This window comes from Cavia porcellus, unplaced genomic scaffold, assembly GCF_034190915.1.
Source record: "Cavia porcellus strain 051 isolate PalLab524CR breed Dunkin Hartley unplaced genomic scaffold, mCavPor4.1 scaffold_10, whole genome shotgun sequence".
Lineage (NCBI taxonomy): Eukaryota > Metazoa > Chordata > Mammalia > Rodentia > Caviidae > Cavia > Cavia porcellus.
The window spans coordinates 59940652-60012740 of record NW_026947493.1 but is presented as its reverse complement, the minus strand read 5'-3'; the positions used below and the strand labels follow the sequence as shown (position 1 = coordinate 60012740).

Below are 72089 nucleotides of genomic sequence, written 5' to 3'. Positions count from 1 at the left end.
GTAAAATAAAATCATATTATTCTTTCAGACTTCTGCTAATTGTTCATTGCAAATATTTTGCTCTGCAAGTTCAGAATTTCTATGTGTATGATGCTTTTTAAAAACAGAAAGCACCCTTATTTTATAAATTCAGTGATGTTTACAAAATAATAAGTGATTGTTAGCACAGAAAAAAGGAAGAGCCTTCTAGAATTTGACACTACAAATTCAAGTTCACTTTGCCACTGCTCAGACAAAAAGATATCTTCTGGTCAAAAAGCCTCTTCCCCACCTCCAAAGGTTTAAGAAAAATGGAAAGAAATGATATAGGCACTCAACTAAAGCCAAAATGGATCAAAGATATAAATATTAAAACAGAAACACTAAGTCTACATAGAGAAAATAGGTAGGAATCTTGAAGACATAGATGTGGGTAGAGACTTCAGGACAAAGCCCAGACTTCATGGGAAAGACTACAAAGAATCAAAAGCTGGGATTTCATCTTATTAAAAAGCTTTTGCAGAACAAAGGAAATCACCAACAATGTGTAAAGACAACCCACAGAATGGGAAAAAATTTTATCCAGTTGATCCTGAGACAAAGGACTGACATCTAGAACATATAAAGAATTTTTAAAAATCAGAAACCCCAAATCAAAGATTCAACCCAAAAATGAGCATCTCAGAAGAATAAGCACTTGTCAGGTGAAGAAATACAAACAGCAAATAAATATATGAAAAAATTTTCAGCATCATTGGTCATTCAAGAGATGCAAAATTAAAACAACACTGAAAGCATGACTGTTATCAGCAGATCAACCAATAACAAATGCTGGAGAGGTTATGGGGAAAAGGAATCCTTTTCCATTGTCGGTGGTAGTGTACACTGGTGCAAGCACTGTGGAAATTAGTATTGCAATTCCTCAAAAACTAAGATTAGAGGTCCCATTCAATTTGGCTATTCTTCTGGTTATCTTCCCAGAAGAATTAAAAACATCATACTATAGTGATACATATATATGCACTCATGTTTGTAGCAGCACAATTTGTAATAGATAAATCTTGGAAACAACCCATATGCCCATCAATCAAGGAACAGATAAAAAAGATGTGGTCTTTTAATGTGATGGAATACTATGTAGTCATTAAGAAGGATAAACTTGAAACATTTATCTGTAAATGGATGCAACTTGAGACTATACTCATAAGTGAAATATATCAGACTCACATATGTAAACATCATATTTTCTCCTTGATGTGAGAAATTAAAACAGTAAATAAGGAACAAAACAAAGAATAGATATTATGGAGTGGGAAGAAATTGTTCAAAAGCAAAAAGGAACTAGGATGAGAAAAAGGGGAAAGGAAGAGGAAAGAAAAAAAACTAGTTATACTACTAGTTCCTCTTAGTTTATTGAAAAGAAACATTTGTGCTTATATTGTTTGGAGAATTTTGCATGTCCATATCTTGTACTCTGAGTAACTACTGTGAAGATAACAATATGCAATGTATTAACTACTGTTATTCTATTATTTTGTTTTGAAATTGTTTCATTTTTTCAATAAAAATTTTAAAAAATGATGTAGATTGACCTTCAAAAGTTTTTTATCATATTATATTCTCAGTGACATATCCTAAAAAAATAGGATTTATCAGCAGGCTAGGTATATTGCCAAGAAATACAGTAATATGCAGATGAAATGGAAACCCAACAAACAAAAATGCAATAATCCATTGAAATCTAGGTCACCATAAGAGCAGACTGAGGCAAAGTGGGAGTGAGAGTTCTGGACAGTGTGATGTCCGGAGGTTCCAGGCTCTTGCTCTTCCCCCCAGAGAATTGGATGGGACAATGGATGCGTGTGAAAAACTAATGTGAATGAGTTTTGTGAAAAAATGAAGGACATAGGAAACTTTCAAGGGCCGGTCATATTATTGATGATATTAGTTATTAATGATTCTTTTTTAGAGAGTGTTAGAATTTTATAAAGCACAAGACCAAAGAAAATGAAACAACATACATACTGTTTCAGACTGTATGTGCAATACACATATTCATTATAAATGACAAGGAAATGGTAAACTGATGCTTCATAGTAGATAACTGAGGAGGAAGTAAGGAGAGTGGAGGAAGAGTAAAATACACAAAAGTATAAAATCCTTTTGGTTCTTTAAGTTGGATGGTAGTTTCTAGGATTTTAACTATATTATTTTATTGGTATATTTTGTAGTATTGATTACATTTCTCATGTGAATTGATATATGTACATAACACATCTTGATTCTATGTATGTTCTTTTCCTCTTTTGGTCCCCTTCACTTTTGCAGAAGACCCATCTTTCAAGTTTTCATTGTCTTTTATTTTGCTCCTTACTTATATTTTGGGTTTCTAATGGAAATCATGCAATATGTAAGTTGTGAGTCTGAGGTTATAAATTTGATTTCACTTAATATTATAGTCTCAAGGTGCATCCATTTTTTCATAAGTGACATGTTTAGTCTTCTTTTTGGTTCAGAGTATTACTCCACTGTGCATAAATATCACATTTTCTTTACCTATTGTCTTAGTTACTTTATGCTCGTCGCTGAGACAAAATACCTGAAGCCCAAATTTGGGAAAGGAAAGGTTTATTTCTTACAGTTTTTGGAGGTTTCAGTCCACACTCAGTTGGCTCCAAGACAGGCAGGCATGGCTGGGCTGCAGTTCATGGCAGCCGGCAACAGCAAACTCAAACCAGCAAAGAGAAAGACACACCTTCTTCCTGCCATTATATCACATCCTGGCTCCACCCCTATGTGGGTGGAGCACTGACACCATCAATCCAAGCACTGTACAATGAACCATCACATACGAACAATGCAAACTCATGAGGCTTGGGGGACACAAACATAAACCATGACACCTATTCACTGATTGATAGATATATAACCCATTTTCAGGATTTAACTATTATGAATTGTGCTGCTATAAACATGGATGTGAAGGTAACCCTGTAAAATGATGATTTTAATTATTTTAGAGAGATACTTAGAAGGAGTATAGCTGGATGAAATGGAATTTTAACTTAGTTTTTAAAGAAATCTCCAAATTTATTTCCATAGTGTTGTAACCTATATAAGAAAAAAAAAAATAACCCTCATAAGTCTCCCCGGAGGCAAGAGAAAGATCAGAGGTAACTCTAAGAGCAGAACAGGATGTTTGCCTAATCTAAATTTGCTTGTTAGCCCACCTGAACCTTGTTCTTCCTAAGAAATGTAACCGCTGCGTTCCTGTTCTGTAGTGCGCCGCAAACCCCACCCCCTGCTTTGTAAGACCAGCAGCTGTTTGCGGTTTTACAGGATAAAAACCCTGCCCTTTAGCTGTTAGGCGCGCAGTCTTCCATATTGGCTACTGGAGGCTACGTCTCCAGGCCTGTGCTTTAATAAATAATTTTTTCCTTTCCAAATTATTTTCTCTGGCTCCTTCATGTCTCAGGAAGTGGGGGACCACCACACATAGTGGTTGTACTAGTTTATAGTCCTACCAGTGATGTACAAAAGTTCCCTTCTCCCCTTGTCCTTGCCAGCATTTGGTTTCTTGATGACAGCCATTTTTACTTAAGTATGTTGAAATCTGAGTAGTTGTGTTGTTTTAATTAGCTCAGAGATAGTGAACATTATTTCCTGTATCTCTTGACCATCTTACTTCTTCTGAGAGTACTTGTTCATTTTGATTGCCCTTTTTTGGGATTAGGTCTTTTATTTCTGGAGAGAGGGAAATTAACTTTTGTAGTTCTTTAGATAGTCTAGATATTTGTCCTCTGTCTGAGGAACAGCTGGCAAAAATGTTTCCCATTCTATGTTTGTTTCTTTACTCTGTTAGTTTCTTTTACTGTGTAGAAGCTTTTTAATTTTATATGATCCCAACTACTGATTCTCAATATTATTGCTTATGCTATTGAGATTCTGCTCAGAAAAACCTTGCTTATGCCTGTATTTTCAAGAGTTTTACTTACCTTATCTTCCAGCACATGTGTTTCTGTTTTTTTATTTAGATCTTTGATCCATTTTGATTTTAATTTAGTGCATAATGACATATATAAGGCTACACTCAATTGTCTGCATATGAATATACAATTTTTCCAGCACCATTTATTAAAGAAGCCATCTTTCCTACAGTGTATGCTTTTGATGCCTTTGTGAAAGGTCAAATAATTGAACATGCCTGAGATTGTTTGTTTTCTTCTATTCTGTTGTATTGATTAACATGCCTGTTTTTATACCACTGTTATCTTGCTTTAATCACATTAACTTTGTAGTATAACTTCAAATATGGAATTGTGATGCCTGTTGCTTTTCTTTTGTTTACCCAATATTGCATTTGCTACTCTGGGTCTCTCTGGTTCTATGTGGATTTTTGCTGTTGGCATTAAATCTATACATCAATTTTGGAAATATGATCATTTTAATTATATTGGCTTTGCCTATATGGAAATCGTGGATTTTTTTTATTGTCTGATGTTCTTCTCGATTTGGGGGAGGTACCAGGGATCAAACTCATGATCTTGCACTTGCCAGGCAGATCCTTCTGCCTCTGAGCTATATCCCTGGTTCCTTCTTTTCAGCTCCTTCTTTTCAATAATTTTGATTGTAGAGGCATTTCTCTTCCTTAGTTTGGTTAATTCATAAGCATTTAATTTTTCTTTATGTGATTGTAAATGGAATTGTTTTTTGAACATCTTTGTCATTTGTTATTAGAATATAGGAACAGTGCTGGTGTTTATTTTGTATCTGCTACCTTGTTGAATTTGTTTAAGAATTCTAGGAGTCTCTTGGAGGAATTTTTTGAGTCATGTAAGTAAAGAATCATGTCATCTATAAAGGTTCTTTTGGTTCATCCTTTCCTCTACATATCACTATAATTTCCTTGTTTTTCCTGATTGCTGTGACATTAGGACTATGTTGAACAGGAGTGGTGAAAGTGGCCATACTTATCTTGTTCTTGAATTTAGAACAAGAACTCATTTTTTCTCCATTTAATATAGTTTTGACTGTAGGTAAACAAATGACTGTTATCAAACTGAGATAAGGTCTTAGTATATCTATTTTCTTCCAAGACTTTTATCATGAATGAATGTTGGATTTTGTCAAAGACTTTCTGCATTTATTAAGATAAACATACGATTTTTGTCCTTGCTTCTGTGTCTATAATGAATTTCATTTATTGATTTGCCTATGTTCAACCATCTTTGTCTCACTTGGATGTAGTCTACTTGATTATAATGTGTTATCTTTTTGATGTTTTGTTGCATTCTGTTTGCAAGCATCTCTTTGAGGATTTTAACATCTATGTTCTTTTTAATTTTTTTTATTATTTTGAAGGTAGTAAAACACAACAGAACAAGATGAAACAAAGCCAATTTAGACAGTGTATGAAATTGGTACAGCAGTTTACCAGGATAATAGTAATAGGTACCACAGTATATCTCATTATCTTCACAATAATTGTTCTTTCCATTGGGTATAGCAAAATAAAATGAAATACAGAACACTATAGAACTTATCAAAACAGAATATTGAATAGAGCAATACCATTAATCAGAACAAAGCAAAACAGTGGGGCAAACATTTGCCTTTAAAAAGATGGTAGAAGGAAATCTCCCTTACTTGCTGTATTGCATATGGTCAACTTCCCAAGAGATGCTTAAATCTCTGGCTCCCATTTGCTCATGGGGGTGAGGGGTGGGATGTTTGATTTTCAGCCCAGGTGCTGGTATGCTCACTACTGCTTGGCAGCAAGGCAAACTGGTTGCTTGTTTCCCAGTGCCCTAAATTCCAACATGGTGTGGATCTGAGAAGTTGCTGGTGGTTCTCCTCTGGGGGTGGTGGCAGCCGCTTATCAAGAGTTTTACATCTGTGTTCTTTAGAGAGATAGGCCTATAATTCTCTTTTTGGTTGGATTTTTGCCCTGCCCAGTCCCTTTACCCAGGAGTCTCTAGATATGTACTGTTTTCCATGTCTTTTCCAGAAGTCCTTAGATGTCACAGGAATCAGAACGGCTTTTCAGAGCAGAGGATGGGAATTTCTTTTATGGAGCTTTACTTGATTGTCTTTGCCTTTTCCAGACCTAAGACTAGGTTTTGTTTTTTGATTCTTTTTGCCTGACTCTGTGTGGCGGCCCCTTCATACATGGGATCATTTTGCCCTTCACATGTACTATTTTAAATGTAGACCTTGATATAAATGCTGTTCCTTAACTCTTTTTTTTTTTCCCACTACTTGGAGAAGTCTTTGAAGTTCCGTAACTCTTATGACAATACATTTTCCTATGTAACTCATGAAGATGTCTGCAATTGCTTTAATGGTAAGTCCTTTTATGCTTTTCCTTCTGATCACTTCCTCTGATCACTCAGCCATAGAGCAATGAAGAATTCTCCATACACTCAGTTGAAACCATTATTTTCAGGAGTTGTGCACATTTTGTCTCACTCTAGTGTTTTGTGTTGGCAGACTGCTTTTGTTTCTGTTTTCATGGCAATAACTGCTCTTTACAGCTATTACATCACTGACCCCATTGCTAGGCATAAACCCAGTGTGGGAGGGGATGGGCCAGGGCAGAAAGGAAACCACATCTGAATGATATTAAGTGAATGACTAAACTTGAACTAGAGGGGTTTCTAATCAGCACTGTTTACAAACTATAAAATAAGGGTGCTGGTCACAAATGGAACCTCAAAAAAGCAGCACAGTTAAGTGAATCTTTTTTATAACCAGGAAAATTACGCTTAATCTTATTCCATCCCTGCCTTCTTAGTTTCCCCTTGAAATGACAATATTATATATTACCACATAATCTAAAATGGTAGACACATGCTTACATAACACAAGTAAAATGAAATTCTGCATATTAATATTTAATCATACATGCCTATTAAAAAGATGATCATATGTATTATCACCTCTCTAATTTGCCAAGTACTTTATCAAGTGGAATCTGACTTCTCATTTCAGGCTATATTGGAAATAGATGTGGATTTACTGGTCTGTTTGGCCAGCATAGTTCCTGTGCTAACAAAGTTTCGGTAAAAATTTATTCATCCACAAAGATTTGCAGTAGAATTTGGCATGAAAAATCAGTTCAGGTCAAGACATTAGTCTATCATACCTCATCTGTATAGCCTCAATCATTTAAGTAGCTTAAATATTTCAGGTAAACTATTCTTTGAGGCTAAAACAGTAAAAACAAAATAGGGCTGCATTTGTTAAAAGAACAGAGTTGGCATTGAATATTATGTTCTAACAAGCATTTATGATCTCATTTAGCCCTTAGAACCAACCTATGTGATATGTTACATGTCCCCTATTTATTTTTATTATATATATATTTGGTTCTGGGGATCGAACTCATAGCCCCACACTTGTCAGGCAGGTAAGGTGCTTGAATATGGAGAATAAAATCAGGCAGGTCTTTATGCCACTGAGCTAAATCTCCAGCCTGTCCTCTGTTTTATAGAAAGCCAAGGTCGTGCAGCCTGAGATTAAAGTCCAGGATTCTCATTCCACTCCCTACACCCTTGCCATTGCATTGTGTGATCAGTTTTTTTTACTGTTTTTCTGTTTGTTTGTTTGTTTGTTTCTTTCTTTCTTTCTTTCTTTCTTTCTTTCTTTCTTTCTTTCTTTCTTTGTTTTGGACTAGGTGATACCATTTTGGCCGTTCAGGCACCTCCTGGTACACAGCTGGAGGTACCTATTCCAGAAATGGTACATAGAATATATTGTAAATAGAAAAAATTGACATATACTCTCAAGAGGGGCAGATGTATTTTCTTGAGCTTTACATAAGTGGATTTTTTTGTGATGCGTTACTGCTTTCAAGTTTTATATCGGAAAACACTGATAGCTGCATTTGAGTGTTCACTATTTTGGTAACATGTGTGACTAAATCATTAACATTAATGGCATGGCCAATAATCTTAACAAAACAATTAAAATGATCACATCTGTAAGTAATGTAAAAATCATGATCAAGGGAAAAAATCAATGTAAACATCAACTATCAGTGGATAGTTGAATCACACCTGTGAACAAATGGACTTGATAGACATATACAGAGTGTTCCACCCAACAACATCAGAATACAAATTCTTCTCAGCAGTACATGGGACATTCTCTAAAATAGACCATATAATATCCCACAGAACATATTTAAATAAATACAAAAGAATTGAAATTATCCCATGCATGTTATCGGATCATAGTGCCATGAAACTAGAAATTAATGATAAAAGATACTGCAAAAATTCCACAAACACATGAAAACTGAGTAACATACTCTTGAATAATTAGTGGGTCACAGGGGAAATTAAAGAAGAAATTACACAATACCTACAATAAAATGAAAATACAAATACAACTTACCGGAATCTGTGGGATGCAATGAAAGCCGTCCTCAGAGGAAAATTTATTGCACTGAGTTCCCACATCAGGAAAACAGAATGAATACAAATAAATAACCTGATGCTACACCTCAAACATCTAGAAAAAGAAGAGCAAGTCAAGCCCAAAGCCAAAAGAAGGGAGGAAATTATAAAAATCAGAGCAGAAATTAATGCAATAGAGTCTAAGAAAACAATCTGTCATGGTTTATGTCTGTGGCCCTCAGGCCTCATGAGTTTGTACTGTGCATTTGTGATGGTTCATTGTCTAGTGCTTGGATTGATAGTGTCAGTGCTCCACCCACATAGGGGTGGAGCCAGGATGTGATATAATGGCAGGAAGAAGGTGTGTCCTGCCCTTTCTGGTTCCTGCTTGTTGTTTGTAGCTGCCATGAACTGCGGCCCAGTCATGCCCACCTGCCTTGGAGCTAACTTAGTGTGGACTGAACCTCCAAAAACTGTAAGAAATAAACCTTTCCTTTCCCAACTTGGGCTTCAGGTATTTTGTTTCAGCAATGAGTAAAAAGTAACTAAGACACAATCCAAAGAATCAATGAATCAAAGAGTTGGTTCTTTGAAAGAATAAATAAAATTGATAAGCCCCTAGCCAACCTTATTTTAAAAATGGAAGAAAAAGCTCAAATTCATGCAATAAGGAATGAAAAAGGTGGAATCACTACAGACTCTGTAGAAATACAGAAGATCATCAACACCTATTTTATAAACCTCTACTCTCATAAGTTTTGTAATACAGAAGAGATTGACAGATTCCTAGAAACATACGAAGTACCAAAACTAGGTGAAGAATATGTAAAACTGTAGAATAACCCAATTTTTATTAATGAATTGACAATGTAATTAAGTCCTTACCTACAAAGAAGAGCTCAGGCCCAGATAGATTCACTGTGGAATTCTATAAGAAATACAAAGAAGACTTAATGCCGACACTCCTCAAACTCTTCAGTGAAATAGAAAGGAAAGCAATCGTACCTAAGTCATTCCTGGAAGCAAACATTACTCTAGTACCAAAACCTGAGAAAGACCCAACTAAAAAAAAAGAACTACAGGCCAATTTCCCTAATGAACACTGATGCAAAAATCCTCAATAAAATATTGGCAAATAGGATGCAGCAAATCATCAAGAAGATTATACACCATGACCAAGTGGGATTCATCCCAGCCATGCAGGGATGGTTCAACGTACGTAAATCAATAAATGTATTCCATCATATTAATAAAGCCAAAAATAAGAATCACATGATCATTTCTATAGATGAAGAAAAAGCTTTGATAAGGTCCAACATTCATTCATGATAAGAACCTTACAGAAAATTGGAGTAGATGGGCTCTACCTCAACATGATAAAAGCCATCTATGACAAACCAACAGCCAGTATCATGCTAAATGGTGAAAAACTGAAGGCCTTTACCTTGAAATCAGGCACAAGACAATGATGTCCCTTATCACCGCTCCTATTTAATATAGTACTGGAAATACTAGCCAGAGCAATTAGAAAAGAGAGGGAAATAAAAGGGATAAACATAGGAAAAGAAGAAATTAAATTATCATTATTTGCAGATGTCATGATACTCTACATAGAAGACCCCCAAAACTCCATTGAAAAACTCCTAGATATAATAAATAAATTCAACAATGTAGCTGGATACAAAGTCAGTATGCAAAAATCATTACATTTCTATACACTAACAACAAGATCACAGAATAAGAGAAGCCACACCCTTCACACTAGCAACGCCAAAAATGAAATATTTAGGAATTATCCTCTCAAAAGAAGTGAAATATCTATATAGGGAAAATTATGATACTGAAAAAAGAAATTGAAGAGTATCTCAGAAGATGGAAAGACATCCCTGGCTCATGGATAGAAAGAATAAATATTGTCAAAATGACCATTTTTCCAAAATTGTTATACAGATTCAATGCAGTCCCAATCAAAATACCTCATAGATCTAGAGAAATCACTCCTAAAATTCTTCTGGGACCTGAAGAGACCTAGAATAGCAAAGACAATTCTAAGCAGCAAAGGCAAGGCAGGAGGCATCACAATCCCTGACTTGAAGTTATACTACAAAGCAACTGTAATAAAATCAACATGGCACTGGAATCAAAACAGAGCCGAAGATCAATGGAATAGATTGGAGGATACAACCACAACTATAAACACACTTAACTACCTTATCTTTGATAAAGGGGCCAACCATGTTCACTGGAAGAATGACAGTCTCTTTAATAAATAGTGTTGGAAAAACTGGCTCTTTATAGGCTGAAAACTAAGACGAGACCCATGCCTATCACCATGTACTAAATTAAAATCTAAATGGATCAAAGATCTGAATATTAAAACAGAAACACTAAATCTATTGGAAAATAAGTTGGGTAAAACCCTTGGGGACATAGGTGGAGAGTTCATGGACAGGAATCAAACTGAACGGGAAATACTTCCCAGAATCAACAACTGGGATCGTGTCTTATTAAAAGGTTTCTGCATGTCAAAAGAAATCTCCAGCATAGTGAAAAGAAAACTTACAAACTGGGAAACAATCTTAGTGAACTGTCCCTCAGACAAAGGACTTCTGTCTAAAACATAAAACGAATTTAAAAAAATCAGACCCCAAAATTCAAAGATCCAATCCAAAAATGGGCATCTGAGATGAATACACAATTCCCAGAAGAAGAAATACAAGTGGCAAATAAATACATGAAAAAATGTTCATCATCATTACTTATTAGAGAAATGCAAATTAAAACCACACTGAGATTCCATCTCACTCCAGAAAGAATGGCCAGGATCAAGAAAACTACCAACAACAAATGCTGGAGAGGCCGGGAGAAAAAAGGCACTTTCCTGCACTGTTGGTGGGAGTGTAGACTGGTGCAACCATTGTGGAGGTCATTCTGGAGATTTCTCAGAAAGCTAGGATTGGAGGTCCCATTTGTTCCAGCTATTCTACTTCTAGCCATATTCCCAGAAGAACTGAAGACTTCATAGCACAGTGATATATGTGCACCCATGTTTATAGCATCACAATTTGTAATAGTCAGATCTTGGAAACAACCTAAGTGTCCATCAACTGAGGAATGGTTAAAAAAAGTTGTGGTGTTTTTATACAATGGAGTACTACTCAGCTATAAAGAATGATCACATTGAGATATTTATAAATAAATGGACACAGCTTGAGACCATAATCATAAGCAAAATAAATCAAACTCACATGTATAAATACCGAATAGTTTCCCTAGTGTAAGAAATGGTAAAATACATAAAATTATGTGGCAATCATGATTTGCCATTATATTGCTTTGAAGCCTTATAATGTTTTCAGTCATTAAGTGAAATGGTTTTATTCTGGGTTGTTTGATTTTATTGTCTGTGCTATTTTAAAGAAAACAAGACATTATAATAGCTAGTGATGATTTAAAATTATCTTGTTTTGGAGTCCCACCAAGCTTTTGTTCTTCTGTCTTCTTTGGTTTTATCATGTAATATCTTACTGGCTTTTAATATATGTAATAGTATAAACAAAATATTTTATAGACAAGGAGATAATATAGTAACCTTCGTTCATTTTCTGTCAGTTGATTCTGAATACCCGGTAATACTTTCATTCTCTTGAATGGTTTTACATTGTCTTTATATACTATAGTATATAAAGGTATACTCAAATAGTTCAAGGAAAGAGACACTATGGTAGCTACTGTTAGGTCGGATTGTCTTGTGGTGAAACACAATGTTGCTTAAACTGTTCTGTTCTGACCTGTTTTGTTATGTTCTCTTTTATCTTAATCTTATTTTCAAATAAAAAAACATAAATGGAAAAATGAGTATCATATTAAACAATCTGAAAAGCTTTTCTGAATGTCAGTCATGATATTACCTTATTATCTAATACAAATGTCAAAATAAGTATTTACTGTCTACTTTATGCCCAGTGCTGGAATAGGTATTATGAAATTTGATCATGGTACATATTTTACATGTAAATATGCATCCAATTCAGAACTGTCAGGTACAATTTAATGTAGCTAAGATTATATAGAGAACTATGACTATTAAGGCATGACAAAGATATTTATGGGTCAAATTTTGCTATTTTCTGTAGGATTGTTTTGGGGATTAGTTAGGCCAGATAAGTTCTTTTTGTTTTTACTATTTATATATGTCAACTTCTATCTGGTTTACTTTTTTTTAGAATCTCTTAGTAACTCTAGGAAAAAATATTGAATACGGTGAAAACCTTTAAGAAAATAATCTAGGTAATATAGAATATAGTGATTTATTACTATTTCCCCATATTATTTATATACATTTTATTTTGGAAGCTTAATTTTATAAGTGGTCTCAACTTCAGTTATTTACAAAATCTTGTTTTTCTAAATTGCTTTATCTATGAAATGATAAATAGCTAAAACACTAAAAGTTGAGTTATCAGGAGATTGGATTCACAACTCTGAAGTTTATAGATCTTTTTTGTGGCACCCAGTCTTCCTTGGTTTTAGAGCTGTCTTCAATGAATCCTTAAGAGTTCCAAATAAGTAGTGTTATAGGGAATCTTTCTTTCTTTCTTTCTTTTTTTGACTGCAAACAGTTGTGTTCAGTGATCCAACCAAAAACACTAATATGGTCAGCTATTTAACATCCCTAAACACACTTGCAGTTGTATCCTTTAGAGCACTTTTTACCTTCTCTTTTTTACAACAAAATTTACACATTTTGGGTTTTATAACTCCTTAGTTCTTATTAATTTTTTTGGAAGAGAATAAAGTCAAACATGGCAAAACAAAGCTGTCAGTCAAAACCAAGGATAGACATAGTACATGATGTAAAAACAGAGTACAAGGTTATCAACAATGGTTACCATAATGCCTCTTGCTTCTTTAAAAAGAATTGTCTACCTCATCAGGTATTATAAAATTGAACAAAACAGTAGAGAACAAGACCAATAAAACTTAAACATTGTAAACATTACAGGACTTCCAAAGGAGACAATAGTCAAACCAGAATGGGCATCTTAGTGAATCTTATTGCCTTCAAAGTAGTTGCCTATACCCTCAAACTTGATGCTATCATTCAGAACGGAACAGAGTCTAATCAGTCAAAACAAGATAGTGGGAGTATTACAGGACTTCAAAACAAGTTAATAGGAAATCAAAAAAAGTTACTATAATATCTCCTGCTAATTTTTTTAATTTTACCCCTTAATTAAAAAAAAACAAAATTAACTAATTTTTTTAATGAATAAGGGAGAGATTGAGATAAAAGAGGACATAACAACATAACAATACAGGTCAAAGCATGACTGTTGCATGAATGACTTGTGCTAATGCAGGTATCATAGTGCAGATGGTCAAAAACAGCATTGTACAGAACCTAAATCACTGACTTCTACTTCTTAGATCTGTCTCATTGCTGCTCACCTGGGAGTTCACAGTATTTAAAAGTAAAACTAAAAATATTTAATTGGACATGGATTACTTTTTGGCTTACTACTCATATAGCCTCTTCTACTTCATATCTGTTGTTAACTTCTATACTGTAAGTCACAATGATGCACAGTAGTTTTAGTCTTTACAAACCGTATATTTATTATATCTACTAGGGAGAGTAAAGCAGGCAGGATTTATGTATCTTAGTGTCACCACAGCTGGGAACATTGGCTTCCAGAGAGCATTAAAAAAATGTAGGATCTAATTTCTGTATACGATTTTGTGTTGTGAAATAGTAATTTGGGGCCTATTAGAGACAACTATATATAGCCACGACTTAGGTGTTCACCACTTAAATCCTGTGATCAGAGAAATAGCAGAATTTGAGCTGTACAGTGATAGTAGGCACAGAAATAGTTTCACTGGGAAAGATGATGCTTTAGGGAAGCAAAGAGGAGCTGTAACGATCGAAGATTAGGTGTCTGTGGTTATGAAACAGAGAATGTTCAGGCTAAAATAGGAACCCCAGTGGGATCAGAGACAAATCATGAACAGATCTGGAAAATACTATATAGAGTAAAATAACAGTTGTTACATGAGAGCTGGAGATAGAGTGAACATTAGAATGGAAAAATGATGTTGTCTTAAGGTTGAATGACCGTGAGAATTACAGTACCACAGACTGTAAAACTGTATCTGCTTTGGGAGAGTCAGTTTTTTGCTCCATATCTTAAATTGAGGAGTTTAAAAGTAATAGTAAGCATGCAGTATTTTGAAAATGATCTTTCCACAAAGCTCGAATACTTTAATTTTGCATTGTCACTGAAGCTGATTATAGGACTACCTGTACCTAAATGTAAATCAAAATGTAACAAAATTTTGTAACATTTTTTTCCAGCAGGATCTATTAGTGGAGATATTATTGATGAGTTAATGTCTTCTGATGGTAAGTAGTTTAAAATTTCACTACTTTCTACAAGAGTGATGCCTTTCTAGAATTTGTTAGTGGCATAACAAAAAATACTATTTGTGAAACTGCTTCACTCTGACTCCTGAGGCTTTTCCCTTAGTAATACTTCGGAATAAAGGACAAGCATCCTTCAGGGCTTCTTTGTTTGCATTTTGAAGAGAAGGAATGCATAAGGAGATTATCCTTTTCACTGTGCAAACTTTAAACTGTTGGAACACTACCTCTTTGTCCTCCTGAGGAGAATCTGGCTGAAGATAAGTAAAATAATACATCAACATCGGCAGATGATAGGAAAGTCCATTTTGGTAAAATACTCCCACTATCACTAATTTCAAATTGCCACTGCAAATCACCAAACTATTACTAACATCAGCAATGTCATCACCTAATAAAAAGTCTTAAAAATCAATTAGCTGCATTAGTTTAATAAATTCTCAGTGGGCTTTACCTTTGTTTATGGATTCAACATGCTGATTCCTAACCAATGTAGCAAAGACTAAGAAGTGACAGCAGTTAACTTAGCAAATGGTACAGTAATGATTAAGAGATGTACTAAACATTTAGGAAGAAAATATCAGCAACCAGTAAATTTACATACGTATTTTGCTTTCAAAGTGACAAAATACACATAACAATAACCAGTGTATTAATAGTCTTTACCTGAGAATCTTTCAACAAAGTATAAACACTAACATTAATAGCATATGTATGTGATATACACAGACTTGTAATTTATGTGTGACTTAGAAAACAATTTTGTGGAGGCATTTGAGAGTTTATTAAACCTCATTACCTGTATGTAGAAAGCATCTTTAATCTTTTCTGTGTTTGCTTGCAGTATTTCCACTCCTACGGCTTTCTCCTACCCCTGCAGATGACTACAACTTTAATTTAGATGATAACGAAGGAGTTTGTGATCTGTTTGATGTCCAGATACTAAATTATTAGATTCCGTGGAAACTTGGGACTGTTATCTACCTCTAACTGTATAACATTTTAGATTTCTTAATAACCTAAGTATTTAAAATAATGAATGTAACACCCTTTTAGTTCACTGATTCTGAAGTGTTATTCTCTTTTTTACTTCACAAAACTTCAACCATAAAAACAAAGGGCTCTGTTTCTGGAAGAAAAGAGGTGTTCATATCTACAAACTCTCTTAATGCCCAACTAATTAATTCTGGGCTTTCAATTTATAATTCTGAATCCTTGTGTTTCTTCTCATGAGATGAAGATTAAAGCAGAGTTTAGGTCATCACAAAAATGTGATGGCCAAGGACTAATCACTATTTGCCTTTTATTTTTACTGCCATGAAACTATTCCTGCATGTGTGTTAGTCCAAGGAGATAAGCACTGCCACTTGAGAGTGAAGGATGTAAATGAGGATGTGTAACTGTTTCAGTGAACAGATTTTGTGAAGTGCCTTCTGTTTTAGCACTTTAATTTATCATTTTGTTGACTTCTGACATTCCACTTTCCTAGACTACAGGAAAGATCTGTTTATGTAGTTTGTTTTTAAAATGTGCCAATGCCTGTATAGTAACAAGATTTTTAAAAATAAAGTTGTATAAAATACGTATTTTATTGATTTTTGGGATTTTTTGTGAAATTTGACACATTTCCACTGTATTACAATTTAGCCATTAATCTTGCAGCTTCACCAACATTAACTGGTTCATTTTCAGTGTGCTGCTGATTAACCTGAAGGGAGAAAAGTACATTTAAACATTTACCAACACATACAAAAATTACTTATACGTAATCTGTTATCAAGTTTAAATTTTTCCAGTCATACCTTGAGAAGTCACACAAATTCTTAACCTGACTCAATGTTTTGATGGTCTGAATATGCTAAACATATTATAAAGCCATGTATGGTAGAGAGCCACATACTGAAAATTACATTTGACTCACATTTCACTGGTTTTATTAGTCACCAATATGAGCCACTATAAAAGCAAATGATATCCCTTACCAACTCTCTGCAGAGGTTCAAGAGTAAGGTTTTCTGAGAAGTGTGCACGTTTCTTCTGAATGTTTACAAAAGGATAATTCATTCTGTGAATCTTTTCATCATGCACATTGTTTATCTGTTAAAAAAGAAAAAAAAGCCTTAGTCCACAATCTTATAGCCATGAAAGATGAAATGTACTCATCTTTAACTCTGTTAAAACTAAAAATCTGTTAATTCTCTACTCTACCAAACTGTGGAGACAATTCATGCTAAAGCTATCATCTTACTAGAAAATTTTAGTGAAAATATATAGGTTTTTAAAAATAATTACATGGATATGCCTCATACCTAGACTTAGATGGCATAAGAAAGCCAAGATAAATAACCATAATCCTTCAACATTACTATGTTATCATCCCTCATCTGTAAAACCAGAAACCTGGATCAAACGCTTTTAGTCTCTTCCAACAGCTCTGAATCATTCCACAACCCTGTTAGCCTTCCTGTTTTGAGTCTAAAAGGTATAGATGGTTTATATTCACTGCTACTACCAAACAATTTTTTCACAAACCAACTTTACTAGACATTATTTTGTGTTTCTACAACATCTTCAAGAACTTTAAATGCTCACAGACGTTATTTCCAATTCATTTTCAAAACAACCCTGTGGGATAGGTATTCCTCCCATTTTACAAGACAGGAAGACTGAACAGAATGGTTAAGTGACTTGCCCAGGCCATACAATGAAATTCATTGAAGAGCCAGGACCCGAACACTTTATCCTCCCAGCTCCCAGCCAAACACTGCACAGAGAATCTTTAATGAAAAGCATGTTTAAAAGAATCAAGAGTAGTATGCTATGAAGTGAGGTCTTTCTACTGCCATCAACGAGAAAATAATCTGTAGTTATGGTTATATGCCACAAGACCCATATAGCACATCTCCCACTCCCCATTGCCCTTTCCGTTCTAAGCTCTTGGCTCCTATAATGGGTAAGAGTTTCAAAACAAAAGCCATGTCATCTACAAGTAGAACTTCACTTACAGTGGATGCCTCACTCCACAAACTTGATTCTTTCCACATTTCTGGTCACATTTTGGACAACTGAAGCAAATTCAATGGTTAGGTTCAATGTTCACCTTATGGGGAAATTTGATCTTATGCATGCTGTGTCTTAGCTGATGTTAAAACTAACTGCTTCACTGTACCCTTTTTCTCTGTATAGAAAGCTCTAAAATTACAACTTTAAATTCCACAATTTGGCTTAAGGTCTTACTACACAAACACTTCCATTTTTCTAGCTTTCCCTAAATTCTTGGTTGTGAATTATTGGCAGATCAGGCAGGCTATGTCCAATTAGTAGAAACCAACTCTGTAGGCTCAGTGAAGCTGTTGTTTAAAAACGCATTTGTCAAAATGTTTTTTTGATGGGGCTGGGATTTAGCTCAGTGGCATAAGCACCTGCTTTGCAAGCGCATGGTCATGAGTTCAATTCCCGGTACCGATAAAAAAAATGTTTTTGATATTGAGTGTATATACCAAGTGTAATTTTTTAGTAGCCCAGCTAGCCAAGTGGCCCTGTTAAAGATCTGTTTATGGAGCAAATAGTTGAAATCATCTCCTAAGCTAAAGATATGGACAATACTGTAATCATCATGATCCTAGCAGCCTGCACTATAGCTAAAAAAGCCTGAAGATTACATTTTGACAAAGTCCTTTTTCCCCTCCGACTTTACAAATTGATTAGAAAAGCACTCAGAAATTTGTGTTTCAGACCTTGTTTTGCTGGGGGTTTTAAGAAGTAGTATATGTAATGCAAAATGTATGTGATCCATTGCAATTGATATTTTTCCATGCACGAGTAAGTTACATCTAAAGTTATATTACTAAAACTTAAGAACAACAAAAAAGGATGTTTCTTGTACCAAACAATTTCTCCTTCTTCTTCATCTCCCATACCCACCATGCATGAGAACATTATGGTCTTCCTCATTGCTGTCACTCAGCAATGTTATGATTTGCTGCTTCACGAAAGATTTGAAACCTTAGCTCACTTACTTCTCATGCTTATTGTCACTGCTTAGTGTCTTCAAAAATCTAAGCCTATAACCTCTTTACCTGTTGAGATTTTCATCTCCAGGGATCTTAGTCATTACCTGTCTCAGCCAACTACTAAGGAGTATCTTCTGAAGTAGTGCCTCTCCTTGTTCACTTAACAAGGAGATTCAACAATTTTTGAATCTCCCTGAATTTTTTCTCACTAATTTCACTGTTTTCCATAACTTTATATCCCACTTTTTCCCTTAGCCAGCAGAGATTTCATGGCCATCATTTCATCACTTCTTTACATTCTTTAATTAACTTTTCTTCTCCTTTTTCTTAAACTTGCCCAGCAATGTTGTTATACCCAACCACCTTTCTTCTGAGCCCAGAACTGAAGTTGGAGCGTCATAACTGGCTGACAGGCTTAACTTTTACATATAGGTTGACAATCTTCCCCTGCTTAACTTATTTTGTGAGAAGAGCACAGTACTTGATAATTTATCCAACCATGTTGACTATTCATATTCTGTTCTGTCTCTTTCTCTTAGAGAAGTATAAAGATTCTAGTGCCTCCTCTTAAACAGACACACTCTCAAATGCGCCAAGCTTTTCCATAGTTTGAGGAACATGCTGCTTCCAAGTCATCTCAGTATTACTAGTCCGTATCGTTCCCATCTTGCCCTCAATGTTACATATAAAGACAATCCTATGTAAAACTCAACTCAAAATTCTTATAACACCTAGCTCTTTTCCATTACAGCATTTAAAAAGTCATAAAAGTTATGTATCAAAAAACTTAGCTCATTGATAAGTTAAAGCCGAAATGTTACTTTTCTACGGATTATAAAAAACATGAGTCCTGGGAAACTGACTGTACCCACTATTTCATTTTGAAAACCATTATTAAGGAATGTTAAATGAACCACTTAAGTCTTGAAGAATTTTCTCAAATATTTTGGATTGTTCAAAATATTTAAATTAAGTCTTCTTGGTTCAGGTTTGATAATTCATAGGTATCTGAGAATTTCTCCATTTCTTCTAAATTCTCCAATCTTTTGACATACAACTTTGTGAGTTGCTTATGATTGTTTTTTTATTTTGGCAGTATCTATTGTGTTTTCATCTTTTTCATTTCTAATTTCAGATATGCATCTGTACTTTGCTTTTTTGGGAGGATTGATTATGGGTTTTTCTATTTTCTTTGTTCTTTCATGGAACTACCTCTTCGATTATTTGTATTGTTTTTCAGTTTCATTTTACTCATTTCTGCTTTGGTCACTGTAATTTCTTCTTTGTACAAACTCTAAATTTGGATTGTTCTTGTTTTTCTAGGTCCTTGGAGTATGTAATTAGGTTATTTATTTGGCTTTGTTGTGTGTCTTAGTTATTTTTCTCTCATTGCTGAGACAAAATACCCAACACACAAAGTTAAAGGAGCAAAGATTTATTTAGCTCAGAGTTTGTAGAGGTTTCAGTACATAATTGGTTGGCTTCACGGCTGGGTAGAAATACCCATGGTGGGCAGAAGGTAGCAAAGCAACAAGGGATGACCACAGCTCTTTCTATTCCTAATATATTTAATGAGGCTTCTTAGGGTGGGTGGCACTCACACCCTTAATTCTGGTGCCCTTGATCCTAGCATTACACTATGAAATCAATTCCAGCATGATACACTTTGGATCCAGCCACCTCTGAAATAGCCCCACCAATGAACTCATGTGGTTTTGGGGAAACTAGACACAAACCGTAACATTCTGTTTTTCTGTATGGATTAATGTTTCAAGTACAGATATTCCTTGTTTAAGAACCTATCTATTCAACAGCTGTTTGGACTTATGACTTGCTGTTTTGTATATTTTGTTTATAGAGCATCAGTGCCTTTTTTAGTGCTGTATACCTTGTGTACATGGTACTATAAGTTTTGCTGATTGTACTGTACAGCATAGTACTGTAGTTTTATGTACTGTTATACATTACAGAACTAACATACATTACAGCATGTAAACATTGTGCAAATAAAAGTAAGGCCATCAACTTGGGATTTTGACTATTTCTTTGTGCTGAATATTGTAATGTAATGCTATATACAATTCCTCATTTAGCAACCATTTCATATAAGGACCTAATTGTGGAACCATAACTCAGTCATTAAATGAACAATGTTATACTACACTGAATAGGAGAGTTGAGATTGGACTCCCTTGTTTCACTGCTGATTTTGGAGGGGATGCTTTAAGTTTTCCCATGTCCAGCAGTTGTTTGTCCTGTATGTCCTTGATCATAATTCTTCTGTGCCTAATTTCTTTAGAGTCTGTATCATGAAAGAATATTTTTTGTTAAAGTGTCTCTCTGCATCTATTGAGATTATCATATGATTTTTATTCTAGATTCTATAAAATGGTGTATCACAATTATCGATCCATGTATGTTGTACTACCCTTTCATCTTTGGGAAAAAGCTGACTTGTTTATGAAGTGTGATCTTTTTAATAAGTTGTTAAATTCAGTTTCAAGGTATTTTATTGAGGGTTTTTGCAGCTATGTTCATCAAGGAAATTGATCTGCATTTTTTTTTTTGTTGAGTTGCACTGTCATTTTGATAAGGTAATGCTAACTTTAAGGAATGAATTTGGTAATGCTCCTTTCCTTTCAAATTCAATAGAGTTTGAGAAATGTTGTTAGTTCTCTGAAGTTTTGGCAAAATTCAGTGGTAAATACACTGGGTCCTGGGCTAAGTTGGTAAATTCTTATGTTTCCATCTATTGAGATGTCAGTTACTGGTAGTTTCAGGGTTTTTATACCTTCTAGGTTCATTTTTGATACCTCATGTATATCCATTTATCCATTTCTTTCAGATTCTCCAATATATTGGAATGTCTTCCAAATAGTTTCTTAAAATTATTTGGATTTCAATGTTCTGTTGAAATCTTCATTTTTTCATTTCTAGTTACAGTGACGTGGTTGTTTTTTTCCTCTTTCTTTTGGTAAGTTTAACTAAGGGCTTATTGATCTTATTCTTTCAAAGAACCAATTCTTTGATTCAATAGTTCTTTGTATTTTTTATTATGAATTTCATTGCTTTCTGGTCTGCTATTTATACATTTTTTAATCTACTAGCTTTGAGTTTGGATTGTTTTGTGAGATACATAATCGGGTTATTTACTGGTGATCACTGTTTTTCTAATGTAGTCAATCATGGTTATTGGCTTCCTTATTAGATCTGCTTTCATCATGTCTCTCAGATTCTGGTATGTTGTATTTTGATTGTCATTTGATTTTAGATGTTTGTGTAATTTCTGTATTTTTTCCCATTGATTTCGATTTTTATACCTTTGTGATCTGAGAAGATACAAGAAATGAAATTATATTGTATTTATTGAGACATGTTTTTTAGCCTAAAATTGGGTCTAGATTGGAAAATTTCCCATGGACAGATGAGAATATATATTCTGCTATTGTTAGATGAAACATTCTATAGCTACCTGTTAAATCCATTTATTCTATGCTGTCATTTAGCTGTAATATTTCTTTGATTTTAGTCTGATTAATCTGTGAGTGAGGCATTAAAGTTCTCCACTATGATTGTATTTATATCTAGGCTTTTTGTGTCAAATACTTTTTGCTTAATAAAATTGGATGATCTGACATTTGGTGCATATATATTTAAAATTGTTTTCTCTTTTTGGTAAATTTCTCTGTGTTTGTTTGCATGATATATCTTTTTCCTTCCTTTTAACTTTCAAAATTCTTGTATATTAAAATTGAATATGTCTCCTGTAGGGAACATATTCCTCTAGGGAACATAGAGTTGGATACTGCTTCTATATATATTTGTACCCATTTGTTGGATTAATCATCCCATTACAATATGATTATTTTTTGAAATAAGATCTTACTGTATAGTTCAGGCTGCCTTGGACTCACTATGTAGCCCTTGCTGGCCTGGACCTGCCTTCCAAGTGCTGAGATTACTGGCATGCATCACCACACCCAGCTACAATGTAATTATTTATATATACTTAACTAAGCCATTTTATGTGTTTTCTATATGCTGTATTTTTTAAATGTTCTATTTCTCCTTCCATATTACATGGGCATTTTCTAGTATAACATTTAATTCCTTTAATTTCTTAATGATTCCGAGGTTTACCATATACATATTATCAGAATACATAAATTAATACTAACTTCATTGTGACACAAATTTTCCTCAATAGCTTTGTTCCCTCTTTTTGTACAACTCATTATACCTATTCAAACCCAAATACACTTTTATATAGCTGCTTGTATATTTCTACTTCTGTGTACCAAACTGACAAGAAAGCAAGTTTGAAGTGTCTTATATTAACTTGCTGTTTTATTTTTCTTACTCTCTCCATTTGTTTCTGTTGTTTCTTTTTATTTTAAAGGGAGTAAAAAACAAAGCAAAATAGTAATAGGATGGTGGGAAATCCACAGTCATTAATATATTGCATATTGCTATCCTCTAAATAGTTGCTCAGACTGCCGGCCCCAGGCTTGCAAAGTCAGTCAGTCAACATAAATGTCAGGTTGCCTCCTAACTTCAGTTAGCAAACTCAGCGTGTGTTGCATCCAGTTACTTATGGGTGTGCAGGAGGCTGCACAGCTCCCTTGCTGCTTCTCCCTGTCCAGCAGGGCCTCTGCTGGTGCCCGGAAGTGGGGACTGCACTGCTTCCTTGCTGTTTCTCCTTGTCCGGCAGGGCCACCCACTGTCCCTGGTTTTCTTATTTCTGTGGCATTCCTGAATTATCTCTCTCCATAGGCTTCAAGTCTCAGTTCAGATCCTTCCTATGCCCACGGGACCCACCTCCTTCCTCCTCTTGCTCATGCTGCTATATTCCATGGTTTGGACACCAAAACTTGGAGAGCTGCTTTCTCTGCTGCTCACCACTCCATCATTTTCCTGAAAGTCCCGTTTCTGTAGTTCCAAGTTGCTATTTGTTATTTCTTTACTTCAATAGGGTTTGCTTCCAGCATTTCTTTTGTATTGATATAAATCATTGTATTTTGATATTTTCAATAATCCAATTATATACGTCATTTTATATATTTATGGTTTTAATCAGTTAAAAGAAGGAAAAGAAATATGCAGTTATATTGGTACAAAAGCATAATTACCATTATTTTTTTTAAAATGTGGGTTCAAATTACTATCTTGGGTTACTGGCTTCTGAAGTGACCTGAAATCCTAATTTCTTTCAGTATGACTTATAAAGTTAGTCTGGTAGCAACACATTTTCTTGAATGCCATCTTGGAATGTAAGATAGATTTGCTTCGCATGAAGCTTGGTTGAATATTTTGTCATTGGCATCTTGAATGTCATCCCACGTCCTCTAGCCTTTGTTTTTGATCAGAAGTGTTAGTGCTTTTATTGCATTTCTTCAGATGAACTGTTTTACTCTTGCTTTCTAAACTTTATCTTTGAATGATTTTACTTTGGCTTGTCTTTGTGCTTTTGTTACTTGAAGTTAGTTGTTTCTTAGATGTACAGTAATTTTTTCCCTCACGTTTGAACTTTAGTCACTGTACCCCGTCTCTCTTGTTTTTTGATATTTTTTCCAAGTATGCCCATGTGCTTAAATTGTCCACATTAAAGTTCTGTTCATTTTTTTCTTCAATATCTCCCTTCTTCAGATTACATACTCTCTACCAACCTATTTTCAAAATCATTGATTCTTTCGGTAGTTCAACCATACCATAGAACTCCATAGTGATTCAGACATTTCCTTTATTATATACTTTTCAACTTTTTCATTTTTAAAAACATAATTATTTCAGTGTTGGGGATGTAGCTTGGTGGTAGAGCCCTACCTACCATGTATAATGCCCTGGGTTCAATCCTCACTACTGAAAACAAAATAAAATAAATCAAAACATCCAGGTAAAAACAAACCCTAATATCTATGTAATTATCTGATATTTTTTCATCTGATGAGCAGTATCATCTATCTTTTATAGGGTGATTTCCATTAGTTCTTTGAAGATAATTACAGTGGCTGCCTTGAGTTTCATATCAATCCTCCACCCTCATGCTCCATTTGTGTTCCTTTGGATGTTTTACAGTTTGCTTTTTGCAAACTGGACCTTTGAAGAAATATATTGTACCAGCTCTGATTAATTCCCTTAACTCTGTGGCTTGTTAGTAATTTGGGTAGAATATTTCAACCAAAATTACTCTCCTGGTTATCAATAAAATTTTTATGCTTATGCTCAACTGGTACAATATCAAGAACACAGTTACCTTGGGTGAGTTTTTCCTTTTTGTAGTGCTAGGATCAAAAACTTAAGACCCTAGCACATGGTAACCCTGAACTGAGCCACAAGCCAGCCTGAGGGAAGTTTCTGAAGGTCTCTGTCTTCTCTGTAGTGGTTAGGCTCCATTCACTGCTGGTTATTTGTGCTAGTATTTTTGACAATTCTACTGTAACAGCTGCAAAAGTCTGAATTAAATTCAAATAAAAATTTGATCTTATCTGGTCATTCTTTGAGGTTTTTGCTCTCAAAAAGGCTGTCCTTGTCTTCTTTCAGGTTTTGTCCAGTAAGCTGGTTGTTTGCTGAGCTATCAACTTCCTATTAAGTGCTTTCCACTAAAAAACAAACAAACAAAAAAACCAACGAAAGAAACTCACTTTTTTAGGGCATGCATAGCTTGAACTTCTCCACATTTTGTCTCACATATAGTTTCTTTTGTGGAGAGCTTTGCCACTGGTTACCACAGTCCAAATCTGTTTAGCCACTACTCTTGGTGGTAGGGTAGTAGTTATCTCTTCAAGGCTTGCCTCTCCCTGTAGGAAACTTCTGCCTAATGAGTGGACCAGTGCAAGAGTAACTGGATTGCCAGTATTTGGGGCTTTTCCAGGTTAGTTGGAACTCCTGCTAAATGACTGACAGGATAAAAGAAACTTCTGGCTGCCATCACCAAGAATTTAAGTCTATTTTGAAAGGGATGAGGGCCTTGACAAACTGCCCATCCTAGATGCTGTCTCGACTGGGAGAGGAGGGATAAGAAATTATCTTTTTGCCATAATCATACAGTTTAACACTTGTTAGGCGAAGATGATGGTCAGGAGGGGGAGAGGTTCCTGGTTCACTGCCACAGGCCTTTTTTCTTCTGAGATTTAAGTTTTTGTTGAATAATTGTTTTTTCATTTGCTATATGCCACTAGGACAATTTCTAAATTAAATAGTTACTTTAACCAGCTGTACTTGTTTTGTAGGAAGCAGGTCTGCAAACCTGTGCTGCCATTCTATAAATGGAACCTCCATTGTTGACTTTTTACATGCTTTTTTTTGTTATTTCCTTAGAGGCTATGCTGATGACTATAAATTTAACTCAGTGCAGGACATTCACTTAATACTAATCTGAAAAAAATCTACATAAATTATGTACCAATATAGCTGCATTTCTTTCCAAATTTATCCTTGTATGTATTGTATGTTATAAACATGTTACTTCTGTCTTCCAGTTAAAATTAGTCTTTAATATATAAATTTACCTAGAGAGTTTACCTTTTATAATACTCAATTTCTTCCTGGACCAACATGCCAAAAAGCTATTTCCAGTCACCAGATTTCATCTCCATTTCTTCCCTACAGAACTATCAAGTTCTGGATGTTGGAGAATTGACAGTAGAAGGAGAACTTGGTGGATTCTCTGGCTTTCCAAACTTTACTTTTCTTACCGATACCTACCTCACAGATGACAATGAATTATCACACAAATAAAGCTTGCATAGTGCCTGACACCAAATGAATACAAAATTTTACATTGCCATCGACTTCCCTTTGTGCCCAGATTTTGCCATGAAAAAAATGTTTCTGCTAATGGATTTGAGTTATTGTCTGGTATTACTTCAGTCTTTAGGATTTTCTTTAGTAATTTTCTTAAAGCACAATGGCTATCAATATATTTCCTGGGAGTGTCTTTAGTTTGAATTTAAATAGTTTTGGCTGGGCATGGTGGTGCTTGTCTGTAATCCCAGCACTTGGGAGGCTGAGGCAGGAGGATTGCCATGAGTTTGAGCTCAGCCAGAATTACACAGTGAAACCCTGTCTAAAAAGCAACAAAAAGAATATTTTTGCCAAATGGAGAAGTACATCATCCACCGACTTCAGGCTTGAACTGTTTCTGATAAGGTGTTGCACTGTTGTACTTCTGTAAAAATGAGTATTTTCTTAATCTCCAAGATTTTCTCAAGTTTCCCAAAGGCCACAATATGTCTAGAGAGGATTCTTTTTTATCTTGATATTCCACAGATTTTAGTATGAAGCTTATTTACAATAAAATTATTTTTTGAGACAGGGTCTCACTATGCATCCAGGCTGGCCTTGAACTCACAATGACCCTACTGTTTCACCCTCTGAAATTAGACTGTCTCTTCAAGAAGCATTTGTTTTTATTTCACTTACTTTTAAAACTTAAGACTATTATTGTTGTAAGTTTGAACAGCATAGTACTGGGGCTGTAGTTCACTTGCCCACTGTGCATGAGGCCTGGGGTGGGGGTAAAGGAAGAGGTATCATATTTTCTTCCTCTTAGAAACAGTGTGGGGGAATAGATTTCCATTTTACATCCACAGCATTAAAAGGTGACAACAGTGAGATGGCAATAGATGATCTGAAAAGAAGTAAATGTTTCCATTGTGAAATAGAATTTTCTTCAGATACTGTGATTTTTTTTTTTTTTTTTTTTGGTATTGGGAATACAACTCATGACCTCAAGCTAGCCAGGTAGGTGCTGTGCCACTCAGCTGTATTCCTGGCACATACATTATGATTAAAAGGGAGAATGAAACAGTAGTGGTCTTTTCTGGAACAGACAATTGTTTATAAGACCTTAAATGTAATCTGTAATGAAATGTCATACGATCATAAAAGGGATAATTATGAGTGATGTGGAGATGACTTCATGTGCTTTCTTAAGAATGTCACATCTTTTATCATACAGACTTCAAAAATTTTTGTCTACATCTTACAAGCGCTTTAAAAGAATGGAGAGCTACATCAGCTAAAGAACAACCAATAAATATAATTAGTCTTCATAACACAATAAAGTTAACAGCAATGATTAAAATACTTGCCCTCACAGGGAAAATACTAATCTTTGTTTACAAATCAGTAAGCAAATGTGTAATTACCAAACAACGTATAGCACAAAAACAAGAAAGTGTTCTAAGTCTAGGTATGATAGGTTTTTTTCAATATACATAATTATCAAATTTATTATAAAAACCTACATATACAATACTTGATCAAAAGTCTTTAAAAATATATTCAATATGAAATGTGTAGAAAGAGACATTTCAAAGTCATATCAGTTACTACTATTACAGTATTTAATCATTTTTACAAGAGATCTGCTGGTCCATTTCAATTAAATTTGTTCCTAGAATCACCACATTTCCCGCTGAATCTCACTGAGAGCACAAGCAAGTTGTTTAATTTTTTCTTCCATTACTTTCTTGTTCTTGGATGTTTCTTCCAGAAGTTCACGCATTTCTTCTTCAACTCGATGAACCTGAGTCAATATGTAAATATTAATTTTAGTTTACTAGTAAAATGTATTTTTTAATGCATTCTGAAAGAAAAAAGTCAACAATTTATTCTTAGGCAATTTGTGACTTATGATTCATTTAATGTAGCAAGGTGAGTAAAATATAACTTAAGCAAATGCTATTAGGGGAAAAACAACAGCTATATGGTACACAAAGTATTCTCATGTATATTATTTAAAAGGAAAATATATGTCAACTGTTTTAAAGCTTAGAAAATCTGCTTAAATTGTGCAATTTTTAGGTACCATACTGAATAAACAAACCCATTTTCCTGACTTATCTTTTTACTGTCCTGTTAAGTAAAAACAGTTGTAAGTTTATCTTATATATCAATATCTTACAGATTTTCAAAATTTTAAAATGTTTTATTTCTCTTTGATACAGTCTCTACTGTGGCCCTCTCCTAATTTCTTCCACTGAGAATTGAACCCAATGAGTGCTAAGCTACGTTTTTGACAGTCTTGCCAAGTTGCTCAGGCTGGCCTGAAACTTGCAGTCTTCTTGCCTCAGCTTCTAGAGCAGATACAATTACAGGTATATACCTCTATGTCCAGCTTTTTTTTTTTTTGTACCGGGGATCAAACTCATGTTTGCAAGGCAGGCACTTATGCTGCTGAGCTAAACTCCTGGCCAGGTTCCATTTCTCTAATTCTTTTTTATTTTTTTTGGTACCACAGATCGAACTCATGATTTTGCATTTGCCAAGAAGATACTTATCCTGCTGAGCTAAACCCTTGGCCCCCATTTCTCTAATTCTCCATCAAAGTCTTCCCTTTAATATTTTTCCATGTTGGCAGGAGCACTAACACTGAACTCAGTATTTTCCCTTTGGCTATGAGTCTCATCTTACACTTTATTTTTTATTACCCGATGTACTCCTGTTAAACATTTGGTAGATACTAAATAAAGTAGTGACTCATTCTTTCTCTTTGCACAGAGACCTAAAGGTAATTTTACTTCAACACAGCACTTCACATGTAGTATTACTTTTTGTTGCTTTTTCCAGTTTCATTTATGGAGATCTGTCTTAGATACTTTAGTTTCCTACTGATACTTCAAATACAAGGAAAAATAAGAGATTCACAACTATGCCCAGAACAACTGGATCTCAACACAGAGATCACACCAGAATCAAGTGAGGAATACAAGTCTCCAGGGGGAAGCTCATGCATGTATATTAGTAAAAAAAGTTTCACAGGTGATCCCGATATTGCCTTTAATTTAGCATTATCTGAAACTCATTCATTTGTCAACATTATCAAGATGATAGAGCTAAATAGTCTTGAAACCTAATAATAAAGAATTCTTTGAGAACATTTTTATCAGAACATTTTTATGGATTGTACTTAACAGATACATAGTCTCACTTCACTTATCTCTAACCAAAGGAATTTCCTTTAGAGATTAAAGATCTGAAAATATTTATTCAGAGATCACGGAGAATGTGCAAGCTAGGATCAAACTTACAATTCTTGCTTTATTAGATTTACACTCCACACTAAATATTAGTAAGCCTGCTTTCAGGATAGTTTCGTAACATCTCTCACATCTACTAGGTTATAAAATCTCATTGCCCCTCTTCTTTGTAATTTTCAATGATCTAATTGACTAAGCTATAACCAATACTGATTATTAGAGTAAATTTTTTTTACGATACCTTTAAATTTGCAGAATCGATGTATTTCTGCTTCTCAGTTGCCAGTTGTGTTATTTCAGCTTGATGAGCTTCAATAATTGCATTTACTTGTTTTTTGAAGATATCATCCATACTGTGAAGTTTTTCAACTGCATTTCTTTAAACAAACCCAAAAAATTTCAAAACAAAACTACATGAAAAACAAAACCCAAAACCCATACACTTATGAGAGATGTGTGTATGAGTGGTTTTAGGGGTAGAGGAGTGGATATCCATAGGTCAGGAGAATGATATTATATCTTTTTGTTATTTTTTGAGACAGGGTCTCTACAGGTAGTCTAGGCCTGCCTCAAATTTGTGGTCACTGGGCTGCCTCAGCCGCTGAGTGGAGGGATGATGAGTAGGTGCCTGGCTTATCCCTTTGTCTCTTGACATGAGAAATGATCAATAAACTATATTCAAGCAACTTTTTACGGTTTGATGAAGTATTTTAAAAGGCCTACTTATGTATACAATGAAGTAAAAGCTTATTTTCCCTTACCACTCATAGAATGCACACAAGAATGGTAGTGCCTCTTTAAAAATCAGCTCTCATCTTTAGCTTATATAGATTGCTTTGTGAATTTGCTCCTGGTTTCTTAAGGAGCTCACCAAACATAGCATTATTTACTGTCCCTCAATCAGTTTTAAAACAATCATAAGAAAAGCAAAAAGCAATTACTATTTGTGAAGCACTATTCTACAAATTACCTAATTCATATAACACATATATATTTATTAATACGTATTATATGCATACATGTCAATTTTTTATCTAACAAAGGTAGGAACCAAATTACTATTTTAATTTTATAGATGGAATGGAAATACAAAATAAAGTTCTTGGCAGGTATGTCCCACGTGTTATGTATGTATGTATTTATTTTGAGATAGGGTCTTACTCTGTAGTTCAGGTTGGCCTTGAACTCATGGGGATCCTCCTGCTACAGCTTCTTGAGTGCTGGGATGATAGGTGTTTGCCATTTGGTTTGTCCCAAATATTTCTGGTACCTGTTTCTATATATTTTATCCATCCCAATTCAACATTTATGTTTCAAGATCTCACTTCCTTTAGGACTTAATACTTACTTTTGTAATTCAATACTTTTGTCCCTTTCTGCTTTAAGTTTCCTTTCCTTGCTCTCAAATTTTTCTTTCACTTCTTTTACTTGTGTTTCAAGATGACTTAGAAGTTCTCCTTTATCATGCCATTTCTGATTAAGTGCACTAAATGAAAAGTAATTTTAAAAGTATATTAGTTATATGAAATTATTAAGCTTCATTTCTCTTCTTTGTGGAAAATATTATATAATACCTGTAAGCTTTTCTTATTTCTTCAAGTTCTAATTCCTTTGCTTTCAACTGTTGTTTCAATTTTTCCTTTCGTTCATTGTGCTTTTCCAGTTTTTCTATTACACAATCCAGTTGTAAAGATTTTTCATCAAGTTGTTGTTGAGTACATTTTTCTACTTCTGTGATCCTTTCTTGTAATATTTTGATTTGTTCATCTTTTTCTTGTAGACACTTTTAGAAAAAAATAATCATTTTTGTTAATTGTAAATGTTTCATTTTGATTAGATATGGTTTAATAAATTAACATTTAAAACAGTATTTTAAACAAAAAATGTTGATTTTGCTAATTGACACTAAGTATTTCTAGTTATCTCAAAAACTAAAAAAATTTTATGTAAAATTTTGGAATAAAATTTAAATTAATAAATCTCTAGTAGCATTTTAAGAGTACATGGGTAAATATTATAAAAGAAAATACATGACTATAGCACTTGGGAATCATTGAGACATTATTTTTTGGATACTTTGACCTCCCCAGAGTTTCAAACATGCCATTTGCTCTTTTCCCAAAAGAAAACTTCAAACTTACATCTTTTAATTTTCCAATAGTTTCAGTTTGGTCTTCTATAACTTTGTTCTTTATTTTTAATGTATCACTCTCATTTTCATTTGTTTTTCTCAGGGATTCATTCTCTCTACATAAACTTTCAATTTGGGCCTCTAATTTTTCACGATTTTCAGTCAGACATGATTCTAAGAAACAAACACCACAAATTAGAAAGTTTAATACATCTTGCAAGTTTTGTATAGTATGAAAATCTAGACATAGTCATCTAATGTACTTCTATGAAGAAGAGATGGGAGACCAAAAACAAAAAAAACCAGAACAAAAAAAGCTTTCTAAATACCTAAAACCACAAATACTATCAAGAACAAGTAACTTAAGACATGTAATAATTAATTCATGCCATGGCAATCAAACCAAATATTAAATGTATCAACAGAAGATTCAAAAAACTTTGTACTGAGAATAGGCAAATGAGAAATGCCTTGTTAAAACCAGTATCTAGATATTCATAATTTTTTCTTTTTCTTTTTCCTTTTGAGACAAGATCTTGCTATGCAGTTTAGGCTAGCCGTGATCTCACTTTGTAGCCCACGCTGGTCTTAAGACTCAACAACAATCCTCCTGTCTCAGCCTCCACGCACAGTTCATAATTTTTAAGGTATTACCTGTTACTTTATAGTAATTGGAAAAAGAATGAGACCAAGGGCTTATCTAAACTTAAAATACTTTTTACTCAGATACTATTTTATATTTGTGCATGCATAATAGTATTAATATTAAAAATAAGTAGCCCAGCTATATTAGCAAGAAAACAATGTATCAGAGCTAAAGCATTTTGAACGTTTATCACAAAGAAATGGTAAGTATTTGAATAACTATTTTTACATAAATTTATATTAAAAATTAAAAATATCTGGGCTGTAACTTTTTTTTCTGGCAGCACATTAGACAGAACTCAGGTTTGCACCTGCTAAACAAGTACTCTTATACTGAACTGTATTTTCAGCCTTCACAGCTATAACTTCAGAACTAGTATAGCAAGCTATTTCTCTTTTCCTAAGAGGTGTTCTTTTCTGTTTGGCTGGCAAATGTCTACTAATTCTCCTGGTTAGAACATCATCTTTTTTCTTGGCCTCTCTAGGTAGTTATATCCCTTTTACTCTAATACCCAGATTTAGTTCACTCTAAGAATGGCTATTTCCATTGAAAATTTGAGAGTTTTACCCTGTTGTATCAGCTCATGTCCCCACACTTTTCTTTCTGTCCTTAAACCATAAATTAGTGATTCCTTGGCTGCTAGCTCAGAAATAAGCTGGTTTTTTTCATGCTTGAGAAGTTCTATTTGAATGCGCTTCTCCTTGTCCTCTTCAATCAAAAGTTCAAGATTGTTGATTTGATTCTGTATAGCCCCCAAAATTAAAAAAAGCAAAATAATTATTATATTAAGTGTTTATTTTATTTTTGCCTTTTATGAGAAAAATGTTATTTAAACAAAGTATTGCTAAATTTTATATCAAAAATTTTAGTTTAATGATAAATATAAGTTTACGAAATAAAGTCAGTAAGTGCCATGCCTTTGAACACTGTCACTTTTATTCAAAAATTATAAAAGAACTATATCTGTAATACTGAAAATTTCTCAAGAAGTATTTATACCAATAGTTTAAAAATTAACTTCTTGGGAGTTACCTTGTACAAAATAGCAAAAATGTCTAAAACTAAGACAACAATAAAGACATTATAGCTAAGTATGTCTAAAAACCACCACCATCGGCTGGGGATTTAGTTCAGCAGCATAAGTGCCTGCCTTGCAAGTATGTGGTCATTAGTTCGATCTCCGGTACCAATTAAAAAAAAAAAAAAAAAAAAACCACAAAAAACACCACCACAACCCCTGCAAATTTAATATTAGCAATCCAAATCAAGTTTACCAAATTCTAACTCTTTTGAGTATCACCTTGTCAATTTTTTTCTGCAGCACTTATTTAATTAACATGTTTCTTAAAATCAATTCATTTATTTTACTTGAAAACTTTTTTTTTTGAGACAGGGTCTTGTTTGTAGTTCAGGCTGGCCTTCAAATCCCTCTGTAGCCCAGACTATTCTAGAACTCACCGTAATTCTCCAGGACCCAGTTTCTGTAGTGCTGGGATTACAGGCATGCGCTACCACACATGTTCTACTTAAAAAACTATTTTAATGTAAATCTGTGAAATCCTAAGTTTTTTGTCCTTAGTTGTAATTTTCTCATACAGAATATACAATTAGTATCATTCAAAAGTTCATTTTGTTTATTCCCTAAAATCATAACAAACAAAAAAGATGTTAAAAGATTAAAAGAAAACATAATGTTAGAAAGTCTTACCTGTAAATTTGCTGCTGTTTCCTGTTTCAATTTGGAAACTTCTGCTAGTTTTGATTTTTGTTCCTTTACCATGCAGGTTAAATCTTTAATTAAAGAAGAAGATTCATTTTCTTTTCTTTGAGCCCAAATAAGAGCATGTTTGCTCTTGGCTAATTCAGTTGCAACATTTTCAAAACCTTCTTTAACCTGTATTTCAAAATTACATTATAAATGGCAGTTCTCAAAATATTTAGAAATATTTGCTTCTGGAAACAGTTTACATGTTTCATTTCTAGAAATAGTTTTAACAAAAAAATAAAATGTAGGTAATTTGTTTTGATTTAATAATTTGAAGAAACCTGGGGACATTATCCATTTGTCCAGTTATCCAGGGAATTAGTGAATCCAAAGCCAGAATTAATTGATTTGACAAGTATTTTCTAAGGTCCTATTGTATGCCAGCCATTTTCTAGGTAATGGAATATACCAATGAATCACATATGCTAAAATCTCTGCCTTTGTAAAGGTTACGGTCTACTGGGTACAATAACATATGGCTTAGTATACTTATTGTTAGGTATTATGCGCTTGAGGAAAAAAGGGTTAGAGGAATATGAAGTATGGAGAGAAGGTTCAATGATAAATAATATAATCACTGAGAAAGCAACCCTGGAGCAATGACTTGAAGGAAGTAAGAAAGGAAGCTATGCAAACAAGCAGAGCAAGGGCTCTACATAGGAATGTGCTTGGTATGTTGAATGAAAAACATAAAGGCTAGTGTCACTGGAGTTGCATGGATGAAGGGAAAGATGTTAGGAGATGTTAGGAGAAAGAAGTATTTATACCAACAGTTTAAAAGTTAACTTACTGGGAGTTACCTTCAGGGTTACATTGTAGAGGGTTTTAATTGTGAATAACTTTGAGGGTTAAGCTGATTAAAATGAAGGGACACTAGAAGTCTTTGAGAAGGGGAAATGCATGATCTAATTCATATTTTACTGCTGGTGTCACCAGTATAAACGGATGGACATGGTGGTGGGGGGGAAGGGACATGGTGAAGTATGATCAATTTAAAAGGTTCTTAGAACAATATGGGTGAAAGATAATGTGAATTATACCAGAATAGCAGTAAAAGTGATGGTAAGAAATGAACATAAATATTTTTTGATAATGGTGACACAATTTCTTGAGGCCTTGGATACGAGTGCCAGAAAAATCTGAGTCCACAATATTCTAATGAAGCCTAAGCATGTAGAAGGCAGGAGGTATCATTAACTGAGATGGAAAGACAAAGTAGAAAGTTTGGGGGAAGCACAGTAGTTAGGAGGTAGAGATGTTAAACAGGTGCTTACACATAGAAGTCTAGAATTCAGGAAACAGGTCTAGGCTGGAGATAAAAAATGATGGGAAAGGAATTTACCAAGAGATTGACAGTATTTGGAAAAAAGGGTTTGATTATTAAAACGTGGGCATTCAGAAATAAAACCTCTATGAAAACAGACAACAATAAGAGAAATTGAAAATAAATGAAATAACAGGATGCCAAGAAAATCAAGGAGCAAAGTAAGTTGGTAACCAAGAGAAAAAAGAACTGATGGGCACAAGCAATCAACAGAGATCTAACACTGCTCTGAGGTCAAACCAGATGAGGACAAATTGATGATTTTCAGTGTGGATGCTGCTGGCAGCTTTTACAACAGGAGCAATGGCAGAGTAGTACAAATAAAAGCCTGATTAGAGCAGGATAAATAAAAGTAATCTACTCACTTCCCCAAAGTCATAGTTGATTAGTCTAGGGGTTGATAAGTCTAGGATAGAGAAGAAGAGAAATCAGTCATGGCAGATGACTTTGAGAAGTTCTGTTGTTAATGACAAGAGAAATAAGGTGGTAGCCAGATGGGACAAGAGAGTTTTCTCAAGAAGAGAAAAATCATAGTGTCATCTGTATGCTGAAGGGAGAGGTTCAATACAGAGGGAAAAACTGCTCATGTAAGAGAGTGAAAGGGAAGATTTGCTGAAGCCATATCCTTAAGGAGGGAAGAGAAAATGGGGTCTAGCGTATACCTGGTGTGGCCTTAGGAGCAAGACTGCCAAACTGTCAGGGGTTTTCCAGGCCATGATCTTTACTGGAAATACTCAACTCTAGTTTTCCAGTACAACAACAGTCAGAGGTAATATCTAAACAAATAGGCATGGCTCGTTTCCAGTAACGTTTCATTAAAAACGAGGGCCTGTGATTTGCCAAACACTGCTCGGCAGAAACGAGGGTGAATTCAGATTCCTCAAGTCTATTCCAGCACTCTCTTTACTTTGCCATGTATAATCTTAGTTTTTACCAACAGCGTGAAAAGCAGCTATTATTTATACGAAGAAACAGGCTCTAGGGACTTACATCTTTAAATCTTCTGGCTTCCACAGATAAAGCAACACGGAATTCATGTTCTAACTCTAAATATTGCTGATTTAATGCATCAATTCTCTCTTGGTATTCTTTTATTTCTTGCTCATGCTTTCTCTCTTCCTTGCCTACTTCCTTAGCTAATGCCTCCTGGAACTCAGCATTACTAAAAAACGCCCTTGTTTCAAGTTCTTTCCTGGAATGAAAAACAAATACAAATCAAAGGATGTTCATGAAAGGGAAAACTTTAAAAGTTCTTAAATAGTTCTCAGTCTTTTCTTTTCCCTAATGTTCATTTAAAATCAGTAACACAGAAATCTGTCCTAAGCAGGTACAGAAAAAATACTAACTTTTATTTGTGTGTGTTTTCTTTGTGGTCCTCTACAGAAAAAGCTTATTGCTTCCTGTTTTAGAAGAGTAACACTAAATAACAAGTAGTTACTTTACAGTCAATCAAAAGTTTTCTCCATATAAAAAATAAACTTTCAAGTGGATTTGGAGAAATGCAAAATAAACTTCAATATAAGCTATACCTCAAATAACAAGAATAAACATTATCTGTAAAAGACAATAATATAAACACCTATTTGCTTTTTAGCTAGTAGTTTTTGTTATAGGACTGATTCTAACACACATATAATCACAGTATTTTCCGTGAGCTAATTTTTTCAGACTTCACCGATAATGACTGTCCTTTAATGTTGGGGGCAAACCCAGCTCTGTCGATTATTAAATGGGAGTACTTTTCTAATGCATTTTTCATGTACCTGTGCTCCTGTTCTTTCAATGCCAGCAGTTCATGAAGTTGTTGCACTTGCTCCTTTTCTTGGTGAAGAGAAGTTCGAAGTAAGCTTATTTCTCTATCAGCAGCTGCGGCTTTGAGTTCTACCTCTTGGAGAAGTCTCATCTGGGTAAAATGTACATAATTATAGTACTTAGATAACAATCTCCCTGCTTCTATTGTAATGTTAGTTATCATAAAAATAGTGCCTTATAAAAATAGTGCCTACTGATTAAGTTGATTTTCAAAATTAAACCAGCAATGCTATGGTTATAAAAAGTGAAGCCACTAAAGCCACTGAAGTTCCACGTATGCTGACACTAGTTACTCAGCTGCATCACAGATTTTGATGGGAATTTCTACTCATAAAGCATGAAAAAGAAATTCTTTCAAGCTTCCAAGTACTTTTAACAACTAGCTCTGAAAATATAATTTCAATTATCTGCAATATTCCCACCAACTCTACACAACTGCTTTGTGTAAGCACTAGTTGACTTACTTTAGACATAATTCATCAGGCTACACAACTGTTCCATAATTTAAATTTTGCAAATAGTCTAACATTGTTTGGGCTTATTATACGATATTGTTTCAGGATAGACGCTGTGACTTGGTGTTAACCCACTGACACATCATTAAAAGGTAAAAATACCTGTGCTGCTTGGTGCTGCCCTTTCTGTCTCTCCATTTTTTCTAATGCTTTTTCCAGGGTTCTTAAGTGTCTAAGGTGATCCTCCTGTTGATCTCTTGTTTTCATTAATTCAATAGTTAGCTTTTTAATTTCATTTTGAAGTTTGTGAACCATACATTGAAGCTGTGCCTTAGAATTTCTCTCCTTAAAAATAATTTCCTTTAGTCTAAAGCAGAAATCATATATGGCGTTAAGTACAGTGCACATATAAAAATCATTAAAGAAACTACTGTGTTAATGCTTATAGCAGAGAGGAGGATTTGAAGTATGTTTCAAACACTAATTATAGTAAAAAATGGTCTGAAAGCAATGTATACCTTTCCCTTATCCCTGAAACTAACATTGGGCCTTAGGGAAAATTTCTAGAAAAGTTAATGAAGTTTATCTATGTAAACTTTTTTTTTTATTATTATTATTTTTTTTTTTTATCGGTACCAGGGAACAAACTCACAACCGCGTACTCACAAGGCAGGCGCTTATGCTACTGAGCTAAATCCTCAGCCCTGTAAACTTTATTATTTCACAGCAAAATTTTACTAAACATCAAATGTGTTTCAGGTATTGTGCTAGATATGGACTTGTAGTTTAAAAAGAATTCAGTGGTAAGCAGGGGAAACAGACATGGATATAGTTATAAAGCTACATAAGTACAATATGAACAGTTATGCACAAGTCAACTTTGACTTCCCTGAAGACACCATGATTAGTCCAAGCTCTGTATTAGTTAGGACCTGTTGACTACAGCTGAAAACTCTTTAACTAGTTTTATTTATTTATTTATTTTTTAAACAAAAGTGAGAATTTACTGACCACGTAACCGGCTTTAGAGAAAGAGCAGGTGGCACTACTCTTAGAGACCTTGAAACCACATAAGTAGCACTCTGGCTCTTCATGATTCTTCTTCCAGATACTAACTCCAGGTTTTCCTACTGCTCCAGGCAGCAGGCAGAGGATAAAAGAAGACCATCAAAATCTCTGGGCTCATATTCTGTGAGAAAGGATTGTCCTTCTCTACATCAACTCAGAAATGTCAGAGGGAAGGGTCTCTGGCTTAGTTTGGTTTACATGTGCACCCCAAAAATTTCACCATGGACTGATTTGTTATGTGTAACTACCTTGGGTTAAGTGTTTACCCGTTAACTACTACAGGCACAGAAGTCTTTGAAGATAGAATACCTAGTATTTGGAAAAGCTTTATGGGGTTAGGCAGCCACCCCAATATATATCTACTGTAATTTCCAGGTCATATGAAAAAAATATATCCCTCAAATTCTATGTGTTGGTCATATGACACTTCTTGTTCTTTTTTTTTTTTTTTTTTTTTTTATTTAAAGAAAAGGAAACGAAAAAAAAAATACATGGAGATTAAAAAAAAAAAAGGGTAGAAATAATACTAAATTACAGACAAACAAAAGGTAAGAAATTGCCAGTTGATAAGTTACAAATTGTCATCTTCGAAACGGCTGTTCAGGTTATAGAATTAAAGTATTTAGAATGACATTCAAAAAAGTGACCCTACAAACCATTCTGCTCTATGGCCGAACAAAAGCTCCGTAATATGATTATCAGTCCCACCTATTTGTTTTACATCTCTAAGAGGATAAGGTTAACCATATCAAAACAGAACAGAACATTTAAAAAAAAAAAAAACAATTTAAAGAAATACCGATTTCAAACAAGTCCACTGGAGATCTACCTTATCTAACTGTCTCTAGCTTCTTACAAATAGTTGTCCCTAACTTCACCCACTTTCTATACTTATTGCATATTATAGAACTAATCAAATCATTACAGGATGATGGAGTCTTTTTAGGTCCTTAAGTTCCAAATTAGGGAAGACAATAGCAACTACCATCGCATCTCTCATTCTCTTTGTGATAGCCGTCCCCATCTCTGCATATGCTGAAGTTGAGCTGAAGAAACCAGTCCAGAGTCATTTTAATCAGCAATCAATAGATTGCTAGAATTTATATTATAATGCTACAAAATAAGCCTCGGGTTTTTCAGGTCTCTTCCTCAGAGTATTTGTTCCTATCCTCTCTGTATTATAGGGAAAACCAAGTCATAACAAGACAGCGAAACAATTTCCTAGATAAACATGCAATGGATAAGACTTATAAAACTATAATATAAATGATCTTCCGTAGCTACTATGTTTTCTCTTGTTATTTTCAATAGATTTGTCGACAACACTGGCTTATTATAGTTAAATATACTATCACCTATTTTTATAAAAACTTATCTTTGACTGCATTGTAGTATTTGAGAGCTGTTACTGATTCATACCAGTATGGATATCCTTTACATCTTGTCATGCTCAAAGTAGTTTCCTCTACTTTTAGGGTTGATTCTAACACGCATACCGATTTCAAATAGGATCAGTCAAGGCCAACCAATAGTCTTATGATTCAGATACAATTAAGATCAGTCATAGTAAGACAATGTAAGTAATACAGGATTTCAGCCTAAGTCAATAGGAAAGTAAGGATAGTTACCATGGTATAACCTGCTATTTTTGGTTCTAGAGGTCTGTGTCCTCAAATCTGATATGAGTGGACAGACCAGAACAAATTTAATTCAATCTAAATATGGCACTAGGACTACTGTGTCTTTTAAATCGTTATACACCATTAGCAATGACCTCTGCTTTTTTTTTTTTTTAATATAGTTTCAGAGCTGTCTCTACCAAAGACTAGCTTACCGTCTCTGCCTCATGTCTGCTACTCCACTTTTCTGCTATAATTTGTCCACCTTATTCCCTCATTCCATGGTCTGCCCCGTTCACTGAGGCCTCTCTGCCACTGTAGCTGTAATCCTGATATCTCTTCCTCTCTTTCTCTGTAATGTCCTTCAGCGCTCTCTGTAGGGTTGGATTGGTGGCCACGAACTCCCACAGTTCCTCCTTGTCTTGAAAGTATCTTATTTCTTCATTAATTTTTAGAGAGAGTTTTGATGGATATATGAACTTAGGTTGCATATTTTTTTCCTTCAGGACTTGGAATATTTCTCCCCACTCCCTTCTTGACTTAAGAGTTTGTGTTGATAAGTCTGCTGTTATTTTGATAGATTTCCCGTTATAGGTAACCTGCATCTTTTCTCTGGCTGCTTTTAATATTCTGTTTTTTTTGGTGGATTTCTGGGATCTCGATTATTATATGCCTAGGCGTAGATCTGTTTTGGTTGTAGGTAGCTGGCGTTCTGTATGCTTCTTTTATCTGGATATCATTTCTTTTTGCTATATGTGGGAAATTTTGCTTTAATATCTCTGTGAATATTTTTTGTGTTTCATTTTTGGATGTTCCTGCTTCCTCACTCACATTCTTTATTCTTAGGTTATGTATCTTTTTATCATCTTCCAGTTTTAGAATTGCTTCTTTCTGGTTCCTTGTTATTTTTAAGAGGCTTTTTCTTTCACGTTCATAAGCCCTAAATCTCTCTTCAAGTTTCAGAAGGTTGTCTTTAGTTTCTGTCAAGGCATTTTGCCAATATTCAATGGAGTTTTTAGTTTCCTGATATTCTCTTTGGATCTGTTTCATGTATTCTAAGTTATGCTTAAATTCTTCTTCAGATGCTTCTCTTTCTTTTCTGATTTCCTCATCTGTGATCTCTTGGGCGGGGCTTGTCATTTCTTTAATTAATCTCTTTATATCTTGCCTCACTTGGATCAGGAGTACATCTTTAAATTCCTCTATGAGATCATGTAAGTACTTTTTAATTTCGGCTGATGCTGTGTCGAGCAATGGATGGTTACTGTGTTTGTTCTCTTCAGTGTTTAGTTCTCTTGGGTTTAATTTCTCCTGTTGAACAGCTGGAGATTTTTTTTAATTTTTATCTCTTGTCATGTTTCTGGTTTCTTTCAGACTGTCCTGGAGTTCTCTGGCCCTCTCCGAATTGCTTAGGGCCTTTCAGAAGTGTGCTGGCTTGAGTTTTTGCTGTCCTCCCCAATTTGCTGTTATCTGGGGTAGGCTGGGATGCAGGGGCGGTACAGTCTAGTCTCTAGCCTCTGTGTCAGTTAGTTCATAAATTAGGCTGTACTTTCTGGTTGTCACTGAGTTGTGACCATTCTGCATCCGCCCATTGGGCCCCAAGCAGAGGCCTGGTCTAGCCCCAGTAGCTCCTGCCAGTTCTCCCTGAATCAGAAGCAGCTGAGTAATGGCACAGGATTCTGCCCAGGTCCCAGCCGTTCTCTTCCAAACCTCTCTGTGATAGGAGCTCTAGAAAAGCAGATCTGCCCAAAACCAAGATGGCTCCCACTAAGTTCTCCGTGCGGAGCTGAAGCCAGCAAGCAATCAGACTCTGCCAGGACTCAAGATGTCTTCCACCAGCCCTCCCTACAGGGGGACCTGGTGATGTCACAAAGCTGCGGTTTCTGCCGCCAGGCTAATATGTCTGCACCAGACTCTGTGTTATTGATTTCCCCGTGGTGGCGGGCCAGCTGTTCTCTGGCCAAACCCAGCAGCCGCAGGGGTTTTCTGTACTCACCAGAGTCCGGTGCAAGTCCCCGCTCCGGGACCTCCGCACACCAAGCCGTCCACTTTTCCCCCCCTCGCGGCTCAGTGCTGACCGGTCAGATTTCTGTGCACCGTTTAGATTCGAAACGCCAGAGCTCTGTACATCCGCTCTGGTGCAGCGATGCAGAACTGGCTGCCACCTGGAGTCTCGATCTGGGTCTCAGTTTCCCGCAGTCCCCAAAAGCAACTCAGCTTTTCGTGCTGGGTCCACGAGTCTGTTCGTTGATTTAAGGGCGCGGGATTTGCAGCCTCCGTTCTCAGCACGACTTTAAATCCTCCAGCTGTACTGTCTTGGTTAATAAGAATCGCTATCGATTTGTCTGGTCCTCTCCATGCTGTCTTTTTTTTTAGCTTTGAGTTTGAATTCTCTGGAGAGATTCTTCGCTCGATCCCCTAGCTCGCCGCCATTTTCAGACCCCTCGACACTTCTTGTTCTTATCAACCTTCCTTTTAGTTTTGGTTAGAGTCTCACTGTATCGTTTGGGCTGGGCTTGAACTCATGGAGATCCTCTTGCCTCAGTCTCCTAAATGCTGGGATTACAGGTGTGCACTACATGCCCAACAGCCCTCCTTTTATCTTTAATGACAGTAGTCTCTAAACTGATCTTCTTTTGCTCATGCTCTCAACGCACATGACATGGTACATGGGAGGGTGTTAGAATTTATTACTCTGTAGGATATGCACTATGTAGGATAGAGGCAGACAAGTTACAGACAAGTAGAATGGAGTAGTTATTTAATCCATAAGGTTTAAATTAAAGCAACCGTTTTAGGCTGTAGAGGAATAGTTTCAAATAGTGATGGTGAGCCTTTTGGAGCTTTCAAAGATAATAAACAGCCCACTGCTGTACATGTGCCAGGGGCTCACCACCACCGGTTTAGAAGACATAAACACAACTGGTTGTGGCATGTAAGAGAAGGGAAGCAAAACAATTATTCTAGATTTCTACTTCCAGTGGCCGACTGAATATTGATGGCCTACAGTTTATTAGGGCAAAGAATACAGCATAAGAAATTAGGAGTAGTCTGCCTAAGGATATGCTACATTTAATCCATTTATGAGAAATACAGGTCATGCCTTTTTAGTAGAAAATTAGATGAACAAATGTGTTCATCAAGGAGATCTGGATATGAGCTATGTTTATCAATTTTCTATTCAAATGAGGTCTTATGATGGGAATTATCCATTGTACAGAAATGGAACTACTAGCAGCTTCCAAACCCTATCTGTGGCAAGTACCAAATCTAGAAACCTACTGTTTCTTCAAGGATAAGATACAAAACCCAACAGGAAGTCCATGGAAAAATGCTATAGTAATAGAAAAAGGTGTAACTTTTAGAAATAATTATAGAAACAGAAAAAACACTCTAGTAATGTACAGAATAGAAAACAGACATATTAATGCCAAAAAAATATATAGGAGGCAGAATGAAGAAGGAAAAATAAGAACAGAATTGAGAAGCCTGAACAATCTGGTACCAATGCCCATTGCAGAAGATAAATATGTGACAAGACATCAAAAGGATCTAAAAAGCCTACAAGACATTTGCCAAAACCTGCATGTTACAGAAAAAGTTTGCCAACCTCTGCTTTTGTCTTCTTGCTCTTTACTTGTAGTACTGATACTTTTTAGCTCAAGAGTTCAAATAAATGCACCCATTTATTTTATAACAAGTTAGTAAAGCACTATAATCTTCCAATCAAATATCATATTTTTATCACACTACAGCTAGTTGCAACTAATACATTTGAGTTCAATATTCTTTTTGGTATGAGACAAATTGAAACTTATTGCATATGCTTTGATCTTACCTACCTATCTGTGGTTAGAAGAGCCAGGTTATGAATATCTTTTTTATCACTTGCTTTTTTATGCAGTTCATCAATGTAATCCATAAGTTTCTTTTCAGTTTGTTCAGCTTTCCACCTCATTTCTCTCTCTTGGTCCAGCTGTTCAACTAGGGACTGAAAAAACACTTATGTGAAGTCAGAAAAGTTACCTAATTTATTATCTCCATTTGTTCAGTTGTATATGGAAATAACAATATCTCTTTCAAAGAGCCTTGTGAGAATTAAACAAATTAATGAAAGCAAAACCTAACAGTGTCTGGCACTTAATATCTATAGAATAAATGTTAGTTGCTATTATTACTGCCAAAATGATAGCACTTTTCTCAATATTCAGTCCCCACAGTTGAGAATAAGGAGAAGAAAATAGTAAGAAGACCAGCAGCACTGAAGGAGTAACGCAATTGTGTTACTGGGAAGAAAGGTAGACAATACAGTCCAAAGGCCAGTCAGTATTCCAACAAGTAAAATGACAGCAAGTTAATGAAAAATGTAAAATAACACATTAACATCTACTAAAAATTCTCAACAACATAAGAACTGTTCAAGTAAATACTGAGTAAGTTCTAAATTTCTGAATACCTCCTAATTTTTGTCTAAAAACTGTCCTGTACTTTGCCTCTCAAGTGCTGGAATTATAGGCACGTACCACCACACCCAAAAACAAGTGGAAACACTAACACTGTTTCTCCTTCCATAAACGTGCAGAAAAGCTGATCTTCACTTAAATCTGATCTTAAATGTACAATTCTACTCTTTCAAAGATTACAAGAAAGGAGTATTACACAAAATCTGGAAATCAGGAAGAGAAAAATAACTTATCTTCATCAATCCACTTAGATTACTCAAAATGATTTTTCCCACAAAAACATGCCTTAATTTTGAGACTCTAAGCTTAAAACTAAGATTATAAAGTTTTAAAAATCTTTAAAATCATACCCTGTAAGTGTTGTCTTCTGAGCCACTTTTGTCTATGGTAGTGATTTCATTCTTTTGGTCTTCTAATTCTTGCAATGTATTACAATTTGCTAAAGATGAGCTTATGTATAAATCCTTAAAATAAGGTTGCTTCATTTTACGGTTGTAACTGCAAAGAATAAAATAGGAAATAGCTCAAAGTAAAGTACATTATTAATACTGTTCTCTAGAATTAATATTTTTAGTAATTACAGAAATAGCTTTTTAGAACAAGGATATTAAATAGAATAAAATTTGAAAAAAATGTGAGTGTTTTGCCAGGTTGTGATGGCTCATACTTGTAATCCCAAGCACTTGGAAGGCTGAGGCAGGATGACTGACATGAGTTCAAGGGCAGCCTGGGCCACCTGAATTCTGAGTGAGTTCAGAGCCAACCTGAACTATGTAGTGAAACCCTGTCTCAAAACAAAACAAAAGTCATGAATTTTATAATAGATGTGCTATGTTGATGAATAATAAGAATCTCAAAATTACAATGGTAGGATGACACATAAGAACTGGAAAAATGGTAAATATAGTAATCACATTTAAAATTGACACATAATCGGGAAAACAGATTATGTCACTAGCCAGAGACTAAAGAAATTTCAGGATATGTCCTGACTACAATTAAACTGAATGAGTATATAAATATTTAAGTATGATCAGTTGACTATGAAAAAGTTAAAATACTATAGTTTTAAAAAGGAGAATCATACAGGTGAAAAGCTGATTGCACCTGCCCCAGAGTACAATAATTTCTGAAAAACTATCATGATGATCTCAATTGTGAAAGTACAGACATCAGTCTCCCTTACCTCGATGGCATTAACCATCATCTTATTAACCTTTTGTCTTAAACTAACAAGGGTTTGGTTTCCCATCTAAATCTGCCTAAAGATATAAACTAAACTCAAGTGTATCAGTCTTATTTCCCATGGTAAGGAACGCAATGGAGTTAATGGATTTATACATGAATTTCTCATCTTTGGCAGTGATCCTTTGTAAGTGTATAGTCCCTCAGCTTCTGCAAAAACTGATTTCCGGGTACCTCAGATACAAAATCCATAGCTGCTCAAAACCCTTATACAAAATGATGTTAATAGTCACATATAACCTATACACATCCTTAAGTATACTTTAATCTTTGAATTACTGATAATACAATGTAAATACTACATAAACAGTTATTACATGGTATTATTCAGAGAATAACCACAAGAAAGGAGCTGTACATGTTCATATACAGCAACCACTATAGGATTTATGTAACAATGTAATTTTCTTTTCAAATATTTTTGATTAGCAACTGGTTGAAACCACAAATAGAGAACCAAATCACAGCTGATAAGGCCAAAAAGGATTACTTTTGATATTAGTAAAGTGATAAATTTATCACAATGAGACAGTTTAAGAAAGAAGCCAAATTCATTTCTGTGAGTTCCGTTACTTGGAACTCCCTTCTTTCCTCTTCCTCTCTCTTCTCCTCTCTTTCCTTTCCTTTTCTGTTCTGTGGCTGAACTCAAGGTCATCACTCTGACCTGTGTCCTTAAGCCTTTTTTTGCAATTTTCAGGCAGGGTCTCTCTAAATTGTACCAGTTAGACTCAAACTTGTGACCTCCTGGTTTAGTCTCTAGAGCTGCTGGGATTATAGGTGTATGTGACTGAACCTGGCGGCTTATTTGAATTCTAAAACCCACTTAAGTACCTTCCAAAAGCGCTGTTGTTTTTATTGTGGTGCTTAATACTTTGCATAGTTCTGGCATAATATGGAATTTTTGATTTTCTAGGAACTTTTCTGTTGCATTCTTTTCTGTTTCCATAGTCACTTTCAGAAGTTATATCGGTGTCTCTTTTTGGTCTGAAGTCTTTCTCAGGAACATTATCTATTAAAGAATTACAAGTCTAGAATAAAAAAAATTTCATTAAAAGTACATTCAGCATAAAAACTAAAACTTGAAATACTTTATAAATACAAAAACTTTTTATAAGATTCAGGGTTAATAAACTACTTGTGTTTGAAATTAAAGAATTCATCTTCTGGCAGCACAAGCAAGATTCTACCATTTTGATTCACTTACAGATAATAACTACAAACTCTGGGAAGATACAAACAAAACAAAACCTAAAGAGAAACCATCTGAAAGCTTTGGAAAGTGAACAAAAGCAGGACTACTCTAGATAGGTTACACTTAGAATGGCGTGTTTCTGTTCTTATGGGCTTTACCCTCTCAGTCACAGTGCAGCACAATCAGTACCATGCAGGCAGTCTAGGAAAATACAGACTTTTGGGCATGAAGAACCAAAAGAGAAGCATGGAGCATTCTATAAACAGCTCACTAAAGGACACAGGCAGTAAAATGAAATTTGATATTCTGCTTAAGAGAAAAGATCAGTTTAAAGCAAATCAAATTAAATGCTTGCTAAAAACAAAACTGTCATTGTTACTGTAGGATCATTAATAGAACCTGGAGTTGCCACCATATAATACTGAAGATGTCCAGCATGTATTCTAATATTACTCACCATAAAAAACTGACCTATCTTGAAGAGGAAAGGCAAATACTGCAGATTAAATCCAAGATAATTCAAATGTTTGAATTAGAAGACAATAACTTTAAAATAGTGATCATAGTGTTATCTTCGATCAGATAATAAAATATATCTGTCACAAATGATAAAACAGCCCAGAAAGAGAATTAAAAGTGAAAATGCTATAATTAAGAATATACAATGTCTGAAGTAAAAACTAGCTGGGATTATTTCCAGCAGAATGAGAGACAAAATAGAACTTGGAGAAAGGAGAAATTATTCAATACAACGAGTACAGACAAAAGCTGATAAATGTAAAAAGACTTGGGGAATGGTGAGGTAATATCAAACAGTCTAAGAGCAACCTAAAAAAAATGAAAATAAAAATAACAAAACAAAGAAAGAAGAATACAACATATTTGAAGAAACTATAACTAAAGTCTTTAAATTGAGTGAAGACATAAATTATATATTCAAGAAACTCAAACCTCAGGCAATATACATATGGATAAAAAAATTATCCTTAAGGCACATGTAGCCAAACTGATAAAAACAAACTGTTTTTTAAAAACCAAAAACACAGATAAATTCTGAAAACAGCTAAAGCAAAATGATACTACTACATCAAAAAATCAAGAATTTGAAATAGTGTTGACTTTATACTCAAAACTAAGAAGGTCAAGAGAAAGTAATGAAAGAGAAAAAAATGATCAGTCTGTAATTCTTTACCCAACAAAAATGTGCCTCAAAGGTCAATTCATCAGAAAGACAAAGTAGTTATAAATGTGTCTATGTTTAATAAGAGATTCAAAACCTAAGAAGCAAATGTGGAAAGAATTAAAGAGAAAAACCAACAAATCCAATCATAGTTAGATATTTTAATATCACTCATGCAGCAACTGATAGATATATATCAATAATAAAAACAAAATAAAAACCTCACAACTAAAAACCAAGAATCAGCAACTGACACAACCAGATAGAAAATTAACAAAAATATGAATTACCTAAAAATACTATGAAATATCCTTACTTAAAACTGTGGAACATATATTATTCATGAAACCACAAAGAATATCCATAAAAACCCTAAGGTATTTCTAAATAATCCTTAGATCAAGGAAACATTTTAAGAACAATTAGAAAACACTTCCAAATAATAATGAAAACAAAACCTCAAAATCTGTAGAATGCAGGTAATGCAATACTCAGAGGAAAATATATTGCTTTAAGTGACTAGAAGATAGCTTTAAAGTGAAATGACCTCAGTGCTTATCAATAAACTAGAAAATGAAGAGCAAAGTAAATTAAAAGTACATAGAATAAAAAGCAGAAATAGAAAATATAGAAAACAAGAGACAAAGGAAAAAGTTCTCTAAAATGATCAACAAAAATCTTAGGTAAACTGAGTGGGGTGCGGGAATGACAGGATAGACAGAAGGAAACAACAAGCCTGCCAGGCTCTGTAATGAAAGAGATTTCACTATGGTCTACAGACATGAAAAGAAAAAAAAGAAAGAAAGAAAGAAAGAAAGAAACCAAGCCAGTAACGAAGTATTAACAGTCTTATGCTGATAATTTACGAAAAGGAAATATTAGTTGAAAAATACAATTTCAAATGCTGATAGGAAAAAAAGAGCCCAACACTAGATCTTATATTTTGTAAGGTTATTTGATATTTTCAAATCAGAAACCCAAGAAATCCAATGGAAAGCCTCTCAACAAATGGTGCTGCAATAACTGAATATTCATTTGGAAAAAAAGAGTGAACTTCAACTCCCACCATATAGACAGACCTAAATACAAAAGTATGTTGTAAAACTTTTAGAGGATATACGAACACACAAAACACTAAGCATACAAGAGAATGTGAGAAATTAGACTTTCAAAATTAAAGACAATTGCCTTCAAAATACTGTTAAGGAAATAAAATATGTGTACCATGGACTGTAATATTCACACAAGATGTATTTGATAAAATACTAGCACCTAGGATACATTAATAAATTTCTACAATCTGGTAATAAATAATCCAAAAAAATGGACAAAATTTTAAAGACACTTAACAAGATATATATTTAATGAGAATGAGAAAAAAGTGCTCAATAGCATTAATCATTATTCAAATTGCAAATTAAAATTAAAATGAACACAAACTTAAAATAACCTAGTAATTATTACATCAATAAGATAATGATATTTATACAAGTAATAATATATATAAAAACTAAGATATTCATACAAGTAATAATATATATAAGATATTCATACAAGTAATAATATATATAAAAACTATTGATACACATACAGGTTAATATCAAAAAGATCATGCTGCATGAAAGCCTTACAAGAAAGAGTATATATTAAATAATTGTTTTTATTAGGCTCTAGGACAGGGATGGTGAACCTTAGAGCTTTTAATGATATTAGCAGCCCACTGGGCCTCGTGGGCTTGTGGGTTCACCACCACTGCTCTATAACAACTATTAATTATCTATGGTAGGAAAAATAATCAAGAAAGTGATTTTCATCTGAAATGGCATGGGAGGACTGGTTGTGGGAGGGAGAACACTCTAGGATAATAATGTTCATCTTTATAGTATGGGTAACGTGTATGAACCAATTCATGAAATAGACCTGTATTTTAAATCAAAAGAAAACTCAAGAACTACTAACCCTAGTTAATGCTTTATTATTTAAGGAGAAGTATACTGCCGTCTAAATTCATTTTGAATTGTAACATAAGACAGTGATAGACAAATATAGTAGACTGATGGATGAATATGATGAAATAAGTGTAGTACAATGTTAAGATGTATTGAGTTGGTTAAGTATTTGGTGTCTACCAAAAAACTCAAACTTTCTCTATGGATGAAAATATTTCAATACAACATTAGAGAAAAAAAAAATAAAAGCAAAACAGCTCTTCTGACATAGAATTCCAGAACTCAGTGGCACAATTAGGATTTTAAATCCTACGTTTAAGAAAACAAATGTTTTTATTGTAGGATAGCACAGTAACTTCATAATGACTACTTGTGAAATAAAATCATTTGTTTCAAATAGCATTATTTCTTTTTTCTTTTTAACTAAGGCAGTTAATAAGTGGCCATTTGCTTAAACATTTTAAATATGCACAGCACTACGTCACTTTTTCCCAGATATCTAGCCTGGTATTCTTGGTTAACAGAAGAGGAAGATTATCAGAATAACTGATTAAGAAGTATGAGTGGAAAAAATATAAGTATCAGATTTGGGTTTAAATTCAAGTATGTATTATTACAAAGTATTCCTAGGTAAATGACTTATTGAAAGTCCTGGATTTCTTTTTTACCTAACAAGGACAACAGTATATTAATCACCATTTACTTTAGTGGCTTGTCACAAGAGTGAAATAAGAATATCCTAAGTGATATTAGTTTACTTCACTTTAAAGTTACTAAGCTCAAATGTAAATTCTGACATTAGAAGAGTTAGCTATTAGACAAAATGAAAGATGAAATCTGAGATTAAAAATTTTATACAGTATCAATGTTATCAAAGAATGTGTAAGCCAGCATTCCTCTCCCGGTTCCATTACTATCTATGTGGCTTAGACTTAAACCTCTAGGTATTTCTGATGTACAGAATCTTCAACATCTTATTGATTCTTAATTGCCCAAGGCAGTTTTTTTTGTTTATTCAGCACTGTTAGTGCAATACATGTAATAGTTGAGGGTTACTAAAAATCCACTGAATCACAGCTATTGCATAAGCACTTTCTACTCCTTCCACCTCCCTATTTTTGAGAAAAAAAAATGAGTATCAAAATCTTGTTACAAATTCTAATTCAACTTGATACTGAACAGTCTTTCTGGCCAACATCTGACAACTAGGCAGAAGGCAACTTATATTTAAGGGAGAATCAGAAGAAGCTAAATTATCCAAAAGGCCTTTTAAGACTGAAGGTGTGATGAATTTACACCTTCCAAATTTACTGGTTCACCAAATATGTTCTTGTAATCTAGGATTCTAAGCTGTGTCAAAGTTTGGAGAACAATCTCTCTGTATCCTTGGAAACAAATCATTCAAAATGAAAATTTAGAGATTATAAGAGAAAGGCTAATTATTTATGAAGTAAACTGCATCTAGGGAAGTCGAGCATTCAAGGGAGAGGGATACACTTTGGGTCAGTGCAAGAATGCTGCATTGAGGGCTACAGACTTCAATAGCAATAAATCCTATGCTGCGTAGTTCACAGGTTTTAAAAACCAAAAAACAAGTAGTGGTTGCAAAAAGTGATTAAGAGTTGTGGTGATTAATTAGGCGATATGTTGGAGTTTCAAGTTGAAACAGGAACTATGTAAATTATTTTCCCATCCTGCTGTAAATTATACAAGCAGTTTTGACCAGTAAGTAACTGAAGAGATTGTAGGCCAAAGTCACCCAGGTATATTGTAGAGCTTTTAATGTTTACATAAAGGTGAGTAGATAAAAATAATGTGAAGTACTGCAGGTCAAAACACAGATATTACATAACAAAGATGCAAAGAAACAGGGAAAATGAATGAGAAATGTTTGTTACATTTTGCTCCCTTTCTTACTCCTACTGCTACACAGACTCCTATTTCTGTAAAATGAAACAAAAATACATGCCTTGATATATTCAATATGGACTGTTTCTGCTTGGGTTGCTTGTACATAATTTTTATACTTTAACTACTTTTTCTTTTTTTTTTGGTCTTTTTCGTTTCTATCGGTACCAGGGATCGAACTCACGACTGCCTGCTTGCAAGGCAGGCACTTAGGCCGCTGAGCTAAATCCCCAGCCCCGTAACTACTTTTTCTTAATAAATACATATTGAGCTTTAGAAAAACAGAATGAAGTTACTTCATTGAGAAGCTGTAAAATTTGACTGTTTAATTTCTGAAGTTGTATCTCATTCTGAAAATCGCTTTCATGATTAATTTTCTCTGGCTCAGAAGATGCACATACAGATAAACATGATGTCAAAACAGTATCTGCTGGTATACTTGCAAATTTCTCCAAGGAGGGTAATTCTTCAATGCATGGTGTCACCACTGGCACATTTTCAATAATCTATGACACAAGAAAATCCAAAACCTTTAAAAATTTACATTCATTTATTAATTAAAATTTAAAGGTTTTTTTAATAACAGAAAAATGTCCAATACTGTACCTCATCTTCACTTATATTTAAGGGAGACTCAGAAGAAGCTAAATTATCCAAAAGGCCTTCTAAGCACTGAAGGCGTGATGAATTTACATTTTCCAAATTTATTGGTTCACCAAATATGTTCTTGCAATCTAGGATTCTAAGCTGTGGCAAAGTTTGGAGAATAATTTCTCTGTATCCTTGGAAACAAATCATTCAAAATGAAAATTTAGAGATTACAAAAGAAAGGCTAATTATTTGTGAAATAAACTAAGTTACTGGATATGTCACCTGAATGATGAAATTATTCTGAGAAAGCAACTAATCAACTTGTCATAAACACTACTTATTCAGCTTTTGCAGTATATAATCATTAGAAACAAAAGAAATAGAACATTCCCTGAGCCTTTCAAATACTGTAAACCTAATGAAGGTCTGAAAGTTAAAATCATCTCTGTTCTGAACAATTACTTTAAAGCTGAGAATGCATGAAACCAGCAGCAATTTACCCTGGCATGAAAGCTAAACATGTCTTTTGTTTATTTTTAATACATATAAAAATATAAATACCATAAATATAAATCAAGATTTTAAAGATATGTTCAAAGTATCAGAATTTCCCAAGTGAGAATTTCATAAAATAAGCATTAGTAAAACATCTCCCTTTCCCTAATTACAAATTAATTAGCAAGATATGTGACTTATAAAGTATTTAAAATAATTTATTTTATTTTCCCTAAGAACACTTAAACATGAGAAACCTGATATAATAAAATCTGACATATTAACATCAATTTGGTGTCCAGTCTAATGGACACCAAGTTTATTCTGTTTTCTAATGATTATCAATAAAGTTGTTGAAGAAAATCCAAAAAGAGGAAATCCTGCAAAATCAGCACTAGAAATTTTGAGAGAAGCTATCTCGGCAATAAATTTAGAAGGGACTGAACTGAAAGAAGCACCTAATTTAAAAAAGAAAGTGAAAAAAATCAAAAATTCAAACTATAGACACTTACAAGTTCTCAAGACAAGATTGCCAGAAAATAAAAATAAATTTTCTGTGAAATAATCCAATGGACTGAAATGCTACAAAAAGCCTCTCATAGTTGTAAATAAATGACACAATGAGGTCTCCATAGCCAGTTTATACCCAAGAAGATATACAGAAGGCTTACTTATACTCCTTATGTTTCTCTCCTGTTTAGTTAAGCAGTATAACCGAGTTCTAGAAACAGCAGTCTGGTCTGTTTTATCTTTTTGTTAACTTTACTGATTTTGAATTAGATCAAATGGATATATATATATAATTGATTTATTGTCATAATTTCACATGGTATAAAGTCCAAAGTTGTATAGTATACTTTTCCCAACATTTACTGATCTTCAGCTACAGTTCCCTTCTATGAAATTTAGCCAATACTACTAGTCTTTTTGTATTTTCTGGATGTTTAATTTTATCCGAACACATGTATGTAATATGTACTATATAAAGATACATGCAAACAAAGGGGATGGGTTAGGTTTTTTTTCACGCAAATGGTAGCCTGCTTTTCTCTCTTTAGTATACTGTATCTTGGAGAAAACTGAGTATAAATAAAGAGATTTCTATATTCTTTTTTTTATAACTATGTAGTATCATACTATTAGTATTAAAATGTAATTTTGATGCACTCATTTATCAAATATAAAACTGTCCAACAGGAAAAATACTGATCTGTTTATCCTATGTTCATTGTTTCACAGCAATCTGTTTATTTTTGTAATCATGTTTTTTTAAAGGCATAATAAAACACTGCAAGGTTGAAGACAAAAATAAAAGATCACTAATTGCTACAAAATATATTAAATGTTCATACCTGGTGCATGACATACAGGATTACCTTCTCCATCTTTCTCCAAAATAAGGTTGGTCAAGAAGTGCAATCCTACCATACACTGAACTAAGTGATGGATACTGCTTATACAATTACCATGTAGATCAATATATCTAAGTTTATACTTAAGTCCATGAAGGGGCATCAATCCTGCAAACAGGAAAGAAAAATTACTTTTGAGACAAAAGGAATACTGTTCATAAGACCTTATTGTGAATAAACACAGCATCAGTAAAGTCAAATGTTGTTTTGAAGAAGCATGTGTTTAGCATCTCCGTAAGGCCTTAACCCTGAGGTGCTTGGTCTCTTGAATCTCAACAAAGTACACCACCAGGAGGGCAGAGCAGAGCACAGCAGAGCACAACACAACACAGCACAATACAACACAACGCAACACAATACAACACTTATATGAGCAGAAGAACAAAGCAATGGTTTTAGGCTCTCTCAGCACATCACTTTTAATTAACAGACATAAGTAAATACACTGTAGTTTTGGTGATTCGAACATAAACACAAAGAACACTCCTAATTCCCTGGTAATACTGCTTGCACGAGCCTCCCAACGTTTTGGAGCACACAATGGCTTTTGTGGGTAAGTGCTGTGTGTGCTGCCTGTGTGCCCCACAGGTGCTTGCAGGTTTATTTTCTGCCTCAGAATTTTCTTCAAAATGGAAGAAGCTTGTTAAGCAAAGGTGAAGCTTTGAAGAGAGTTAACACCTCCGGGGGCTCTCCTCTATTGAAAGATACTTGTCAATGGTGGAGTCCTCGTCCCCTTTTTTGGTTTTGAGACAGAGTTTTGCTACACAGCTCAGACAGGCCTTGAACTAACTACATAGTCTACACTGGGCTTGAATTCACTATGTTCTCCAGCCTGGTCTTGAACTCACGGCAATCATATTGTCTCAGTCTTCCATGTGCTGGGATTACAGGTGTGTACCACCTGTGCCCAGCCTGAAGGCTCTTTTTCTAGAAAGACTATTTGGAGGTGCAGTCTACATTGTACCCCAGAGGGTATTTCATAACTTTGCTGAGTAGAGCACTCTCCACTTTTTACTTATTTTTCTCCGCAGTTACTTCAACTTGACTGGGACATTTTTTTTTTTTTTTTTGCTTAATGTTTAATTAACTTTTACTCATCTTTCTGCCATATCTTCAGACAAATCTTTGACCATCTCTGGGAGGTCTAATTTTTACACATTCACAGATTGCTACACATTCACATAATACTTACTAGTTTTTCCTAACCATCTCATTTTTAGCAACTGTGTGTGTGAGGTACTTAGCTGTATTTGTATGCGTGAGGTACATATTTATATTTGCACGAGAAGCTGGTATACAATATATTTTAATTCCTTTTTTCATCTCCTTCCTCTTTGCTCCTCTCGCCATCTCTTGATCCCCATCCTTTTATTTTTGTACATGTTTACATTCCTTGGGTGGAGTTGGTACACATACATAACACATAGCCACCTCATTTTTAAGCCCTTGTTTTATGTTACTAGCTCTTTCTCTTCTGCTTCAGCTTTATGGTTCTCTGTATGTGTCAATTTTACAATATCCCACAGCTCATTCTTAGGTCTTCTTTTCTACTAACTTAAGACTCTCCTAGTTTCACAGCTATAGACACCATTCTGTGATTTTAACTGTCAAATCTATAATTCTAACCATGACATCTCAACTCATCCTATCCTAATTTGCAAATGATATACATACATACACATATTCAATAGTATTCTCAAAGTTAAGAAAGGATCCTTATTTCACATCCTGTCTCTAAACCTGCTCCTCTCCCGATCTTTCTCATGTCAGTCAATAGTGCCATCATTCACCTTTAAATCTAAAGAAAATTTGTAACTATCTTTGATTTTGCTTGCCTTTACTTCTTTTCTTATCCACCTAACATCTATTTTTTACTTGGTAGATATGATTTTTTTTTTTTAATCAGTACCAGGGATTGAACTCGTAACTGCCTGCTTGCAAGGCAGGTGCTTATGCCGCTGAGCTAAATCCCCAGCCCTGGTAGATATGATTTTTAAAAACATAGATTATGTTGGGCATAGCAGTGCATCTGTAATCCCAGCACTCTGGGGGTGGGGATGCTGTGGTACGAGGATTGTAAGTCTAGACCAGCCTCACCAATTTAGCAAGATTCTGTCTCAGAATAGAAAATAAAAATGCTGGAGAATTAGCTCAATGTGAAGGACCTGGGTTCAAAGCCTAGTATTACAAAACCAAACCAAACCAAACTCCAAAACTAATTATGTCATATCCTTGTATAATGCTAATACTTGTATAATACTCCCATTCTCATTAGAGTAAAATGTCATTAGAATAAAATATAACTCCTTATCCCGATTATAAAGCTGACCCGTCCTCAACCTACTTTTTTCTCCCTTTGTTTAGCACATTATCCCATCTACCACAGCATATGAGCTTTCTTTCTTACATGAAAAGCTTGACCTTTCCTGTCTGTACTATTAATACAGAAGTTACTTATTGAAGTATTCATGAAAATAAAACATTTTAATGTTCTAAGAATGATCTATTTTCTAAGAATGATTTATATAGGGTTGCATCCTTTCTTCATAGACTTCATTGCTTTTTGTTATTTAGTTATTAAAGGTCACCCCTATTATGTATAGTTTGGTATGTCCTGGCAAGTACATACAATTCTGTAATGACTACCACTACAACTGAAATAATACAGAACACTTTCATCACTCCCAAACAAAGGTTCCCTTATGTTTTTAAGTAATCAGCCTTTTGTTCCCATTTCTATTCCCTGGCAATCAATGATCTGAGTTTTCTCTTGCTAAATTTGTCATCAAAATGTCATACAAATGAAACCAATAAAAGTAGACCTTTGTGAGTGGCTCCTTTCATTTAGCATAATTCTATTTAGATTGCATTTATGCATGTATAATTGTTCATTCCTTTTTAGTTCCAAGTAGTTGTCCATTATATGGATGTTTCATAACTTAGGTTCCTGTCATTGTGAAAAAATATATAATCAATTGATTTATTGTGGATCAGTTTCAGAAGTTCCAGTCCGTAGTCTCTTGGCCTCATTGTCTTGGGCCTCTGGTGGCATGGTCCCTCATAGTTGGAATACATGGTGCAGGGAGCCTATTGTTATGGTACTGGGAGGCAGACAGAAAGGGGCCAGGGTTCCAATATTCCTCTCAAGGGTGTTCTCCCCTCACTGACCTAACTTCCTCTAAGCAGGACCCACCACCTAAGGGTTCTACTAGCTCCCGGAAGTGCTGTAAGTCAGCCTTTAGCATACAGGCTCACGGCAGACATTAAAGTTCCAAATCATAACACCAGTTGCTGGATTTTGAGTTGATTCCAGTTTTTAGATTAGGAATAATTGTGTAAATGTGACCATATAAAACACCATAAAATCATATACAGATGTTTGTGTGGACTCGTCCTCTCTTGGATAAAAGAAATTGCTAAACTTTTTTTCAAGGTGATTGTACAATGTTAAATTCTATTAGTAACTGAAGTTTTAGTTGCCCTACAATCTTACCAGCACTTCAATTTTAAAATTTTAGTTATTTTAGATGTGAGGTGGTATCCCACTGTAGGTTTAATTTGTATCTTGTATCATTAAGGATGCTGAACTTTTTTTTACAAATGTGCTTTATAGATCCTTTGTGTACCTTCTTGGCAAGGTAATTACTCAAATCTTTGGCTTGTGGGATTGTGAGGGTTGACATGATTCTAAGTTTTTCTTCTCCAAATATAGTTTAAGTCTTGTTATAGTTAAGACCTTTTTGGTTATTATCGTTGGCTCTTTTCATCACTAAATAACTGTATTTTTGATTCTTGATCTGCGACAAGTATCTGTTGAATGAATGGACTATCTTAGTCATTATTCATAGTTTTCAGACAAGAAAACTTCATCCAAAGAATAAAATACCTTGCTCAATATCGTACAACAGCATCAGAGATAGACTGAGTCTCATATTTTCATGTCTTTGTGGAGGTAAAAAGATTTAAAAAGTTAAAATACAATTGCCACTTCAGCTTAAGGGTATAGACTAGGCCCTTTTATTTTTTCTGTGCAAAGTAAATAGGCAGTATTTTCCTAGTGAAGAAAAATAAGCCAACAGAGTAATAGTGTTTCAAGTATTGACAAAAATTATAAAGATTGTGGAATTTTGGTAGTTCTAGGATAATTCTAAAAATAATCATGAAACTTTTGTCACTTGTATCATTTTAATCAATAGATACCAACTTTTAACTCTTTAAATAGAAAAAAATAATTTTATTTGATTCAATTTGTAAGTCTTTAGAATGCTACAAACTTACACTGTTCAATAAATTAGCTACTAGCTGCATGTTTGGCTTTTTATAGTTAAAATAAAATTGAGTAAAATTACAGATGCAGGCCTTATGTGGTGGTGCAGGCTTATAATCTCAGGACTCTGGGTGGCTAAGGCAGGAGGATCACAAGTTTGAGCCACGGTTGGGGAACTTAGGACTGGCAAAAAACAAAAAATGAAAAAAAAGGACTGGCAACTGGGTATGTAGCTCAGTGTGAAAGCCCTGGGCTGGACTCCCAGTATTGACTCCTTTCTCACACAAAAATCATCCCAAAGTCGCACTAGCCATACTTAAGCGCCAAACCGTATTTGGTTACTGGCTGCAATATGACAGCACAAACAAAATATTTCCATCATTGTAGAAAGCTCTGTTGGCATTCTTCCTTCCATATAATAGCATATTGATTATCTAAAATTTAAAAATTATTTGACTAATGTGGGATCTTCTTATCCAAGCTTTTTTTTTTTTTTTTTTTTTTTTTGCTATTGGCCACTTTAATCTTTTTTTCTATTTTTAACTCAGGTTTAGACAGTAACAAAAAAAAGAATCATGACTGAAGCACATTCTTTAGATAAGATCCTTGGTCAAATCTTGGATGGTTTGGAGTTTTCTACCATGCTGTGTTAACCTACTGCATGTTGTAAATATTCAGCACTTTAAAAAATACAAGCACACATACTCACCACTAAGATCATTTATATGGTTATAAGACAAATTCAGTCTAGTCAGATTAGTTAGTGCTTCAAGTCCTAGAAATAAAATAAGGTAAAATAAAATATAGCTGTTAAAGAATTTAAAGAATCAGAGAAAAATAGCATTTCAATATGACTTTGGACTATTTCAAAGCAAATTTAGACTGGTAACAGTACAATACATTTTACTGAAATTTTGAAAAAACTTGTTTTTTTTTTTTTTTGGTACCAAGGATCAAACTCATGACCCAGCACTTGCCAGGCAGGCACTTACAATGCTGAGCTAAATCCCTGGCCATTAAGTTTTTGAAAAATTGCTACCTTTCTGAAAGCAAATTTTTTGTATAAATAGTCTTGTAGTCAGTTTCCAAAAGTTTATGATAATATTTGTTCTATTTGGAGAAAAATAGACATAAAGCATCTTCTTTATGCAAAGTATTATATGAAAATCACAAACCTTCTATTCTTGTAATCAAATTGCAGGACAAATTTAAAGTGCGTAGTTTTTTCAGCGTGCTTAGTCCTTCGATTTGACTTATTTGATTAGATGACAGATCTAAATGTTGTAAATTCCAAACATGATCAATTGCTTTAATCTTGGAGATGTTATTGCAGTGAAGGTTGATGGCATGAAGGGTTGAATGTAAAGATAGCTCTGATATGCTAAAAAAGAAAATATTCATTATAAAATCAGATTTCTAAAACCTTGCCAAATAATTAAAATTAACCAGATAGCATGTAGACAATAAACATGGTCATAATCTCTTCTTTCTTAAATGAAATCCTTCCTGTTTTTGCCTTGAAATGTCTCACAAAACACAATGATTCTTAACATGCGAAACCAGTATTTTGGATTAAACAAACACCAAAGTATTCAAAGAAGGTGGTTGAACCTAGACATTCTAAGTTCTTTATGCAAAATCATCAACACAGAACGAAGGTAATATTGTAGAAGTGAAAAGTCAATGACTGAAAAGGCTCTGGAATCCTAACATCTCAGTTGAGTCTATACTATAGTTGAGTCTATAAGTCTATACTTAGCTCCTTTTTTGATGTTACTTGAACAAGTGGCAGTCATTTTAAGCCTCAATTCCCTTATTTAATTCTCACAACTATAAGCAGCAGGTATTAGAAGGATACTGGTTTATGGAAATGAATCTGCTGAGCTCTAGAAGTTCCAAATTTTTTTCTTTAAAATTTTTTTGAAACAGGATCTCACTATGTAGTTCAGGCAGTCCTTTGGGCTCACTGTTGTTCAGGTTGACTTTGAACTTGTGACAATCCTTCTGCCTCACTCTAGGAGTGCTGGGATCACAGGCATGCTCACCATACCAGGTGCAGAGATTTATAGTCCTAATTTTTTTTTACTGCCTATAATGTAGTTGACTTTCAAGGAAACTACAAATTATTGCTATTTGTAGTGACAGACTGGAATACATCTCCCCTGAATAAAACATCCCTTCACTCATTCAATTACCATTTCTAACTGTAACCTCTTCAGTAGTTAGTACACCCAGGAACACAAACTACACTGCACACAGTTTAGAGGTACCAGATAGGAAGTAAAGACAGGAACAAGGACATGCAAGTTCATGGGAATCTGTGGTAGGTTCTGTAGCAGCTATGATAAAAACTCCATGAAATCTAACTCTGATGTCAAACTAGCAATGCCTCAAGATGTCCCTTAGAAGCATTTGCTAATTACCTAGTTTTTGTTACTCACTGAATACCTACCTAGTGCCAGGCTATTACCACACATTATTGCTAATGACAGCAATTTATTTTCGGATACACTGCCTTTCCTGGAAATTAATATTATGCACATATTGTTAGATAATGAAAAAATAACAGGCAGTGACATTAGAAATGGGTTTGAATCTGAATTTAATGGTTCACAGGCTGCATGAAATCAGAAAAATTGTTAAGATTCTCTTAAGTTTTCAGTTCCAAAACTTAAGAGATAAATTACCACCTTGCAAAATTGCTGTGAAGATTAACGATAAAGTACACAACATGCACGCAGCGATAACACTCAGGAAAACAGCAGTTATTATTAAATATAAACGCAAATATTCCTTTGCAAAATATCTTCCTGGGGTCATCTGCTAAACTTTATATTAGGATTGAGAACATGCGGCTCAATTATCAGTAGTAAGATTCACTTACTACTGATACGTAGGTAGGTAGGGGCCAATCAGTAATGCAGAACCAAGAGCCTTGCATGCCCAATACAAATTCGGGCAAAATGAGAGGTAAAAGGGGAAATAAGATATGCACTTTCAAAATGTATACAAATATAAGCATGATAGTAGTTTGTGCAGAATTAAACAAAGCCAATTAACAAGACGCGGGCGCTCACTCCAAGGCTGCCATAGATGCTACACTGTCACTTTTTTCCTCCTGGGAAAAAGACAAGAGAAAACCCGAGAGGATCCCAGCTTAAACTCAAACAAAGTAACAAACAGAAAAAGCAGGCTTAAACGCAAACAAAGTAACAAGCAGGAAAAGCAGGAGCAGCGGAAGACCGCAGTTACCACCGCAGGCTGGTGGAGAGCGAGTGCCAGAGCAAATTCAAGGCTTAGCAGAGCCCTGAGAATTGCGGCAGGCGGCAAGGCCTCCTGGTGTCCGAGCGCCCTTTACCTCTGCAGGCCTTTGTCCATGAAACACACATCTCTGCAGCTGCAGTCGCCGTCCTCGTTTTCGATTTCTCCCTCCACCACCAACTCCATAGTAGCGACGACAGGGAGCAGGATCTTAACCGGCGACCAGCGCTGGGCGGGCCAGCCTGGAACACGCCTGCCCAGAGCGCGGAAGTCCCCCGAGAGTGCGGGGCGAGGACGCTCCCTCCAACCGACGCTCCCGTACTTTCCCGCCTTTCCGGTGTCGCAAAGCCGGAAGCCCGCTCCGTTCCTTTAAAGACATCGTGCCCTTTTGCGGCATCTGCCGCACTACATTTGGGTTTACCATAGAGCGCATCCTTAACCTGGCGTGAAGGAGTTGAGGATAAATTAGGTCGGTGTTTGTGCCGTGTGCCCAGCCTTCACTGAGAGCATTCATTGTATTTTGACTTTAGTTGCCTTTACATACTCTTACACATGTATGAGGCGTGATCAAACTAGAGTGCATGTTAAAATTATTACAGTAACAGTGAATGTTTAAATTTTAATTTGCTATGCTAAAAATACATACATACTGTTCCCCCCTCCCACCCCAGTACTCAGTATTTGAGAGTGCATTTATCTCATTGTTCCTGCCACTTCCTGAAACATTTCTGGAAGTACTTCATGAGTATATTCTGTTGCAGTGTCATGGCTGCCTTGATGTGTGGAATCAATACAAAAGGTTTATTTTTCATGTTCATTTTGAATTTGGAGAAGTAGTACAATTGGCACAGTAAGATGTCTGAGTACGTACTTTAATGAGAGAAATTGCCGTAAATGGTTGATAATTGAGGTGTACTCACAAAATACAGTAAATGATTAAAAATTATAGTGCAAGCTACATTGTCATTAATTACAAAATATTATTTTTTCAACACACCTAGTCCATTCTTGGCAATATATTTTTTCCTGTAATAAGTTTTTATTTATGTAAATATTCTCTATTTTCCAATCATCCTTTGTATAAATTGTTCCTCACTGGCCATGCATATCCTGTTAATCCATTAAACATTTGTGGAAATACTTGCTCTGTGTCAGTCACTGTGGAAAGAAGAAAAAGGTGAAACTCATTCGCATTCCTGGAAGCATTCATAGTCCAGTGGAGTAAACAATGATACAACATGATGAGTGCTAGGAAAAGCTCAGGGTTGCCTAAGCCAATTGTAGAGAAATGTGGGTAGTAGGTACGTGTTCTAAGAGGAAATCACTGAGTAGTTTTGTTTGGGCAAGGAGAGTTTTGGAAATGAATGCATCATAAGCAGGAAAGCAAATCTATACAAGACACTTTCTGCTAGGTCAATCCCTAAATTGTAATATTTTAAAATGTGTACAAAAGGTGTATCTTAAATCTGATCCTGTCACTATCCTGAATTAAAACCTTCAGTAGTTTCTTACTAGGGATCAAGTGTTTTTCAATCTTTCCTTTTTAAACATTATTTTAAACAAAAAAAGTTTATTAAATATCTATAATGTGCACAGCTTACTGCACTAGGCCACTTGTTTTATTGATTGCACCTATTGTCTACATTGTCAAGTATTACCACTTAGATTTAGAATATGATAGAAACTAGAAGAAAAATATACTAAAGAAATCTTATTTTGATATTCTGATTTTTATGGTTGGTATTTAAAATAATAGTTTTAATTTCTGTGTATTTTCTTTGCAGTTCACTCATACCTATATTGTCTCAGTTTGTTTTATTTACTATTTGTTTCTCATTTTTCAAATCTATCATTAATGATATTTTAAGATTTAATTATCATTGGTGTCTATTTTTATGGAATTTCTACCATATTCTAAATCTTACTTCCAAAATTCATTATTGGCTATAATCATATACTTTCCAATATGTTCAGCTTCTTCCAACAAAAAATAGAGTTGGGTTTTTATATTTGTGACTTTTTTTTGGCTATAAATGTGTTGGAAGTGATTGTATGCTAATCGAAAGTCAAGCCATAAAGACATCTATGTATTGCCCCAAGATTGTCTGGTCTTCATTGTCTAAGAAAGATTTGTGGAGCCCGAAATGAAGAATTTCTTTGCTACCAGTCCTACTTGTGTGAAATCAAGCTTGAGATATACAGTTTGGCTGGGTATGGAGTTACATGCATTATTAGGAAGGGAAGAGGAGAAAAAAATAGTCTTTTTTTTGGAAATGGTAAATTATTTAAAAATGCTGATGTGAAATTAGACTGTGTGTGTGTGTGTGTGTGTGTGTGTGTGTGTGTGTGTGTGCAAGCAACAGATGGCGATAGAAAGCAAGACTTGAAAGAAATCTTTTTTGGGATCCGCTATGATTAGTTGAGAGGTTGGTATTTGGTCTGAAGGAAGGTGGTGTTGGGATGATGATGTGATGATGATGGCAGAAGTAAGAGTGAGACTGGGAGGAGATACAGAAAAACAAGACAGCAGTATCCTTAGGCAGGCAGTGATCTGTCAGGTTTGTAATTTACAAAAATGATTTCTAGAAAGCAAGTGGAATCTGGATCAGAGAATGAAGAAAATCATCTCACTTTAGAAATAAATTTAATCTCTGGATCAGAGATTAAAAGTGAATGTATCAAAAAGTATAAATAAAGTTTTGCAACAAACCAAGTGATAAAGTAAAGGTTTGGAACAAGGCCCTAGGAGTGGGAATAAGGAAAAAAATATAAGACGAAATGTTAAAAATGAAAATTACTTGCAGTCTTACCACTTAGAGAAAGCAGATACTACTAATGATTTTTATAGCCCCATTTCCTCATGTCTATGCCTATGCATGTGCATCTATGTGACATGAATAGTAAAATTTATTGTAATAAAATTTAAAATATGCTAAACTACAGAGAAATCTCAACGGGTCATACACAGGCTGACTAGGGGAGAGCCAGATGCCAGTGCTCTCCTGGGAGTCTGTGCCATTCTCAGACTGCTTGACCACTGGGGAGGAGAGCAAGAAGTCAATAAGAAGCTAAGACCTCTTGTGAGTTGGCGCCATGCGTGGGCTGACTAGGAGAGAGTCAAATGCCAGCCCCTTCCATTATGCCGGCAGAGAGACAAGAAGAGCCAATGTCCCGTCCTCCCCCATAAGCAACCAGTTGATGATAGCTAATAAGGCTGTGATGATAGCTAATAAGGTAAAATACAACTTAATGCTTGCAATGTTTAGTGTTCCACTGACTTTGCAGGTCTAAAGCTGGTAATCTGATCATCTATTCAGAGGATGACAAAATGCAATTTGCATACGGGGGGAATCTCCTTCTGAAGGTGCTGGTCATTGCTAATTCCCTAGTATCTTGTTCTAATCATATATCATTCTCATTGTTTTGTTGGATTGGGTTTTATTGCGTTTTATATTGTTTGATTTTGTTGCACCTGATGGACATGGGCAGCCATTTCAAAGATGACAAGATGTATTATGGTAGCCATTTTGGATTACTATCATCTTGTTTTGTGTTCATTGTTTTGTTTTAATTGATTCTATTCTGTTTCTGTCTTGTTGATTTTACTATGTCTAATGTTATGGGCAGGTATTTTGAAGAGAACAGGAGGCATTATGGTAGCCATTATTGATTTTTGATTGCCTTGTTTTGAAATCCTGTGCCACACTGTCTTGTTTTCATTTGCTTTGTTTTGTTTTGGTTTTGCTTGGTTTTGTTATAAAATAAAATTTAAAGAAAGGAAATCTCAACAAATCTGAAAATGGTTGTTTCAGTCTAATAGTGCAGCTTTAGTAGTTGAATGCTTGCCTAGCCTGGGCCAGGCTGTAGTTCATCAACACTGAAAAATATTCTTGTGATGGTTAATCTTGAAAGTCAGTTTAATTGGATTGAGAAATGCCTACAAAATTAGTAAAGTACATCTGGTTGTGTCTGTGCAGGTATTTCTGGATGCATTTTGCATATGGGACTGCAATCTGAGTAGAGAGACCCTCTCTGAATGTGGGTGACACCATCCAGTGTTGTGAAAATCTGGGTGGAACAAAAACAGAATCAGGCAGCCTATTAGCACAACCTCAGTCTCTCTCTCTCTCTCTCTCTCTCTCTCTCTCTCTCTCTCTCTCTCTCTCTGTCTCTCTCTGTTCCTGTCACCACCCTCCCTTTTCTGTCTTGAGATGAGCTGTTTTAATTCCTGCTCGATTGAGTCACCACCATAATGTCCTGCTTCACAAAGGCAAATAGCAGTGGATCCAGTTGACTGTCAATAGAAGCCTTTGAAACTGTGAGCCAAAATAAATTTCTCTCCTTTGTGATTCTCAAGTATTATGTCACAATGACAAAAAACAGACAAATGCAGTTTTATAGGCAATGTATTCACTGACCACATTAAATGCTGCAAAAAACATAAGAGGGCAGATTTCTTTTTGAGATCCTTACTTCAGATCTTTTGTATAAATAGTAAGCAGTGGAGTTTCTGGATCATATGGTAGTTGCCTTTTTAACCTTTTGAGGAAACTTCACACTGTTTTCTATAGTGGCTCTATGATTTTATGAAAGATTTTACATGTTATGATTATCAGGATTACTTTGTAGAAATGTGTGTTAATCCCTTGAAAAAAAGCATCTGCAGACTAATGCTACTTCAAGGAACCAGGAAGTGCAATATTTGAAGAAAGGGTCTCCAATGGCAGGTGGCCCTAGACAGCTAGTAATTTGACCTACAAGATTACAAACTTCAATTAATGGAATGTTGGTAGAGATGAGGGTGGTGCCTTAGGTACTTGAGGGATTCTAGGAAAGGCCTTCTGTGAAATGTCTTCTATTTTCTATTTCTATGAAAAATGTCACTTAAAAGTTGATAGATTGTATCGAATTTGGAGATTGCTTTGAAAAGTGAAATATTTATCTCTATTTGTATCTTCTTAAATATTTTCCATCAATATTTTCTAGTTTTCAGTGTTTGACTTTCTTGGTTAAATTTATTTCTAAAGTGAGATGATTTTCTTCATTCTTCAGGAAGTTCATTTTTAGTGTACAGAAGCATACTCTTTTTAAAAATTCTGCAGCCTTAATGAATTTTTTTACAAAAAACAACTGTTATCATCTCTTGGGTTTTCTGTTGTAGGGAGCGGCGTGACCGCCCCATTGCTGTGTCCCCGCACCTCTCTCCTATGGGCATATATGCACCTGCTTACATTAACCATAATCCTCTCCTGCTTATGTTACATACCTGGACGTGACGATGACCCTGTTGTATTCATCCCCGTAGCCTCTTCCTGTCCCACCAGCCCGCCCTTGGCCTATAAAAGATGTGATCACTTCCTGAATAAATGAGACCTGATTGGACTCCTCATCTTGTCTCAATCTCTCTTTGTCTCTCCTCTGTCTCTATTTCATCCCCATTCCCCCTCCAGGTACACCCCATGGATTGATCCACGAGCCGGATCAAGTGGTGCCCAGCATGGGGGCTCCTGGCGCGGGGGAGCCGTTTGAGAACGCCGGCGAGAAGTAAAAACAAATTGAATCAAGGATCGAAGCTAAGAGTGAAAGCACATTGAATCAAGGACCGAGGCCTGCATGGACAATCACCCGGCGTGCCGCCTGAGTCACGGTGAGTGAATGGCAACCTCATTCCCTTTCCCAGACATGGGTCAAGCATTGAGCGAACATGAATCGTTCGTGGGAGGCCTCAGCAAGGCATTAAAGACAAGAGGGTTACCGGTTAGAACAAAAGAATTGTTGCAGAATTTTCAGTTTATCCATAAGGTTTGCCCTTGGTTCCCCCTAGAGGGCTCTATAGATACCAAGAGGTGAAAAGAGTAAGAGATGCTTTAAAAGATTATTATAGGGTTTTCAGTCCGGAAAAGGTTCTGGTGACCACCTTTGCATATTGGAATTTAATCTCTGAGCTGCTTGCCCAGTGGCATGCAGATCCTCAGATTGAGGAGACCATCACACAAGGCCCTCTGAGCTACATAGCCTTATAGTGCCCCTAAGATGGTGCCTGCCTCCGGCAAGCCTCGTGGCGCTCTTAAAATGACGTTTGCCTCACTTCTGCCACATCAGGGTGGGTCCCTCCCTGAAATGGCATTTCTGGTGACGGAAACATACATACCTCCCCAAGATGGCACCGCACAGCCACGAGACGGCGCTAGCTCCATAAGTCATTAGGACTCATATGCCATTCACAGTGGCAGCTTTAAAAGAATTAAAGACAGCGGTTGCCCAATATGGCCTTACAGCTGCTTTTACCCTTGCTGTTTTAAATTCTCTGGCTGACAACTGGCTCAGACCTACAGACTGGCAAAGATTGGCCCTAGTGACTTTATTGGGTGGGGATAATCTTTTGTAAAAATCAGAATATACAAAAAATTGCAAAGAGACCGCCAAGTGCAATACACAAGCCGACAATGGGTGGGACTTTAAAATGTTAATAGTGAAGGATGCCTATGCCAACAGAGAGGCCCAAAAGCAATTTAAGGGCAATATGAGTTCCTCAGGGACATTAAGCAGGGGCTGGAGGTTTAGCTCAGTGACATAAGCGAAGCACAAAGTTGTGAGTTCAGTCCCCAGGGCTGGAGATTTAACTCAGTGGCACAGTTGCCTGCCCAACAAATAAAAGGCTGGGAGTTCAATCCCTGGTACCACTGACACTGAAACTGCTTGTCAGCAAGGGCTTGCTATGGCTGCTGCCTTGCAAGGGTTTACAGTTAAACAGTTCTTATCTTAAAAGCATAAACAAAACTGTTTTACCTGTAGAGAGACTGGTCATTTTACAAAAAAGACTCCAGACATAAAGATTCCAATGTCAATTACTTTGACTCATTTAACTGATCGGAGTGATATTGGTCTAGTCTCTTGAGTTTAATTTCAGGATATGTAAGGATGGGGACAGCTGCTGAAAGGAGAATGAGAGACACTATGGTAGTTATTATTGTCTTCCCCAATGTCAGATCTTAAAGACCTGAGGAGCTTTCATCATCCTGTAATGATTTGATTATTTCTATAATATGCAGTGTGTATTTAATGTGCATGAAGATGGGGACAACTGTTTGGAGGAAACTAGAGACAATTAGATAAACAGTGAAGATCTCCAGTGGACTTGCTTTGAAATCTGTATTTCTTTAAATCTTTTTTTAAACTGTTTTGTTCTGTTTTGATATGTTTGGTCTTGCCCTTTTTGAGATAAAGGACAAGTGTATAGGACTGATAACCATGTTGCTAGGTTTTTGTTGGATCATTGGGCGGGGCTGTTGGCAGTGTCACTATTTAAATGTCACTTTACATACTTTGGTTTTGTAACTTGGGCAACTATTTCTAAGATGACAATATGTAACTTATCAACTGGTGATTTCTTACTGTTTATTTTTCTGTAATTCTGTATTAAGATCACTAGAAAACAAGCCAGACAGATAGTAAAAAATTGCCTTTTTTGTGCCATGCCCCTCCCAGTTCCACACTTTGCGGTTAATCCTAGAGGACTTATCCCCAATGCATTATGGCAAATGGATGTCACCCACATTCCTGAGTTTGGCAATCTTAAATATAGATATCTTTAATGGTTTCATTTATACCTTTCCCCAGACTGGCAAAGCTACCAAACATTATTAGCTATATGTTAACTACCTTATCAGTTCTGAGATGCCCACAACAATTAAAGACTGATAATGGTTCAGGCTATGCTAGTTTTGCCTTTGCTCATTTCTGTGAATATCTTAATATTGATCATATAAAAGGCATACCTTATAACCCTCAAGGTCAAGGCATAGTTAAAGGGCACATCTTTCCCTAAAACTCAGTGTTGATAAAATAAAAAAGGGGGCATGGTACCACAAGGGAGACACCTAAAAATATTCTATCTCATGCCTTATTCATCCTTAATTTTTAAAATTTGGATGCTGCTGGACAGTCAGCAGCCATGAATTTTTGGCATTCTAAAACACAAAAGCAATTTGCTTCTGTACTATAGAGAGACCCCCTGACTGATTCATGGCATGGCCCTGACCCCATTCTCATATGGAGATGTGGTTCAGTATGTGTTTACTCTCAACAAGACAGAGAGGCTAGATGGCTACCTGAGTGCCTTGTAAAACAAATAGACAGTTGTTTAAAGACCCCATGCAATTCCCAGGAATAATGTCATTTCCTGAGGCACAACCCCTGTGCTCTTTTACAGATGACACAACTCCTCGGAGTCTCATGCTGCCTACTCAGCCTTTTCCTCAGACCGTACCACATCCATGGTGGATTTAGACCCCTGCCAAACAGACTACAACTGCTGACAGCCATGCACAGAACCCCCTGTGACTGCAGAAGAGGCTCTTTTCGGTCTGGAGGAACACAAACCAGCAAAATAGACTGCAAAAGAATGTTGCTTCTATGTCAATCAGTCCAGTGTTGTGCGAGGCAAGCTCCAAGAAATAGAAGAATGACTTCAACAGCAATGACAACAAATGGCCGCTAACCCCTTCTTCTTGATGTGGGGGAGACTTTTCCCTTACCTAGCGCCCCTTTTGGATCCCCTAGCTGCCCTGTTGCTTCTCCTTTCTGTAGATCCTTATATTTTTCAGAGGATTATGATGCTCATTAAGGATAGACGTGTTTATGGCAAAGCCCATTCAGGTACACTATCACCAGCTGGAGATGGCAGATCAACAAACCTACCAGGAAAATTCCCACAAGTGGCCCATATGATGATGCGGCCTAACTGCCCTGGGCCAATGGACAGGCAGCCAGAGACGGGCAACTAGGACATGCATGATCACACCACTGGCCGCCTAAGACAGCCACAGGATCAATTGCTGTCCTGCAAGTCCATGACAGGTAAGGCCTGGTTGGGTTCATTTAATGAGGATCCTTGACCTAAGATAGGCACTGTCCTCACAGGGCCTGCCATACTCCTGATTAAATAATATAAAAAGGGAAGAGATGTAGAGAGCGGCGTGACCGCCCCGTTGCTGCCTCCCTGCACCTCTCTCCTATGGGCATATGATGCACCTGCCTACATTAACCATAACCCTAACCTTAACCTAACATTAACCTAACCCTAACCTCCCCGCACCTCTCTCCTATGGGCATATGATGCACCTGCCTACATTAACCATAATCCCCTCCTGCTTATGTCACATACCCAGATGTGACAATGACCCTGTTATATTTATCCCTGTAACCTCTCCCTGTCCCACCAGCCTGCCCTTGGCCTATAAAAGATGTGATCACTTCCTGAATAAATGAGACTTTATTGGACTCCTCATCTTGTCTCAATCTCTCTTTGTCTCTCCTCTGTCTCTATTTCATCCCCGTTCCCCCTCCAGGTACACCCCACAGATTGATCCGCAGGCCAGATCATTCTGTGGCTCAGGAATGTAGAGTATCAGCTTGATTAGACAGTTCCAGCTAAGAATCTTCCATGAAATTGTAGTCAGATCTTGGTTAGACTATAGTCATCTAAAGATTTGCCTGGGACTGGATGA

General features: G+C 35.3%; 1 protein-coding gene across 7 annotated transcripts; it reads right to left on the bottom strand.

Moving 5' to 3' along the window:
• Positions 1-27835: 27835 nt before the first annotated feature.
• On the bottom strand, positions 27836-62911 carry Lrrcc1 (leucine rich repeat and coiled-coil centrosomal protein 1). Of its 7 annotated transcripts, none has more exons than XM_063257511.1 (19): positions 62678-62911; positions 60495-60700; positions 60029-60094; positions 54993-55160; positions 53161-53336; positions 52851-53060; positions 47157-47353; positions 45431-45578; positions 44460-44608; positions 38093-38297; positions 37427-37566; positions 36654-36855; positions 34283-34468; positions 33142-33316; positions 31939-32102; positions 31372-31580; positions 31146-31283; positions 30039-30174; positions 27836-28344 (listed from the first exon to the last, which is right to left on the bottom strand). In XM_063257511.1, exons 1-19 carry the CDS (start codon positions 62764-62766, stop codon positions 28219-28221), a joined length of 3090 nt encoding a protein of 1029 aa, XP_063113581.1. In that variant the 5' UTR covers positions 62767-62911; the 3' UTR covers positions 27836-28218. The 7 variants fall into 7 exon arrangements, with proteins under 7 accessions (XP_063113581.1, XP_063113584.1, XP_063113583.1 ...); XM_063257514.1 differs by having other exon boundaries at positions 47157-47334; positions 52994-53060; XM_063257513.1 differs by having other exon boundaries at positions 52998-53060.
• Positions 62912-72089: the final 9178 nt, after the last annotated feature.

Bases quoted from the DNA above. Each gene is read 5' to 3' on its own strand.
- Lrrcc1 (XM_063257511.1), bottom strand. From the start codon at position 62,766: ATGGAGTTGGTGGTGGAGGGAGAAATCGAAAACGAGGACGGCGACTGC. The intron at 60,701-62,677 runs GTAAAGGGCGCT...TTTCTTTTTTAG, and splicing joins ATGGACAAAGGCCTGCAGAG to CATATCAGAGCTATCTTTAC. The intron at 47,354-52,850 runs GTAACTTCATTC...TTTTTATTCTAG, and splicing joins TTTTACAGCTTCTCAATGAA to ACTTGTAATTCTTTAATAGA.